Genomic DNA, 72,089 nt, shown 5'->3' with positions numbered 1-72,089 from the left:
TTTCCATTCTCGTTTTCATACACCACTCTCGTTTTTACTGTAAATATCTCTCTTTTCTTTTTCCTCACCTCTCTGTTCAAAACCCCGATCACAAGTTCTGCACCATACCGTTTATTACATTACGGCTACTCTGTTACAACCGTAATTCCCCTGTTTTTTCCCGTGAACATTCTCCTCAAGCGTCCATATATCACTGTCAGAGCTTCAAGTAAAACTGAGAGCCGAAAATGGGGAAATTGTTAAGAGCAGAACCGGAGGGTTCGAAATTTTTAGAGGGTTACCCACAGACAAAAGAAGCACTGCAGAAAGCCAAATGGTTGAAGTTCATCCAGAATTTAAAGGGTACAATAAAGAGGTGACAAAGGCATTTGCCCGGTCATTTAATGGAAATACCGTGGAAGTAGGAGACCTGCAGTTCACCATAACAGAGAGCACCTTGGCCACAGCAACCGGTTTGCCTCAAAAAGGAGAACGCTGGTTCAAAAACAGAACAGTTGAAGATCAAGAGTGGAAAAATATGCTCAAGAATCCAGGTATGGATACCTCCATTTTCACTAAGGGAATCCCTGTACATGTCATTAAGGAAGAGTGGACTTCATTACTGTTGCTTGTTCAAAAATTTTTAACATGTGAAGGCCGCTTCGGTGTCATGTATGTATACCATGCAAGAATTATGATGCACTTTATGGATGACCATGCTATCACCTACCTTATTTCTTGTTAGCTAGTCTAAATAAGATGAGTGCCACTGTTCAGAAACACGTGGGAAACATTGAACCCCACTTGTATCATCATGGACCCACTTGTATCATCATGGACTCATTAGAATTTTAATTGAGGAACAGTTGAAAATTAAAAATGATACGTGGAAGAAGTTTCTAGTTAGAAACCATTTTCAAGAGGTCGCTGAAGCCTCTAGCAGCTCTCCTAGGATACCAAAGAGAAGTAGGAGAAGAGGGAAAGAAGTCACTGCCCAAGAAACTGCTGTAGAAATTGAAGAAACTGCCCAAGAGACTGCTGAAGAAACTGTTCAAGAAACTGCCCAAGAAATTGCTCAAGAAGAAAGGAAAAAGGGAGGCAGAACTAAAAGACAAAAGAGGGATAAAGGGAAAGCCATTGTGCAAGAGTCATTCCCTTCACCTGAGCCCTCAATTGAAGAAGAATCCCAAACACTAGCTGATAGACTTTCTCAACTCCATGCTACTGCCCTCTCCAAAAAGAAACAAAAAGAAAAACAAAACAGTCAGCCAAAGAGTACTAGTATACAAGTGAGAAGAAGCAGTAGACTTATAGAGAAGAAGAGTGTGACTAAAGAGAAACAGTCCCATTTCATTGATTTGGGCACACCTGAAAAGACTCCAATTCAGCTAGATATTGAGCTAAGTCCTCCACGAGAGGAAAGTCCCTTCCAGCAAGAAAGAGAAAGCAGTTTTCAAGGATTTGAATTTAGGCCAAGACAAACACCTGACATTGATCCTGACCAGCAGGAGGCATATGATTATTTGGAGACCTTAGAGCAATCTGTTGCCGGTCCAAGCACTATATTACCTCTTGAGGAACAAGTCCACTCTCTAAAACAAGAGGTATTTGAGCTGGAAGTCTTGAACCGGCATATTAAACAGGAGAATGAAGCATTGAAAGAACAAAGCAAGGTGGACAAAATTGTCCACGACAACACAATGCTTCACTTGGGTCTTTGGCAGAAAAAGAATAAGAAATTGAAGAGGAAATGCAAGAAATTGAGCAGGGCCTTGATTAACTTGAAATTTAGGTGTTTGGTTAGAAAACCAAGAACAAATTTGGCAGCAAGAAGAAAAAGGAGAAGGTTGGATGTCTTGGCAGAGGCATCTAAGCATATGGACAGAAAAATCATGACAAAGTTTTGGTTGCATGAGGACATGCAACACCTTCACAGTGGGGGTATGTTGAGCCTCAAACCTGCACTCATTTACCCATCCTCCCAATAGCCTTTTCCTACTCATTTCCTTCTTTTGTCATCATTTCCTTCATCAACTTGTTCAATTCATTGCATTATAGGACTTTTTTAACATGATTTGCTAATTGTGCTAATGATTGACTGTTGGTTTAGATTTTTGGTTCAAGTGCTGCAATTCCGCAGCTTATACAGGGTTTCCGCAGCCAATCTCTGATTCCGCAGCCGATCCCAGATTCCGCAGCCATTTTCTTATTTGCTATGCTCCAGGTGTCCTCCAGGGGAAAGAGCCACATGGGAAAGTTTGTATGACTGTGTACATGGTGCGTGTGCTGTCAGCTCAGCCAAACTGGCCGTCTATACCCCTGGTCAACGCGGAGGCAACTCTGGTCAAACGGCAAGGTTGCAAACGGTGGCACGGCTCTATGTGTTCAGGTGGAGCACGGAACGCATAGCTGGCCTCTTCTTTAGCCACGAAGACTGCAGGGGACAAGAATCCAACAACGGATTTATCAACCATGATGACCGTTTCCTAAATCCGTGCACGGTGCTGCTGAACGTGTCTTTTGCACAAGCTTTTAGTTAGCTTAGTTTACGCACAGAACAGTTTGTGTTCCTGCTATAAATAAAGCGTTTCTACACGCTGATTAGTTAGCTTTTGGAAGTTAGTCTTTTGCTGTTGTTAAACTCTGTTTCAAGACTATTTTACATAGCGTTTACGCTCCCCACTGTATTTTATTATGTGCTGATTTAATACCAAGAAGACAGTTCTGTTCTTACCTGCGTAGCTGATCTTTTTAATTGGTTGAAGTGGATGGAGGGCCCCTGTCTGCTACAACCATTGTACAGTAGCTTTTAAATTTATTTTCCCGCATTTCCTTTTATCAGTTTGTGTATAATAGCTGTACAAAATGCTTTTGATCTTCATGTTTTCCTCATGTACAATAGCTGTAAATACATTTGAGTTATGCTGATTACATTTCTGCGTTTTTACTTATAACTGATCAGAGTGTTCTTGCAGATTTCTTAGGTACCCGGGACAGTTTTCTTATTTCTCTTTTTGCAGCTAATGGCAGTTGTGATCATCTTACCTAGACTGCTGACCTTTGTTTCTGATTTCCATTAGTATTCTTACTTCAGTTTGCACATTATTTTCTCTTCATAGTTGATCAAGTTGCTTATCCTTTGATGGCTCTTTTATCATAATCAACTAACTCTCAGTAGAGCCAGAATATCAATTAAGAACAGCTTGGTTTATTTCGTTTTGAGACTCACATTGCTAACCTGCTCATGACTCTTTCTTATATGATCAATCTAACTGAAGGCCGAAAGGTTGAGGAGAATTAAGTAGTGTGATTTGTCACTTAGAATGTACATTGCTTAAGATTTCATTGAAGAGTTAATGTAGATGTCATTTTCAATTTCATTTTTATCAGTAGTAGAGGTACTGGGCCAATGCCATTGGTCTTTTAATTGATGCTTTCATTTTCTTTGAAGAGTTAATTTCCTTTCAGTTGATTGTTTAAAGCTTTCTTGTAGATTACCTTTAAATTTTAAGAATCATTTAGACCCATCACAATCTCACACACTTCACTTACTTTATTTCACTTTCATCACACACTTCACTCACTTTATTTCACTTCCATCACATCACTGTAGGAGAATTAGATTTCAAAAACAAACCTAAAAAGATAAAAACGACAAAAACTTAAGAAATAGTTGCCTAAGTACATACAGTACACATCACTTCATCAGCTTACGAGCCCCGGGTTGACATTTAAAAGTTGCAATTTAGACATCACTAAATTGACCAAACAGAATGTCTTGCCAACTTATTATGTGTCTAGGGTCATAAACATATTTCTTTAAAACGGATACATGGAAAACATTATGGACCCAGATATGGCTGGGTAGGGCTAGCTGATAAGCTACCGGCCCCACTCGTGCTAAAATCTGGAAGGGCCCACAAAAACGAGGTGCCAATTTGGCACAAGCATTCCATTGGAGAGTACTTCTCCTTGCTCGGATTCTGACATATACATGCTCACCTACCTGATATTCTTTAAAGGTTCTTTTTCGATCTGTAAAATTTTTTTGTCTGTCCTGAGCTATTTTTAAATTAGCCCGGACCCTCTTGGCCATGACTTCCATCTCCTCCAACATTTCAGGACCCAGCATGAGTTTGTCTTCTGGTCCACCCCAACTGGATGGTGTACGGCATTTACGACCGTAAAGTACCTCGAATGGACTCATCCGCAAGGATGCATGATATCCATTGTTATAAGCAAACTCCACAAGGTGTAAGTACTCCTCCCATCGGGTAGGTTGTTGCATCACATATGACCTCAGCATGTCTTCCACCACCTGATTCACCCGCTCAGTCTGCCCATCAGTTTGCGGATGATAAGCGGTGCTGAAATTCAATTGAGTCCCCAGACCTTCAAACAAGGTCTTCCAAAAAGCTGATGTGAATTTAACATCGCGATCGGATATTATAGTTTTTGGCAGCCCATGGAGTTTAAATATGTTCTGCATGAAAACATTTGCGATTTGAGCCGCACGATATGTAGATTGAACCGGTATGAAGTGAGCTGACTTATTGAGCTTGTCTACCACAACCATTATAGAATCATTGTTCTTTTTGGACTTTGGCAACCCCGTAATAAAGTCCATGGTAATATGTTGAGATTGCAACAAGATGATGGAGCTTAGTGAAAAGAGTCGCCTTCACTAAGTGGGCCCGCAGGCTATTTTTGGCGCAAGTCTATTTTTAGACTATGTCTATTTTTAGACATATGGATCGTGTCTATGGATTGCAGGTTGCTGTTTATGGATGATTGATCAAGTTGGGAAAAATAGATGGACTTCTATTTTTGATGAAAGTGTGAGTGATCACAGTGTGAGTGATCAAGTCTATTTTTAGACTGGCTGTCAAAAATAGAAAAGTCAAATATTATTATCTCACAATAATATTTGGACTATAAACTTAATCTTATTCTCTTGGAGCACTTCAGTTTGAGCTACAGAGGTGGCACATGCAGCTGTCAGAAGGAAATAAGCTTTTCTTATGAGTCAGTTGAGTTGTTGCATGCATGACTTCAGTTAGAACTCAATCAGTTGAGTTTGGTGGAGTTGATGGAGTTGTGTTCAGTTTAGATTTGTTAAACTGGTTGTATTTAGTCTAACTGGCAAATAGACTAGAGATGAGTTGGGTGAATTAGTTATTAATTAATTCAAAAGTTATTAACTCATAATACAACTAATGAATACATCAGTTAACTCAGTTGCATGTCAGTGCATGTTCAGTTCAACAGGGACAGGTGGTAGAGAATCAGATTGCTATCAGTTGTGACTATAGTTGTGCACCAGATCTTGCACAATCAAGGGATTGAGTATGCCAATGAGTTTGCTCACGTATTTTCCCACATTTTAGCCTCAGCTCACGTCCACAAAGAGTGAGTGACTATTTTGCAGGTGAAAAACGAGTTTGGTGAGCCATTCTCATCAGTTCTTGAGCAGGTATTGAGCAGTGGAGGCAGGCAAGCAGTGGAAGAGATTTGGAGATCAAATCTGAGCTGTATTGTGTGTAACAGAGGTTGAGATACTTGTGAGAAGTATTATGCTGTGTAATGTTACATGACTCAATCATTAATATACAGATAGTGTGGGGTTTTTAGCGAGATGCTTTCCCCGGGATACATACTGTGTTAATGTGTGAATGCTCTTGATGTTTTATTGTTATTGATGCTGCTATATTGTTGATCAACGTAGAGGAGCTTATGTATTGTGTATGTTTTCCGCAATAGTACATGATTAGGATAATCTCCATTGAATATGTGTTAAATTATTCAAAATTTCTACATGGTATCAGAGCGAGCTAGATAATTGTAGAAAAAGTTTCTACATGGTATCGGAGCTGTTGATCATCAGATCTACTATTCAGGAAGTGTTTACATTCTATTTCTCTAGGCAGAGCCTGTAATCGGGCCAGGTAGCCTCTGGATTCATCCTTCCTTTGGAAGGTGAAATATCCGGTAAAAGCCCATACAGTCTGTTATCACTGAAAATGCTGTTGTCAAAAAATTTTTAGCCTAGCTTAAAGACAGGGTGTTTTCGCAGCGCCAGAATTCTTTTTAGCAGTTTCGCAGCGCTACCTGTTTGAGTGGTTTCGTAGCGTGCTACGAAACTGGGGATTTGTTCGAGTTTTCAGTGGAGGCCCGAATCCTAGCATGCTTATTGTACAGAGTTCTACTTCCCTCCAGGAATGTTGATGAGAGCAGTGACAGTGTATTCAAGGAGACACCCTATGATGATGCAGCTATTGTGGGATTGGCATCAAGTACATTAAGGGAGTTATCTCTGAATTCTGGCTCATGGGTGATTGTGAAGGATGTACATACTAATGTGGGAGACTTGCAAGAGATTTTGTGTTGAATCCTCCAGACAAAGAATCTATTAAATTCCATAAATCATAGAGTGTTTGACATTTGGAATTGTCTTTTCACAATCTGTAACCTCTTTCACAAAACAGGGCGCCACAATGGATTGAAAGATTGGAAAAATATTTATGATAAAGTTCATGTTCACACCATGTTCAAGGATAAAGATAAGAATACTTCGGCGTTTCAATCTGAGGATGATTGATTTTTCTGTCATAGGTGACCTCTAAGGTAGGTAAGCGCCATGCAGGTGTTGGTATTAATGCATGAGAAGGATGGAAGCGTATGATTCAAGTGAATTATCAACTGGAACTACATCAGCAATACAAATCAAGGTGGTAATGGAGAAGTGGCTCAAGGCTTTGCTGCTTTTCCTAATACACCGGTTGCTTATTCTGTTTAGTGGCTCAAGGCTTTGCTGCCTTTCCTAATACACCGGTTGCTTATTCTGTTTCCTCTTAGTCCATCACTTCAGTGTTCACATAAGGTTGAAGAACGATTTGTCACCTTAAATACTGGTATTTGTGAGATCGCTTTGGAGATTACAAATTGGGTTGCCATTAATTGTCTTCCTACTGAAAGAGTTCTTCAATTCATGGAGAATTCATTAGAGGGCCAGATGCTGCCAGCAGACTCAAAACGGTTTTTTGAAAAGCATGTTGTTTCCTTAGTTCCTTTTATTCCAAATCTCATACTGAATGTATCTGTAGACTGGAAAGAAAGGCTATTGAAGGCTTTTACACGAGCATTTGCAGAGTGTAACTCAAGTTCGACAATGAAGCTCTCATACCTCTCTTCAATTGAAAACATGTTTTTTCATGATGTACGAGATAGTCTTCTTCTAGTGTTTCAAAGGGAATTGGTCAATTTGTTTCCGAAGCTGTTATGGGAGTTGAGGCATGACAACCCCAATGCATCCAAGGCTGTATTGAGGGTTCTTCTTCATATTGGTCGTTCTGCTCCTGTAGATTCTATGCTGCATGCAGAATATACGAAATTACAGCCAGTGTTACAAATAGGCAGCGTTGTGTTTATTTCTGCAGGGGATCACGTTTTTCTTAGACTGGGATACACAGCACCTCCTTCTTGGTATTATTCTCTGAAATAAAAATGTTTTGGAGCTATTGTAACTACCTGGCTTATGCGAAATGCATTGCAGTCGTTTCTTCAAGGCACACGGGCTTTTAAAATGACTGATATAAATGAAAATGTCGTGAATGTTATTAAGCACGATTGTTTCATTATTAATGTATATATTGAAGACATGAAAGTGCTCTTATGAAATGCAGCGATTAATGCCAAGTTTCAAGTAGTTTTATAAAGAATTTGATTGCCACAAGGCCACCATGGTTAGTGACACTGGGATAGAGATGTGGCACAAAGGCTGGAATGATATTGATTGATGTCGTTAAAAGACGAGTGCGCATTGAATAAACACAGAAGGAAGGTTGGATTTGGAGGAGAGATAGAATGGCGCTTTTATAGTATGCATGGATTAGTTCAGGGCTTTCCAGAATCCGTCTTTCGGGCAAATTGTTGATATTGATGAATATTTTACAGATAAGAGAATATCATAAAATCGCTGCTGTCGTCGTGTTGCTCAGAATGGTTACCACATGGTGGGTTTGCAGTGGAATTGTATTGGTTGTATCACAAGTCTGCAGTTTTGTTGCATGACAAGTTGTTATATGCTGTGGTTCGTGTAATCAATACTGAGCGCAAAGCAATGCTATGGAAATGGCGACCATGTGAAAAATCTCCAGTTCACCCTTGTTTAAGCCCGGATCGGCTATGCTATAAAAAGCTCTGCAATCTACTGTTGCTTTTTCCAATGAGGCCGACTACTCTCGTCCCAAAAAACAAAAGCCCCATGATCGCATCATGACACTTGATCTTCCACATGGTGGTCATCTGTAGTTACGCCTTTTAATTTTTCAATGGTGGACAAGGGCGTGTATAGGTCTGGATTCCCCAATATTATCAACTTCCCATTTCTGGAGACCCTTCGTCTGCGCTCAATCATTTATCTTTGCCAGGAGCCGTATTCAGCAAACAATATAGAGTTTATAAAGAATCATGGAATTAAGCTATTTCATTTTGGGATCGAAGGAAACAAGGAGCCTTTTGTGAATATACCAGAGGATGTTATATGAGAAACATTGAAGGTTTTATTGGATGTTGGGAATCATCCTGTGCTGAAATCATAAGTTGGAGCCAAAATTCTTCACCTACATAATATTGAGCCATGTCTGGTAATCTGAAGCATATAAATTTTCTCATGGTTACCAGACCGATACTTAAAAGATTTCAGCAGTTTCAATCCTTTTTAAAACAATGCCTTATAGATTGGATGAATCTACAGGTTATATGGATTATGACCAGCTGGAGAAGCGCAGTCCTATTCAGGCCTAAACTCATTGTGGCTAGTGCTTATGCACACCATTATGACTATGCTCGGATGCGCAAGGTTTGTGACAAGCAAAAAAGCTGTGTTGTTGGCAGACATGACACACATAAACGGACTTGTTGCACCTGGTGTAGTTCCATTTCCTTTTGAGTTTGCAGATGTAGTGACTACTACTACACACAAGTCACTCCGTGGTCCTCGTGGTGCAATGATATTTTATGGAAAGGGCATCAAAGAAATCAACAAGCAGGGGCAAGAGGTTAAGTATGACTATGAGGAAAGGATTAACGCAGCTGTGTTCCCTGGTCTTCAAGGTGGTCCTCACAATCATACCATAACTGGCTTAGCTGTTGCTCTTAAATAGGCAACTACCTCAGAGTATAAAGCATATCAAGGGCAGATTCAGTCCAGAGGTAACGGCCTATTTCACAGGTTTGGCAATATCACAAGTTCAGCATGCAATTCAAGTTGTTGATAAAGTAACAGGGATGGAGTGACCTCTTGATGTGTTACAAGTTTCATTGGATGCCACTGTTGGAAAAAATGCAGCCATAAGCACAGTATTAGCAGAAACCAGTGAAGAAGACTGTGTTTTCTAAATCACACAGCAGTTTCGTAGCGTGCTACGAAACTGCTGTAGGTGATGATTTTAAAGCGCAGAGCAGTTAGTGTGATACTGTGAGCGGGAGTTGTGGAAGAGAGATATCTGTTTATCAATACCATCTACAGCACATTCAAAAACATGGTAGTATTTCATATCTGGGGTTGTTAAAAGATTTGAGAACATGTTGCTACACTTTAGGAGAATGTTGGGAGACAGAAGCCGTGAAAACAGAGCACCTTCCTTGGTTAATTAATGAAGCCATCTACGTGACTGGAATCCAAGGCCAACTCATTTAGTGTACTTTCCTTCAGTCATCTCAACTCAAGCATCAAAAGGACATGTGTCAAGAGCCAGAATAGCATCATGCTACGAGGAGCAAAGATTGTGGATTTTGATTAAATGAAAACCATTTGTAATTTCAGTTTAGTCATTATGTAATTAATAAGTTAGTTATGCACTAGATAGGGATAGTCAATAGCCACCTTCGAGGCTCCCCTCATGCTGGAGGAGGAAGCTCGAGGTGGATAAGTTTGTTTGCCTATAAAGGGATCAGATTAAAATGTAGAAAGGGTTGGACATTTTATACAAAAACAGAGTTGTTTTGGGCCATTGTAAGACTTTTGACAGTAATAGTAAAACAGTGTTGATCTCTTCTCAAGATTCTCGATGGATCATTGTGTTCAAATGTAATGGTGGTGTTTTATATCATATGTTCTTTTACAGCCTTGTTATAGTACAATCACTCAGAATTCATATCCTATGCTCTGACTTCCTGTGTATTTAGCAAGCTGTGGTTTTTATGGAATATGTTTGGACATGTAATGCAAAGAGCCTTGACTTCCATGAGATGACTATGTTTTTCTTGTTTACTTAGTATATGAGACTCCATAGCCCAATGAGAACCAGTTTGATATGTTTCCAACCAGCTTATGCTTTCATGAATGAATAAAGAGTTAGCCATCTGTTATAGTGAAGGATTTTTATCAAGAGTTTGTGAGAGAGCCCTCTCTGATCAAAGAGGCTAAGCTTTGATCTAAAGTTAGGTTGAAAGAGTTACATGAAATCTTGCTTGGTTGCAGCCCTCAATAGTGATTTTGTGATAACACAGTCAATCTCTGTACGAGAAATATTTTGTTCTCACGAATTCTAGATCGGAAGCAGTTGAGTTGGTTGCTGGTGGAATTCGAATTTGCAGCAGTGTTTTCTTGGTGACAACGCAGCAATGTCTTTCAACGGATTGCGATTGGAGTATGCTCTTGAGGGCAACTCAAACTATATTGCATGGAAGGACAAGATGGAGGCAGTATTGGATGATAACGGGCTGAAGGAGTTCATAGATACGGATATCCCAAAGCCTACTGATGCTACTCAAGCTGATGCTTGGCAAAAGAAGATTGCAAAATGTCGAAGGATTCTGTTGGAGGGCGTGAAGGATCACATTGTGTCCAGCCTCCATGGAAAGGCTACTCCATATTTGATGTGGAAATCATTAACAGAATTATTCCAAAGCAAGAGCGATCAGAGGAAGCTGGCGCTCAAAGATAAACTCAGAAACATCAAATGCGAGAAGGGTGACAGTATTCCCAAGTATCTCACGAAGTTCACTCAGTGTCGAGATGAGCTGGGAAGTGTGGGGGTTACTGTCGATGATGAGGACTTGGTGAGCTTGGCTCTCCTTGGTCTTCCGAAGAGTTGGCATTCCTATCAGGACTCTGTCAATGGTTGGGAGAAGTTGCCAGGATGGGAAATACTATGGTCAGATCTTGTGCAGGAGGAGATCAGGCGGAGTACCAGGGACGGATCTTCATCAAAGGGAGCTGATGAAGAGAATTGTGCTTTGGCTGCCAAAGCAAAGAAAGGGAAGAGCAAGAAAGCTTCTCAGTCTGGTGCGAAAGGCAAGAAGCAGGATATGTCCAAGGTGAAGTGTTTTCACTGTCACCAGCACGGACACTATGCCACAAATTGGCCGCAGAAGAAGAAGAACAAGCAAGCTGCTGGATCTGCAGGGGAGAGGCCTTAGCTTCTCAGTTTGAGCTTGATTTTTCATTGATCGCATGCTTGGTTTCAAGTGTGATGGGATCAGTGTGGTTCTTGGACAGTGGTGCGTCTTTTCACATGACGGGAGATAGAGATTTGTTCTCTGATCTGGAGGACAAAGATCTTGGAGTGCACATCGAGATGGGCGATGATGGTAGATACAGTGCGACCGGTATCGGTAACATTTCCTTTGAGAGGGAGTCTGGTAAACCCTTTGTATTGAAGGAAGTCATGCATGTTCCAGGATTGAAGAAGAATCTCATCTCAGTGGCAATGTTAGAAGACAAGGGGTATGATGTTGTTTTCAGCGAGGGAAAGGCCTTCCTGCGCAGCAAGACAACTGGTGAGACCCGGAAGATAGGGGTTCGAGTGAGGAACCTTTATCAGTTGCATGTAGATGGATGCGCAGCAATGGCAGGCAAGGCAGAAGGATTGGTGAGCCGGGATGATGGCAAGTTGTGGCACAGGAGATTGGGTCACCTTCACCATGGAGCCTTGAAGATACTGCAGCAGATCACTACAGGGCTTCCTAAAGGCACACTTGCGCAGTCAGATCAGTGCAAGGGGTGTACTTTGGGGAAGTTTGTGAAAGCCACCTTTCACGAGAAGGATAGTCGCGCCACGACGATCCTTGAGAGAATTCACACAGACGTGTGTGGACCTTTCTCAGTTGCTTCGACAGCAAAACACAGGTATTATGTGATTTTTGTTGATGATTTCTCTCGTAAGTGCTGGATCTTCTTCATGCAGAAGAAGAGCGAGACATATTCAAAGTTCTGTAAATTCAAAGCACTGGTCGAGAAGGAGTCGGGGAAGAAGGTGAAGGCTCTTAGGAGCGATAATGGTGGTGAATACATCTCGGACGAGTTCAAGGATTTCTGCAAGGCAGAAGGGATTCGTAGAGAGCTCATAGCTCCCCATAACCCACAGCAGAACGAGGTAGCTGAGCGGAAGAACAGAACGATTGTGGGTGCTGCACGGGCAGTGTTGCATGATTAGGGCCTACCCCTTCACTTGTGGGCGGAAGCATGCAATACAACAATTTATGTGCAGAACCGTTGTCCTCATAGGATACTTGGCATGAGTACACCTGAGGAGACTTATTCTGGTAAGAAGCCTGATCTTTCTCATTTGAGGATTTTTGGTGCTAACGTTTACATGCATGTGACGAAGGATGCCAGGAAGAAGTTGGAGCCGACCGCAGAGGTTGGGATATTTGTGGGGTACACTGATACGCCCCACAACTATCGTGTGTATTTGCGAGACAGTGGTAAAACTGTTGTGCGACGGGATATAAAATTTCAGGAGGAGAAAGCCATGAAGTGTTCGCTTGAGAGGGAGCTACACTTGCATGCAGATGAGGAGCTATTAGTTCCTAAGGATGAGCTTCAGGACATGGATCAGCCATAGGACGAGGTTCATGGAGTGGAAGAGACCACTCATGCAGCGCCAACCATCAGAGGGCAAAAGCGCTTGACAGAAGCTGAGCGATTGGCTCAAGATGCAGAGAAAGTTGTAGGACCACCTACAGCCCAACGCAGGCAGAGACAGTCACCTGATCGGTACACTGGATACATGGCTCTTATGAGCAAGTGTGTTGTGATTGAGCCATCCTCTTTCGAGGAAGTTGTCGAGGATCCCGCATGGGTAGACGCCATGGTGGAAGAGTATGATTCTATTGTCAGAAACAGTGCATGGGAGATTGTTCCTAGACTGGAAGGGAAATCAGTGGTGGGTTCGAGATGGATCTACAAAGTTAAGCAAGCAGCTGACGGGAGTGTGGAGAAGTACAAGGCAAGATTTGTTGCCCGAGGCTTTTCACAGATTGAGGGGATCGATTATGAGGAGACCTTTGCACCTGTCGCAAGGTATTCTTCCATACGGACGATTCTTGCTCTCTCAGCGCAGATGGGATGGCACATTCATCAGATGGATGTGAAGACTGCGTTCCTCAACGGAGTCATTGAGGAGGAGGTGTACATTGAGCAACCCGAAGGCTTTGAAGTCTTCAGCAGCGAGTCGCATGTGTGCAGGCTCAAGAGAGCGCTGTATGGGTTGAAGCAAGCACCACGTGCTTGGTACACACGGATAGACAGCTATTTCACAGGACTTGGATTCTCCAAGAGCGAGGCGGATCCTAACCTATACCAGATTGTGGTGGAGGGTACGTTGCTTATCATTGTACTGTATGTTGATGATTTGATTCTAACGGGTGATGAGCTGTTGATACTGTCATGCAAGAAGGATCTTGCTACAGAGTTTGAGATGAAGGATTTGGGCCTCCTTCACTATTTCCTGGGATTGGAAATATGGCAGCGCAGTGGTGGACTGTTTGTTTCTCAGGGCAAGTATGCTCGGGAGATACTGGAGAAGTTCAACATGCATGGCTGCAAGCCTGTTGATACTCCTCTTCCTGGAGGTTGGAGGAAGGAGGATGCCACTTCGGGAGAAGAAGTGGATGCCACTGTTTATCGACAGTTGGTGGGGTCGCGGATGTATTTGGTCAATACACGACCTGATATATGCTATGCAGTTAACCAGCTTTCACAAGCTATGGTTAAGCCTACCAAGCTCTTCTGGAAGGCGGGCAAGAATGTATTGCGCTACTTGAGAGGCACATCGGGATATGGTTTGTGGTACAGACAGGAGGATGAGGTGAAGCTATGTGGCTTCACGGATGCAGATTGGGCAGGGAGCCCAACAGACAGAAAGAGCACATCAGGAGGGGTCTTCAGTATTGGATCGACAACAGTTTCTTGGTACAGCAGGAAACAGAGATCCATGGCACTCAGTTCAGCGGAGGCTGAGTATATGGCAGCAAGTTTGGCTGCATGCGAGGCTATATGGATGAGGAAGATCCTAGTTGGTTTGTTCGGTTCTCATTTGGATCCTACTGTGATTTACTGTGATAACCAGAGTTGCATTAAACTCTCGGCTAATCCTGTATTTCATGATAGATCTAAACATATTGACATCAGGTACCATCATATCAGAGATTGTGTGCAGCGGAGGATCATGTTACTTTCGTACATTCCAACGGAGGATCAGGATGCTGATATTCTGACGAAGGCTCTCACCAGGAGCAAATTCGAGTACCACCGAGGCAGGATAGGGATTGCTGATAATCCATATCTTGTCGAGAGGGAGTGTTGAGATTGCAACAAGATGATGGAGCTTAGTGAAAAGAGTCGCCTTCACTAAGTGGGCCCGCAGGCTATTTTTGGCGCAAGTCTATTTTTAGACATATGGATCATGTCTATGGATTGCAGGTTGCTGTTTATGGATGATTGATCAAGTTGGGAAAAATAGATGGACTTCTATTTTTGATGAAAGTGTGAGTGATCACAGTGTGAGTGATCAAGTCTATTTTTAGACTGGCTGTCAAAAATAGAAAAGTCAAATATTATTATCTCACAATAATATTTGGACTATAAACTTAATCTTATTCTCTTGGAGCACTTCAGTTTGAGCTACAGAGGTGCCACATGCAGCTGTCAGAAGGAAATACACTTTTCTTATGAGTCAGTTGAGTTGTTGCATGCATGACTTCAGTTAGAACTCAATCAGTTGAGTTTGGTGGAGTTGATTGTGAAGTTGATGGAGTTGTGTTCAGTTTAGCTTTGTTAAACTGGTTGTATTTAGTCTAACTGGCAAATAGACTAGAGATGAGTTGGGTGAATTAGTTATTAATTAATTCACAAGTTATTAACTCATAATACAACTAATGAATACATCAGTTAACTCAGTTGCATGTCAGTGCATGTTCAGTTCAACAGGGACAGGTGGTAGAGAATCAGATTGCTATCAGTTGTGACTATAGTTGTGCACCAGATCTTGCACAATCAAGGGATTGAGTATGCCAATGAGTTTGCTCACGTATTTGCCCACATTTTAGCCTCAGCTCACGTCCACAAAGAGTGAGTGACTATTTTGCAGGTGAAAAACGAGTTTGGTGAGCCATTCTCATCAGTTCTTGAGCAGGTATTGAGCAGTGGAGGCAGGCAAGCAGTGGAAGAGATTTGGAGATCAGATCTGAGCTGTATTGTGTGTAACAGAGGTGGAGATACTTGTGAGAAGTATTATGCTGTGTAATGTTACATGACTCAATCATTAATATACAGATAGTGTGGGGTTTTTAGTGAGATGCTTTCCCCGGGATACATACTGTGTTAATGTGTGAATGCTCTTGATGTTTTATTGTTATTGATACTGCTATATTGTTGATCAACGTAGAGGAGCTTATGTATTGTGTATGTTTTCCACAATAGTACATGATTAGGATAATCTCCATTGAATATGTGTTAAATTATTCAAAATTTCTACATAATAGTCTCCCACTTCCATTCTGGTATGGGTAATGGCTGTAGTAAACCCGCAGGGTGTTGATGTTCAGCCTTAACCTGTTGACATTCAAAGCATCGCGCCAGATATTCTACCACATCCCTTTTCATGCCTGGCCAGTGATACTCCTTCAGAAGCGAGGTGATTAATTTTTGATAGCCCGGATGTCCCACATATGGGCTTTTATGATATTCATCCAGAATCTTTTCTTTAATACCGCTCTGATTGGGTACACAAATTCTGTTCTGGTAACACAGAATTCCGGCTGCATTCAAACTGTACCCTTGTTGCATTATGTGGGTATTTAAATTCTGCACCAGCTGCTTCTTTTGTATGTAAATTCGATCTTGTGCAGCGGCCTCTTCAATTTCTTTGTCAAGGGTGGACTGTCCTTCACTAATACCAATTTCATAAATGCAATGCACTTTTCGACTCAGTGCATCAGCTACCCTGTTCTCTTTTCCTTTCAGGTGCTTAATTTCAAAATCGAAATTTCCCAAAAAGTCCACCCACCTAGCTTGCCTAGCGTTTAAGGTTGGTTGACTAAAGTAGCTAGTCAAACTATGGTGATCGGTCATCAGCAAGAATTTTCTTCCCACCAAATAATGGCGCCACATTTTCAGCGCATGAACTACCGCGGTTAATTCCAGATCATAGGCAGAATACTTCTGCTCATGTTCCTTCAATTTTCTGGATTCGTACGCGATCACTTTCCCTTCCTGCATCAGCACCCCTCCTACGCCCTCTTTGCTTGCATCTGTGCAAACTACATACTCCTTTTCTGGGTCTGCAACACTCAGCACAGGTGCAGTGGTGAGCAAGTTTTTGAGCTGTTCAAAGCTCCGTTGACAATCTGTTGTCCACTTGAATATCTTTCCCTTCTTTTGCAGAGAGGTGATAGGATATGCAACCCTAGAGAAGCCTTCCACAAACTGCCGGTAATATCCAGCCAGCCCCATGAAAGATCTGATATCTGCCACGTCCTTGGGTACTGGCCATTCTATTATAGTTTTGATCTTTTTGGGGTCCACAACTATACCTTCTTTTGTAATGATATGTCCCAAATATTGGATCTGTTCTTTATAAAAATCACATTTGCTAAATTTACCATATAGCTGATGCTCCCGTAGTGTCTGTAACACTATTCTGAGATGCTCCTCATGCTCTTTAATATTCCGGGAGTATATAAGTATATCATCAATAAAGATCAACACGAATTTGTCTAGGTACTGATGAAATACACTGTTCATCAAGCACATAAATGTCGCAGGTGCATTGGTCAACCCGAAAGGCAGTACCACAAACTCGTAGTGCCCATAACGAGTTCGAAAAGCTGTTTTGGCTATGTCCTCATCCTTAATTCTGATTTGATGATAGCCCGACCTCAAGTCGATCTTTGAAAAGATTGTCGCCCCCTTCACCTTATCAAACAGTTCATCAATGTGGGGTAGTGGATATTTGTTTTTAACTGTCAACTTGTTCAGTTGTCTATAATCTATACACATACGGAGAGTTCCATCCTTTTTCCTAACAAACAACACAGGGGCTCCCCAAGGGGATACGCTGGGACGAATATACTTCTTGTCCAACAACTCTTGCAGCTGCATCTTTAACTCAGTTAATTCCGACACACTCATCCGGTAAGGTGCTCGGGATACTGGGGTTGCACCGGGTACCAACTCAATGGTGAAATCCAAATCTCTTTTGGGCGGCAGCCCTGGTATTTCTTCCGGAAATACATCTGTAAAATCTTGCACCACTGGTATACTTTCCACAGTCGCAATTTTATCTTCAGATCTAGCATACCCTACTTGTATCGCATATATTTGACATTTCTTCCGGACACTTTTAGCTAGCTGTGAGGCCGTAATTTGCCGGATCTGCACCGGTTTTTGGATACCTTGAATTTCCTTTTCTTCTCCCAGTTCATCTCGATAAGAGATTGTTTTTGTCTTGCAGTTTATTACAGACCACCACTTTTCCAGCCAGTCCATTCCTATCAGCACATCATATGAACCAAGAGGGAGTACATTCAATTCTGTTATTACTGTCTGACCGGCTACCCTTAGTGGACAGTTGCTGACCTTAGCCAGCACTCGTCTTTTGGCCCCGGTGGCAAGCTGTACTAACCAGGGATTTTTAAACTTAATAGTTTGCAAACTACAGCTTTCCACGACTTTGGGACTTACATAGCTTAAAGTAGCTCCTGGGTCTACTAAAATGGAAACAGTTCGATCAAGGATCTTACCTTCAAATTCTATCATTGTTGGCTGGTAATCAGCTTGTCGATCCTCAAGTGCGGCATTTATTCTGGGTATGGACCGAGCCACGTCTCCCACCGTAGAGGCTTCATAAATCTGGGACACCTGATCGCTTTCCTTCCGGTGAGGGCAATTTTTAATATAATGGGGTCCGCCACAACCCCAGCACTGAACCGGTGGCCTAACTGAGCCCTCATTATCAACTCTAACTGGTTGTTCACTATATTTAGATTCAGCAGGTGGCTTAAATCTGATCTGATTTCTTGATGGGTTTCTAGTGCTGGCCCCTTTCGAGAATCCCTTGTGAAAATTGCTGCGAGTTCCCTTAACTCCTACAGTCATTCTGCTGCCCTTTTTATCTGCCCAGCGCTTCCCAGAATTTTCTCCTTTTTGTTTGCTCTGCTGATAACATATTCTAGCCTTCCGAATTGCTTCGTCCATCGTTTTCGGATTATCAAATTCGATTCTTTCCCGCATTGCCTGGGGTAGGCTGCTAACAAACCGCTGCACCTTAGCCTTTTCCTCCCGAATGTACGGTACATAGCGAAGCAGGGATGTAAATTTAGTTATGAACTCATCTATGGTCTGTTGTCCAAGCCGCAGATCATGAAATTCTCGTGCTTTTTCATCATAGAAGCGTTCTGTCAGGTACTTTTCCTTGAAGTATCTTTGAAAAGTCTCCCAAGTCACATCCTGCTCACTCACCCCCCACACCATCTTGACTTCTTCCCACCATAATGTAGCCTTGGCCTGCAACTGGAAGATGGCCAGCCGAGCCTTAAGATGGTGATCATACTCGTACACTTGGAAATACTTGTTCATATTGATTAGCCAAGCCTCTGCAGCTTCTTCTGATTCCCCATCGAAATGGGGTGGTTTAATCTTCCGAAACTCCCCTTGTAATTCTATCCACGGTCTCTTGGGGGTTTGATATTCAGAAGCGTTAACAGACTTCTCTCCTCGCGTCTCCGCTCTTTCCTCTGCTTCCTCCTGTTCAGTGTGATAGCTTTTTTCATCTGATACTTGTGTCTGCTCAGACCTAGGATGAGACCGCTGTTGATGTTGTTTATCAGATAAACTTTTCAGAATCCTCTCTTGTTCCATGTTTAGTCTTGCGTTGTCTTCACGCAAACGGGCCATTTCGTCCTTCAGCTCCTAGACTGTCCTCAATATAGCCAAATCAGTGTTGCGGCCTTCCTCTCCCAATTGTACCCATATCTCAGGATTCCCCTGAGGGCGAGCAACGTTATCTGGTTGATCCAAATTTCCATGAGGAGCGCTACTTGTTCTCCTCATTCTGCTGTCACCTGAACAAAATTAGCTCATTCAACAGATGTAATTTTATATTCCAATATACTCCTTACTTGCTTGTTAGGATACTACTTATGCATTGCTGTCTTTATTAAAATTAACCCGAGGTCACAGAGTTGTAACCTGGGCTCTGATACCAATTTGTCACGCACCATTACAGATCTAATTTTTTTTTTTACCGCCGTAAAAATATGCATATATGTTTCATTGGATCTTCGCATCGCAAACAAATTATAAACATCATTATTGTCGAACAATATAACAAGGAATACTTAATATTAAAACATTCTTATGTTTAATGTATACTCCTACCCACTCATTCAAAAGTCGATAATGATTCACTATTCAACATCTATCCATGCCCATGATTCGTTAACGATTATGCTATGGTTGACTCATGATATGTCTCGAGTTTAACAAGCGGATTACAATCAAAGGTATGTACATAGGTGATATGAGCGGTACTTCAATCATAAATGTTTTTATGGCATTTTCCATATACGCGTGCTGGTTTATATCTCCGAGGTAAGCTGAAGCCGCGAGTCCTGTCCGGCTCAGACGCTCACCCAGCTGGCCTGCTTTGCATCGTCCATTTGGCACGATGAACGGCCGGCCACCAGATTGCCATGTGCCTCCGCGTGCTCGGTGCTCCAAACGTCATACAGTCTGACATCTCTCGAACTTACCATTTCACAGTTGTTTTTTTCCCGGTTCAACTTCTGGTGATCGAACGATGGAAACGAGCCCGCCCAAATCGAGGGCTGACGTTGAGCCACGAGGCGGTGGGTGCTGTTAAGGTTTTTATTGTGTGGTTAACTCTTTTAGCTTGTTTCTCTTTTCATTGTTGAGCGACCTCCTGTCACTCACAGCATCGTGGCGCTCCGCCTTACTCTGAACCTCTTACCTCCACGCGGTCTGGTGCACAGCAGAATGCCTCTGCCTTTCTTTACCGGGTCAGGTATTAACTTTTCTTTAATTCAAGTTTCCGCTTCTCTCATTTTCATGCTCATGTTCTACACAGGTGCTTGAGCTTCACAGCTCCGGTTATGGTTTCGATTCCTGCTAATTTGTAAACATTTAACTTCGTCGTTTTTCTTTTTAAAGATTTCTCAGTTTATGGTTATGTTGATATTTTCAAGAAGAAGATTCGATGGCTGAACCAGCGGTGCTGGAAAGCCTTCTCCGCTTCGCTGCCACCTCAACTCCGGGTAAGAGTTTTATGCATATAATCAGAGACTCGTTTGGCTTTTTCTGTGGTCATGGCTGAGCCACTGTTCGTTTGAACAGGATGTCGGGGCCCGCTCTTATATTCGGAGTCCCTCTGCCATACACAGGGGTTTCCTCCCTTGGGAAAAATTCTACGTTTCGTTCTCATATTTTGCTATTGTAATTTGTCTGGTTTTCCGCCTGCATACATGCAGAAACCTCCATTAAGAGGTGCTGTATGCCAGCTTGTAGTATGGACAAAGAAGCATGGCATCATTTCATTCCCGGCATGCATCAGAATTGGAGTCCTACCTTTTGAAAGGTATAAGATGACTTTATTCATCTGTTGAGTTAAATTTTAATATTAGTTAATTTTTTTTTATTTATAAACCTATTATTAACCTTATAAATATTATATTTTGTGCTGGATGTGCAATGTTACCTCCCAAACCTGCACTCAAAGTGATAAAGCCCTGAGACACAATTGCAGCCTGAGGGGAACTCGGGGGTTTGTCTAATGTCACCACAAGACCACCTTCTTTCTCTCCAGGCTGGCCCTCCTCCAGCAAAAAGGGGGAATCCCTAAGTAAAGTGTAAAATAAACTTTTGATTAAATGGGACGGTGGACCAAGACAAGTGCCATTCTATTTGGCCAAAATGAAGTCAAAGTCTAGATTGAAGAGGGTCCAAAATGTAAATGAAATGAGGCGTGACCATGTTGTTACAAATATGCTATAATCAACCATGTGGACTGCTTTAAAGTGCAGAAATCTCAAACATAGAAATGGCAGCAGAAAAAACTTATGAATTGATCAATAACAAAACATCAAGAAGAAGGAAGATTTCACCTCAACCTTTTCCCTTTTTCTGGAGCATAACTACCCTTAAATATAGTCCCTTACAACAGATTTTACAGACACAGTTCCAGCGACCAAATTCAGCCCTATGAGATGGGAAACGGTGAACGACATAGAAACGGTGAACCTTACTTCTTCCTCCTGACAGATTTTTGACTAGGCTTGAAGGGGATGTCCTTCCAAATCCAACCATGCTCAACAAATGAGAGGGCTTCTCTTTATATAGAATTTTAGCTCAACCTCTCTTACAATAAAATAAGAAAAGTGAATCCTAGATCCACATTCTCTCCTAGAACAATGTTAAATTATACATCATAAATGCTCTTCAAGGCAGGTCACTCTTTAAAAACAATGCATTATGCATGAACACGGGTTTGAATGAGTTTATTACAAATATGCTATAATCAACCATGTGGACTGCTTTAAAGTGCAGAAATTAAGATGAGGGGCCTGCCAAAGGTGCGTCTCTTCAACCAGCAAAAAAAGGGTAGTAAACTTGTATTTAATCATGAACAACAAAACATAGCAGCAGTCCCTCAAACATAGAAATGGCAGCAGAAAAAACTTATGAATTGATCAATAACAAAACATCAAGAAGAAGGAAGATCTCACCTCAACCTTTTCCCTTTTTCTGGAGCATAACTACCCTTAAATATAGTCCCTTACAACAGATTTTACAGACACAGTTCCAGCGATCAAATTCAGCCCTATGAGATGAGAAATGGTGAACGACATAGAAATGGTGAACCTTACATTGAATAAGCCCCTTAACTTCTTCCTCCTGACAGATTTTTGACTAGGCTTGAAGGGGATGCCCTTCCAAATCCAACCATCCTCAACAAATGAGAGGGCTTCTCTTTATATAGAATTTTAGCTCAACCTCTCTTACAATAAAATAAGAATAAGTGAATCCTAGATCCACATTCTCTCCTAGAACAATGTTAAATTATACATCATAAATGCTCTTCAAGGCAGGTCACTCTTTAAAAACAATGCATTATGCATGAACACGGGTTTGAATGAGTCCTTATGCCACTTGTTAGTCTCCTAGGCAAAGCACTTCCTGGCCTGCGTGAAAAGTTTAAATATTTAGTCACAGATAAAGAGCATTTAACTCCAGCCTGTGGTTATTAGCACATAGTGATTACAAAGCAGTTTGCTTCTGTAAGATGATTGAAAAATTGGACCAAACCAAAATAATATAAAAAACGGGAAAGGTCAAATATATAAAAGGGAAACTAATCAAGCACATGAGATAAGGAAAATGTTGCGAAAAAAGGAAGAAGTTAGAAGTATACATTTTGTGTGGATGACTATAAGAATACCTCTTTCAATATGTCGATGTTAATATCAAAAATGTGAAAACCATCTTTTGCACATGGTTTGACACATTCCATTCCTAATTTTCCTTCCCGACGGGTTACCTTCATGTAGGAAACTGTTGTGGATGCATAAGGTTATTATTTTTTAATTCAAGGGGAATTCTACCTAGATAGAATTCTTCTTCTATTTGGTTGAAATAGTTCTATTAAATGTTCTCATTAATTTCTCTATATCGTTAGACTTATTTTATTATATCAAAGTACAATTTCAATTTCAAATATCATTGTGATGTTGATATAGAATTTGGTATTATTATTTTTTAATTCAAAGAGAATTCTACCTAGATAGATTTTTTCTTCATTTTGGAAGTAGTTCTATCAAATGCAAGGAGAGGATAATGAGAAGACTAAGATAATTTTCATTATTTTATTAATGGTTTTTTGAAGAATCTTCGGCTAAAATCACATAGAAAAACTTTTGTCGACGCGTTTCGAACCATGAATGTGGTTCATCGTTAGGAATGAATGTGGTTCATCGTTAGGACAAGTTGAATGAGCAGATCTCACTTAGCACATTAAATAGATAGGGCAGAGAATCCCATGACTTAACGGCTAAAAAACAACAGCTAGAATTGACTGAAGGGTAAAATAATATTAATATATATATATACCTTTGACACATCATAAATTTAAGATTAAAATAATTATATATAGATTTTAATGTCCAGTAATGTCCAATAAAACTAAAATGAGTATAAATTAGCCTAACTTTTTACTACATAATAAAACTAAATATTTTAAGATTTACATCTCTCCAATTTACTTTCATTAAAATAAAATTAATCCTATTTATTCTAAAATTGTGATTTACATAAATTAACCCCTTTTTTTTCCTGAAATTGTGATTTACATGATTAAAAACATTTTTAAGGGTAAAAATTAAATAACACTCTTAAATACCTCTATTACAATTAAGTTGTGCAATATATTAATTTCTAATATTTACAATTTGATAAATCCAAAATAATTATTTATTTCATAACCAAATATCTTAATATTCACACTCCTAAAAAGAATTATTTAAACTAAAATATTATAAATTCATTTTTATTATATAAAAATTCATTTTTTACAATTACAAAACCATAAAAACCCATTTTTTCACTTTACTTTTAACATTATACATCAGATCTAATATTAAATTAAACTCTCTACCCATGATCGCAATACAAGCGGTGACATGAAGGACACTGCCAACTATCTATTAAGACTTTGACACTGAAAGAAGCTTGCCACGTGTCAAGCACTTCAAAAGGCCAACACGTGGTTGGCGATATTCTAGAGGAATCCTTTCTATCAAGGGCTCAGCTCACCCACAAATTTTAAACCGTTGGATCCATTGGGTAGTGACTATTTCGTATAAGTATGGAACGTATGACAGGCCTTTTTCATTTCGCCAAGACTTAGTGCTTAAGAAAGAGCAGATATTAAAAGAATTCGAGCTACAGAGATGGCAGATCACCAGCATTCCGACGAGTCCCTTGTGGACAAGGTTTCTGCCAGCGTTCTTGCATTGTCCATTGTGGCCACTGTATTGAGGATCCTATTTGAATACAAGGAATGCCACTTTTTGACATTTGTATGCAATGTTCTTATTCCCTCCTTAGCGATTTTATTCACATGGATCAATTTCGCCGCCTTCATAAAGAGGTATGTTTTTGTTTCAGAAGATTACATTTCGGAGTTTATTTTATTGTTTGGTCTAGGTCCCTGCTTCCATCACAAGCTCCTACGAAGAACAAGGTGAGATAGTATTATTCTATTTAGCACAGAACTGATGTATCCTTTGCTACAGGTCCCTACAACATATTCAACAAGGTGAGATAGTATTATTCTATTTAGCACAGAACTGATGTATCCTTTGCTACAGGTCCCTACAACATATTCCACTGAGTTCGATTGGAGAGGATGGAGTTGACATTGAATTCTATGAACCTTTTGCTCATTTACGTGAGGCTGTAACTGGTACAGAAAAGGAGAAACTTGTTTTGGTATTTTACTTAAACCCGTTGTTCTGTTCAATTTTGAACTTTTGAAACTCGTGGATTGCCGTTTTAATCTTTGAGTTCGACAGTTACTTGCAGTTATCTGGGTTAACGCTGTTATTGGAAGCTGTTATTGTTTCCTTCTTACAATCTTCTCGTTCATGAGGATCAGTAATATCACGTCTTTTGGAAGCTATGTGTTTTTTTCCATAAGATTTCATTTGGGAGTTTATTTTATTGTTTGGTAAGGATTGATGTAATCTCATGTTTCTTTGCCCTAGTTACTGGCTTCGAAGGTATAGGTCCCAAATTCGAAGGATGGGAGTTACCGTGGATCATGATATCATCAGAGTTAGAGTCACGAAAGTTTTTCGTGATTTATGTGAGGCTGTAGTTGGTGCATACCCGAAAAAAGTTGTAATGGTATTTTGCTTAAACCCTTTGTTCTGTTCAATTTTGAACATTTGACCCTGGTGGATTAATCCTTGAGATTCACAGGTAGTTGCAACGCTCTGGTTTTTCTCTTTTACTGGAATCTTGTGTCCTTTCCTGGCTCTCACCTACACAGGTGAGTCTACATGCTCTTTTTATGTTACTGTTATTATTTAAACGCCTGCAAATATATATATGTATATGAATGTTTTTGACTGAAGCTGATTCTGTTTTCATATATTTTACTTAGTGCATGTTGTCGCCAATCAGTTTCCGTACAAGGAATATTCTTTTGCTCCCGTGATCGATATCGTGATCTACTTTTTTGCTCCCGTGATGTATTCTTTTGGTCCCATGATCGATTCTTTTGGTCACGTGTTCGATTCTGGGGCACTAGCACCCAGATAACAAACCATAATTGTACTCATTCCAACCGAGCATTACCATGGCAATAAGGCTCCAAAAAACGTGATATCTAACAATTCAAAAACCACTCTAAAGTTTTATATCTTTGGCCGGACCCCTTGGGATCTTCTTTAATATTTTGGCATCAATTACTTTGCACTGTTTCTTGAGCTTATCATGAGAAAGAGGATCAAATACAACTATCTCATCAAGTCTATTCAATAACTCTGGCCTGAAATGTCTTCTAACCTGCAACAATATTCAAAGGCATGTCAAAGCACTGCAGCCAACTTCGTGATAAAATTATACGAAAAAGATGCATACACAGAGTCCAGGAATGCGTGTGCATACTTCTTGCATGACATTCTCTCTTGGGTTTTTACTGTTGTGTGGCCAGACAATGCAGCAAGCAAGTGCTCTGCTCCAAGGTTGGATGTCATGATAATGACTCTGTTTGAGAAACTAACAGTGCGACCTTGTCCATCCGTAAGTCTACCATCATCAAGCATTTGAAGCAAAGTGTTGAAGCCTGAAGTGTGTGCTTTCTCAACTTCATAAAAAAGAACAACACTATAGGGTCTTCTCCTTACTGCTTCTGTCAGTTTCCCCCCTTCTTCATAACCCACATAATTGCCATTACAACATCAAATCATTTTAGTACATTACAACAACAAATCGAGCAAAAATATAAATACAACTATACAAAAAAAGGCGTCTTGCTGTCAACCAATTGAGTGTCTGGCTATCAACTAATGTCAATTAGAAACATCTAGCTGTTCACATACCCAGGAGGAGCACCTATGAGCCTTGCAACTGAATGTTGCTCCATATATTCAAACATATCAATACGGACCAGCTGATTTTCATGATCAAACAATTGAGCTGCAAGAGCCTTTGCAAGTTCCGTTTTGCCAACTCCAGTGGACCCCAAGAATAGGAAAGATCCAGTCGGCTGTTGAGGTCTTCCAAGTCCAGCCCGCGATCTTAACACAGCTTTGGCAACCGCTTGAACCGCCTCATCTTGTCCAACAACTCTTTCATGCAACCTGTCTGCCAGACCTATCAGTCGCTCGTTTTCATTCTGACAAAGTCTTGTAACAGGGCTACCACTCCAGCGACTCACAACCTGCATTCATCACATAGTTATGTATCATGAACATCAGACACTATAGCTCTCATTGGGTTGCCAACATAAATTCTGTCAATCATATTCGATGGAAGATATGTATAGATACTTCGTTCAACGTACCTCTGCAATCTGATCAGGTCCCACACTCTCTGTTAACATGAGATTTTTTCCCATAGCTTCTTTTTTAGAAGTTTCAGTCTTTGTTTCTTTAAGGGCCCTGTATAGTTTTGCAGCTTGCGCCACAGCCTTCCTACGCTTTGATTTTTCCCAAGCAATTTGCAATTTCTCACATTCTTGCTTCAGTCCCCGGATTTCATCTACTCTCTCTTTTTCTTTTTGGTATTTCATTTTCAACGGTTGCAACTTATCTCTCAAATCATCAAGCTCCTTGTGAACCTATAAGAATCAGAAAAGAAAATGAGTTATTTAAAGGTTATGATACTAACGGTTCTTACCGACCAACAATTTTCGCTATGTCAAACAACAGTGAACACCCCCCAACATACAAAGAATTTTCAATAGACATCTTTACATCAGAGAATCCCCATCATAATAAAAATGCCTACAGATTGATCACTGATCAGAAAGACAGCGAAGAAAATGCAATAAGGTTATCTCAAGTACAAACCTCAGCCAAACGAGCTTTACTGGCTTTATCTTTCTCCTTTTCAAGGGCATGCAACTCAACTTCTAGTTGAATCCTTTTCCTTTCAAGGGTGTCGATTTCTTCAGGTTGACTATCCAGTTGAACTCTTACATTTGCACATGCTTCATCCACAAGATCAATTGCTTTGTCTGGAAGATGTCGCCCTGTTCAGACAAACAGATTATAATGATTTTCAAAACGCCTCAGAGGAGTTCTTGATCTCTCAAGAATTAAGAGTAGAACATAATACCCCAAATGATCAAGTAATAAACACTACTTTTGGGATAATTCACACATATTGCAACTTATTCCACCCATAATAGCTAGGTATCAACTTACCGGTGATATATATACTTACCGGTGATATATCTACTTGATAACTGGGCAGCAACTACAAGTGCTCTGTCCAATATTCTCACACCATGATGACCTTCGCACTTTTCTTTTAAACCACGAAGGATACTAATAGTGTCTGTCACACGAGGTTCAGCGACATAAACCTGCCCCATAATATCAATAGCAACAAATTTATTAAAACCACTAGAAGCATGTGAACAGCCATATTAATACGTCTAATAACCCGACTAAGCACTCACTTCGCTGGAATCGTCGCTCAAACGCAGCATCTTTCTCCACATACTTCCGGTACTCTTCCAGAGTAGTTGCTCTAATGCACCTTAAGTTGGGCCCGAGCAAGCATCGGTTTAAACAAATTGGCAGCAGCCATTGATCCCTCAGTACGCCCTGGAAACAAAACAAAATTCAATTCGACACGATTACTTCACAACCGAAGCTTAAAACCAATCACTTAAAAGGACCTTTAATCAATCAAGGCTAATAACATATATAATATTTGCTAGATCTAAAAATTGAATCGTAGGTAACCAAGATAGGTTTCTCTTGCTGGCACCCAGAACCAAATGTATTTCGTCAATAAAGAGAATAAGTTTTCCTTGAGCTTCTTCTACCTCTTTCAATACAGATTTAAGTCGCTCTTCCAATTCGCCTCTGTAATTGGCACCAGCCACTAGAGCTCCCATATCCAAGGCTATCAATCTCACTTCTAGCAAATTGCTGTTTAAAATCATTTGAAAAACAAAATGAATTAGCGGCTCTACCAAGCTTGCATTCTGAAGATAATCCCGGCCAACAAACTGTACCAGTGCGGACCCACAAAAGTCCCCAAATTTGGGGAAGGCAACCTACAAACCAAAATTTGCAAACAATATATATTTGTGTGCTTGCAAAAGAGCTTACCTTGGCACATCCCCTCGAACAATTCTTTGTGCCAGCCCTTCCATCATAGCAGTCTTTCCAACACCAGGCTCTCCAATGAGCACATGATTGTTCTTGGTCCTCCGAGACAAAATTATAACTACTCTAAGAATTTCTTCATCTCTACCAATGACAGGATCAAGCTTCCCAGCATCTTCAACCAAATCGCGGCCATATGTTTTCAAGGCCTGAAAATTAGTATCACCAGACGTAGTATCTATCTTTTGGCCCTCTCCTCTGAGCTTCTCCACTTCGGATTTCACTCTCTCTATCCTCACACCTGCCTCTGTAAAGCAATCTGAAACCTAGGAGTTTTTTTAGCATTCCAAGAATAAGATGATTTACTGCCAAATGAGTGTCCCCCTTGCTCTTTTGTAAATACCGAGCACGGATGATGCAATATCCTATTTCAATGTTAGGAGGAATACTGTCGGGGGCAGGATCTTGGGATGGGAGTTTCTTCAGGGCCTGGGATGGGAGTTTCTTCAGGGCCTGACGAAGGACTCTCTGTACTGCTTCCACAGTTTCCTCTCCACCTGTAGAGATGAAATCGCTTGACGGAGAATACCCCTATGTCATAAGCTATACCCCGATAGAAAAACCACCCTATGTCATAAGCTATACCCCGATAGAAAAACCAAACGAGACCGCTTACGGGAGAATCAACATCAGAGCAGGTTTCCTGGAGAGACTGCTCGGCGAAAGAGGTCTTCTCCAAGCTAACTGGAGTAGGGTAAAGTGCCCAGCAGCTAATCCACCGTCAGATCGCAGCAGAGGCTTCTTACCATCGATCTGGGCCGGCGAACCAAGGGGAAAAACTGTGACCGGACGTCTTGCCAGGAAGAGAATTAATGACAGAACCCGCGTGGTGTGAGATGTGATGGCGCTAAGCGCGAATGCATCCCGTAAACGCCGAGCATTGTGCTATAAACTAGGCGCACAGATGTCAGACGACTGTATGCCCACTGAATGTGACGCCAGGTGTCAACGTTACGAACAAAAGGACGATGAAAGTCTTTTTCAAAGGAAGGCCTATAGGCCTAGCTATATTACTCCAGAAATCTGTATCTCCAGATGCGGTCATTTCGGTTTCTCGACTCATTTCCAGGAAATTACTTTTGAAATCCGCATCTCCGGATGCGGTCATTTCTGTTTTATTATTCTGAACATGAGTCCATGGTCGGCGAGGAAATTCAGCTTGCGAATACGGCATTTCAGTTTCTGTACTTCAGACGCAGCTATGAGTGCTGGAGGTGGCCATGGTTGCGGTCATTTCGGTTGCTTGAGTCGCATCGGTGCTGCTGCAGCTCGCGAGTGGCGATAACTCTGCGTGGAATTATTGTCTTGCAAATAACATAACATATGTAGTTGCGATGATGTGAAGTTTCCAATTCGAACTCAATTTTATTATTCTATCCTTCTCAGGAGTCAATTGTCGGCCAGGAAATTCATTTCAGCGATGAGTGCTGGAGGTGGCCATGGTTGTTAGAGTGCGTGGAATTATGGTCCATCAAACCCTTTATTATTCAATTCTCATGGAATACTTAACAACTTTATTATTCAATTTTCATGGAGACTCCATGGTGGGCCAAAAAGCTTTCTCCTAACTTTTGGCAGAGAAAGAGTTAATGTAAATGATTGATGGGTTAGCCGTTAATTTGTGCCATGTTTATTTATATTTCTGTAAAATTTAAAAGAAAGTCTAAAGTCAATTTATGTCAATTTTTTTTCCCAACTTGTTCGTTATTTTTTACTGTCCAAGCAATTCCTTCGCTTCAACTTTCTTTAAAATCTAAAAAATAAAAATAAAAATAAAAATCTCCCTGTCAATTTCCTCTCCTTTACACAAATAATTTCCGTGATGATTATTATATTTTTATTATAAATTTTCCATATATAAGTATTGAATCTTATTCCTCCCTCCTATTCAACAATCAACAAACTCCTCCATCACGAGTGTCTCACGAATGGGACCAATATTGATGACTAATGATATCTTATTGTGAAGTTACTGATGACTAATGATATTTTATTGCGAGGTTATAATTATGTTGTAAGTTACAATTGGGAATATTTAAATTTAATTTTTATTAGTTTTTATTAATTTTTAAATATTTTGAAATTAGTTATATATATATATATATTTTTTTTTTGAAGTATTTGGAAATAATTAATAATATAAATTAAAATATATAAACATTGTATTAAAAAAAAATCAAAATACATCTAAATTTTGTTTTATTGGAAAATGAGTGGTGATAATAAAGTAAAATATACAAAATATTTATTAAAGAACATTAAATTATGAAAATAAAATGAAGTTTTGTTTCAATTAAATATGATTGATAATATTCAACTCAAATACACTTATGCTTTCTCAATAAACAATTGACTTACTTGTGTTATAACATGCTTCTTATATGGTACTTGTCATCTCCTTTATCACCCATTAACAGCCCTTTATGGGACTCCATTAAATATGACTCCCATGGTCTAATCTACATTGAAAATTATGTGTACTTTCCTAACTCCAAGTAAGTTAGATTTGATATGTTACAAATGGAACTATTGCACTTAAATCTTGCTATTACTTATGTTATTAATTATTACCCATTTTACTTCCAATCTTATTTTATCTTTTAAATTTTCTTAATTCAATTTGATCTTCTAGAATGAGATCTTCATTCATTAATATCCTAACCTTTTTAGATTCAAAATTTTACTAATTATGTCATAGATATGGTTAGTATAGCTTATCTTAACATATACTAACCCACTACTATCCTATCTTTATGTTTAATCATGTTACCCAATTGTTTGAATAAAATCACATACCAATAAGATCAAAATGAATGTGGAAATAAAATATAGAATCAAACAATACAAAGTAGACACCAATATGTGTGTTTCACCTAATTTGGGATATGTCCACGGAGAAATAGTCAATCATTCCTTTTATTATGTCCAACAAAATGAAGAGATTACAACTTGCAACATGTTGTCGCTCTGAGAGATAGACTTGGATTGCTTACAAGACCAGTGCCTGAGCACATCTAGATTGATGTGTCTCAAATGATTCTTGGGCAAGAGGAGACATCACATATGTTCTCTCTCTCTCTCTCTCTATATATATATATATATATATCTATATATATATATATATAGATAAGAGGAATGGGTTGGTTCATTCATCCAAAGATATAAGTCATGTATTTTTGGTACTTCTTCACATACATAGTTCCCAGAAATATAGCAGAAAATAGTGGTGGCCGAGGAATTCAAGGGCTTACACTTTAATAAGCTTTATGGAGTAAATGATAGAGGATAAGGAGAAAGGATAACTCATCATGTAGAGCCCAAAGCATCAATAATTCTATAATTAACACATAGAGCTTGAAGCAAATAAGAAATTCCACACTTATTTGAGTTACAGTAGATATAATGAAACTGAAGAGGGGCTGGGTGCTATGATTCATGTAGTGAAGTTTTAAAGATCCAATTTCAGCCCTTGATACAGGCAAATGCATCAACAATTCAATACAAATGAATATGTAAGGAGGTATGAAATATTCTAGCAGTTATTATAGCATGAATTCAGAGAAGAACATGAACATAATGGAATTTAACAGTAGGAAAAAATATTGTAATACTCGAAGGGGGAATCACCACCATTTCTGTCATATTCTGAAAGATCTATATTATCAAGTTATACAGTTTTAAGAATACTTGTAGCTTTTTCTTCTAGATTTATGAACATTTGTTAAGTGTTGCTTCCCCCTATTTATAAGAAGGGGAGCATTGAACATTCATGACACAAAATATCTCTGGGCCAAGTCTCAGCTGTCAGACAAACTAGCTATCTCAGCCTAGGGATGGCTCTGTGGCCCAAAATCATTACAAAATAGTAATTTCCTCATTAAAAGGTCGGCGCATTATAGGATAACAAAGCATATGAAAACGTTAATACAATATCTCTGCACCCATCCCTGTGGTCGCTCAGCTGACTCCAGTCATTTCTTCCTTTACTTGATGGCTTGATGGGGCCTGACCCATGTTCAGATTTATTTAGCCAAACAAATCCCTACACTACTGGCCCTTTCGGCATTAGCCCGTGGAGCGTGGATTGAAGTCTCACCCGAAGCATTATGGGGGGATGTTGAAACCAAGTTTCTGCACCCTTGAGATGTCTGAGGTGTCGATTTAGTCCAACTGTGCCTACCTTCACGCAGGTCACTTCGCGCACTGCTCCAAACTTCAATACCTTCGCGATATGCTATAATCGCCTTTCGCACAACCTTAATTAGGGGTTGAGATGCTTTCGTGCTGCTATGGTAGCGATCTGCGCTATTTCCCCAAATTATACCACGTATCTTACTTATCTTCTTAAAGACCTTAGTTAACTTGCGTAAACAGATATTCTTTCTTGCATTCACTTAATGAACACATTCATACATATTCGCGCATCATATAAGCATTAAAAGTGCAATGTATATTCAATGTAACAGAAGCGTAAAACAGGAAATAAATACACAGAATGGATATGAAACTTCTCTTTATTAATGCTCCAACTGTTACAAACTTGACTCACCCTACGCACTCAGCTGCAGGGGTCCGTGCACTCAGCTGCGGACTACTAGGCCTTCGTGCACTCAGCTGTAGAGCTTTCTCCTACTCTACGACCCAAAATTAAACTTCACACTTCGGTTATTCTGCTATGCTTCTATTCCATCATAAGATTCCTTTGATTTTAACTACTTAGAGCCTCGCTCTATTTATACAATCCCATGGTCCGAAATTACATTACAAAATTGAGGGCGGACAACCCTATGACTCTTTTACAAGCTACTCGCTCCGCGCCCACAAAATACAGAGTCTTTACATTGGAGTTATCATTTTTGACCAAAATTTGGGCTCTAAGCCCCAAAACTTTCCTTGGGGGATCCCACGCCCAACAGGCCCCCAACACAAACATCGTGACTCACCCTCGAGTCACTATGTCGGTGCGGAGATCTTTGCGTGAAGACCTCCCAACTCTGCCTGAATTGCTGCAAGATCGACAACGCACTGAGCAGTTGCCTACTGCACTTCTTGGACGTGTTGTTCAGAAACCGCTGTAGCTGAACTGCTTTCCTGAACCTGTTCCTGTGTTCCTTGCATCTGCGTGAGCTTTGCTTCAATAGAGGCTGTAATGACGTATGCCTCATCAATCCATGGTTGAAAGCGTGCCTCAAAACTGTTTCCTTATGTCGAGTAGCATCTACCTGCTCCTTGAGTGCTTTCACCTGCTGCATCCATGCAAGCCTTTGTGTAAGGGAAACCGTCTGTGTGGTCCCTTTTACTTCATCGTACTTCTGTTGTAGCTCGCGCACCTCTGTTTCTAGGCACTGTATGTTCGGGTCCTCCTGCAGAGTGGTGAGAACCTCGAACGACTCCTCGAACAACTTTGTGCAGTCTTTCACTACACCGTTGACCTCCACTATTACCGCTATAATCACACTGGCACGCTATTCCTTAACCTTCGGCGGCATTGAAGGTTGCGACTTCAATTGTAGTTCGACTATTTGAAGGTTCAGCTCCAGCTGAACCTTGGTGATCTCTTCCTTTTCCTCGCACACCCCTGCTGCTAGTTTCTGGATGTGCGTCTCCGCTGGTTCCTCTGTTTGGATGGCCAACTCTGGGACCATCTGGCAGGCTTCCTCGACCACCTGCACTAGCTGTCGTTTCTGTGCCACTACCTCGTCACACTGTAGGCTTAACTGTTCAATGTTGATGTGATGCTCGCTCATGTCCTGGAGCGTGCATCCCTCCCTGGCTCGCAGCTCTGCAGTAACTCCGTCTTGTAAAACATAGAGCATCTCCCGAGGGAGCGCAACCATATTTAGCCCGATTCCCTTCAACTCGTTAACCATAGGCATGTTGGCCTCATTCTTTATAACGAGTGCTCCCTCTGGCAGCACTATAGTGTTGGCCATCCAGGTGCGCAACATTTCCTCGTCCGCGGCTGTGCCTAGTGCGAGGCTGGTTGACACAGTACCAGCCTATGGAGTGCGCACCTGAAACTCCTGTATCTACACTCAGAGAGCCCCCAACACTGTATGGTGTTCCTCTGCAAACTGTTGGAGGGCCTCCGCGGTGACGTCCCTCACCGTCTCCCCAATGTCATGTAGATCCCCCTCAGTGAGGGTGATCAAGTCGAAAGAAGTCTTTGAAGCCTTCGACTTCTTCCACGACCCTACCTGCTCTCTTGAGCACTGTCGTTTCAGCTATGTGGACGCCGTCTGCGGGTCTGTTCCACCTTTCTTTGTATCTGTTTCCTGTTCAGGTGAAGGCGACTTCTCGCCTTCGCGCTCCTTCTCTACTGCCTTCTGCTGCTCTTCCGCCGCCTTCGCAGCATCGCACACCTCCTGCGCCTTGGCTACTACTGCTTCATTTCTTCGCTTCTATGCCAACTGTGCCATCCACTATTTTTCCTCATCCTTTCTCCTCTACGCGACGAACTTCTTTGCTTCCACCACGGAGCTAGCTGGAGCACGCCACTCCGGTGGCCATGACTCAAGGACCATGAAGATGACATCGTCCGTTGCCAAATAAGGTAGCTCGTTCCATGTCTTCGTGGGGTCCTTTCGCACCCTGATGTACACGTGGTGGAAGTCCACCTTGAACTCTACGAAGCTCTGCAAACTGTTGTAGACAGTGGGAGATAACCATGGCTTGCGATTAATCCCCATTCTGATCTTCATCTCCATGAACAACCAGAATATCTTACCGTCCCTGATTCTCTGCGCATCTCTAGATGCCCACATTGAAGCGTACTTCATTGCCTCCGAAAGGTAATGTGCAATCGTTGGGAACTTTCTGTCCTTGGGAAATTCCCATGTGACTAGCACGATTGACAATGGCAGCCACGCATAATGAAAAGTCTTCCCCTGCTCCTGTGCCTCACGATAGTTCTCAAGGAACTCTTTGCACAAGTAGTCTACCCAGTTAAACTGGACCCCTTCTACGCATTGCGCGGCAAGTGCAACCACCGGCGCGGGCACCTCATCCGCACAACACTTTCGCATAACCTTTCTGGCCAATATCTGCGTCGCGACTTTGACCGCAGTATTGTTGATGCTGGAAATCGCGTACCCTCTCTTCTTCTTCTCCAGCTTGAACTTCTTCTTCATGGCCTCTGCGATGGCCAAATCATCACTTTTACCCTCCGAGATGTTCGCTGGGTCCTCCCCTTTGTAAGGGAGCTGGGTAATTCTATGAATTAAGTGGTCCGTGATGGGATGGGCCCCTCCAGCCATAAGAACCCATCATGCACCAGGCAGAGCAGCTGCCTGATGACAAAAATAGTCATTGTGCATGATGGTAATGCAACACCAAGAGTAGGTTTAACAGTCCTGCCTTTTCTACACCTCTCAGCCACTGGCACGGCTCCAACTCGATGACTCCGAGCGGTGTGTTTTTCTTCTGGCACATTAGCTGTGCGGTTTCCAAATGTGGGAACTTCTCATGGTTCGCGAGATCCCAGTCTTCAAATTTCAGCACAGGCACTCGCCCCAAGTGCGCTCCTTCAAAAATGATGTCGTCGGGGAGCAGCGGGGTCTGCAGAGATCTCTTTCTCTCATCTAGGTCCTTGGGTACCCTTTCTTTCCCCTTCCGCGGAGAAACATACTTTGGCAGCCTAGTCAGAGGGTCCGTACCCTGGGTTTGCACCTCCATCTCTACATCCTCTTCCTCCTCTACCAGGATTTCTTCAAATTCTTCCTCCTCATCGGCCTCCAAGTTGATAGCCTTCCCCTTTTCTTCCATGGTGAGCCTAGTCCTTAACGGATTCCTAGGGGACACGCGCACCGGTACCATAGGCTGCTTGTCTTTCTTGGGTCTCGGCATGCGTGGCGATTTAGGGATTTCTGCAACTATCCCAACACTTTCTGGGGCTTCTCCTTCCATCATGGCCTATGCGGCCTTCTCAGCGATCATTACTATCGTATATATGGCTTCCTCAGGAGCTGCCATATTGCTATTCCACAATTCTCTCAATGACTCGGGTACGTGCTTAAACAATGACTTCGACTTCAAAAGATCGAACAAGTATGGGTTCATGAGTGTCTGGGCGCGCAATAGCTCAATTCTCAAATGGCAAAGTGTTGTTTGCTGGACAGCCCTTTGCAATTTATAGCACCTTTTGAATTTGAATTCGACCACTTCCCCCACATTTAGTCCATTAATTCTCACTTGGCGGCAGATTTTCACAAGTCTAGCCCATAAAGTTCACCTTAAATGTTTGTCACTCGCTCCATTTGGTCTCAAACCAAGCATCACATCATGAATAGTGATTATAACGGTCACTTTCCATCCAACCTCGCGGCAACGCAACTACCCTCATGCTGTCGCGGACCTTGTGTCACTTCACTACTGCGCGCAGTCCTGACATCGTGCAGCTCCCGGGCAGAGTAGTTTATGGTCTTGTGCCTCCTTTCTGCTGCCTGGAGCGCTAAGACTGTGCTTCCTGCAGCTATTCAGATGGCCAGGCCACCTGTGTATGGCTTCAAACAACTACCATTTAATTTTCCTCAGAAGAGTTCGCCATTTAGTTTCACAAACTGCATTGCGCCACCATCTATGATTTCCTTAATAACATACGGTCCCAGCCAATGCATTCTGAGCTTCCCTGGGAATTTATCAAACTTACTATCATATAACAACACCAAATCATTTGCCTTAAAGGTGCGCAACTTAATATGTCGATCGTGCCAAGCCTTTTCACGCTGCTTTTGTACCTGTTGGTGGAATCCAGCCAAAAACCGTTCTTCTTCGAGCTCCTCCAACTGTGCGAGCCTCTCCTCCAGGGCTCCGCGGTCCGTCATACCTATGAGCACTGCTATGCGTAGACTAGGCACGATGTACTCCATAGGCATTATGGCTTCTACTCCATAGACAAGCCTAAAAGGTGTCTGTCCCGTCAGTTTCTTGCATGTCATCCTATAAGCCCATAATACTGCGGGTACGCGCAGGTCCCAATCACTTCGCTGCGCATTGCATACCTTATTTAGTGCATTGCACACCTTATTGAACGCTTATGCGTGAATAACCTTCTGCACGATTGTTCTTCCTACATAATTTATTTCCAACATGAAGATCCATTTGCACATTTTCCCCCCCAACACATGCTTATTGACCATACCTTTCAATGCGGAGTTCATGTGCATCTGCGTAGGTTGTTTTCCATATGCCTGCACTCACCTGGCCAGATGCATGCGCGGACCATCCTATCCATTGTGCTTGTCTGTCAATCGTACCCTAGGCTTCCCAAATCATGTGCGCATCATTCTCCTACATTCGTGCTAGTCGTCAAAGCTTCCTTTGTGTGTACCCCACCATCTCGCGGGCATAGTGCGTAGTACCCAATCCAAGGCTTGGAAGCATTGTTTTTCCGGCACCTCCCTTTCAAATTTATCCAAGAAGGTATCTACCTCACTTAAACCATCATAAGTAGACAAATTTCTTACTTCTGTCGATACGCAACGCAGTGACCTTGTCATCATATTACAATTCGACGTGGTTACTTCGTGTAATTGATTCTGCGATCACTCTATCTCCTCATTAGAATCCGAAACACAGGAGCTCTCGCGTTCCCATGAAATCTGCCCATCCGAAGTAGGATTTACCCAGTCTTTCTCTTGCGCTGTAATTTTGTAGATGTAGTCCAAATCATCATCACTTTAATAGTCGTGCACCGGCTCTGTATAGCACGATCCTTCAGCAGGGTCCAGGAGTATAACTACACGTAGTGACTTCTTCTCAAAAATCATCTTGCGCTTCTTCAGATTAATCACCCCATTCATGTCAGTGGCCCAATCAATTCCTAAGAGCGCGGGGTAGGGATTGCTGTCGTCAACAATCTCTATCACTTCAAAGTCTGCTAGCGCTCTTACTCCCTCAATGTCCACAGTTATTCCCTGTAATTTCTGCATGGGTATTATCTTCTGTTGGTTCACCATTTGCAACTGAATAGGAGACCACTGCAACGTAGGTCGCCCCATTTGTTCCCATGTATGCTTCGGCAGAACATTCACATCTAATCCTAAATCCAGAATTACTTGGTCCATTTCATATTCTCCAATTTGCGCAGTTAACCTCATTTCTCTTCCCATCCTTGTCTTATGCTTTCCAATCTTTCAGACTATGTGCGGTTCTCCTGGCGTGGTCCCAGCGCATCTGTTAATGAGTTCTTGTAATCCTTTTACAACTTTCCTATCACGCAGTAACTTCATACATATTTCCAGGAATGTCATGAGCATCGATGTGTCCATCTCTGGCTTCGGTCTATATTTTCTTCTTGAAGTGGAGGCATCAACGAAGCTCTTCTTAGCTTCCATGAAGGTTTCCCGAGTGTGCTCCAAATCAAGCTCCGCTTCTTTCGCCGGAGCTTTGCGAACCCAACTTCTGGTTGTTTTCCTTTGTCATCTCCCATCGCGATTCCACTTCGAAGCACAATGTTCACATTTGGATCTTCCTCGCACGGCTCAGACCTCATCATCTGCAGGTTCTGAGTCGGGGGAGGCGGTAGCACTCCTTTGTCACATATCCTAGCTATCAGCGTAGGACAATCTTCTGTCTCATGATCAAACAAGGTATAATACAAACATGACGGGCGCTTTGGGTTTGTGAAATTATGGGCATAATGTCCTGGCTCTCCACAATTGTAGCATATCAACTGTCCACGACCTCTTCCAGGTCCTCCTCCGCCTCGGCCTCGTCCGCGCCCCTGAAATCCGGTTTGCGCCATTCCTGCATTCTGGTCTAGGGGCCGCATTTTGGCCTGAACTTTGTAGGTGGGAGTTCTATCAATCATCAAATCATAGCTTCTACAAGTGCGCTCATTGTGTCCCACCGACCTACAAAAGTTACAGAACAAATGCTGTGAATTATGCGTATACTTCTGTAACAAGTGGCAGTTGTCCATGGCATGTTTTACAACTATTTGACAAATCGCGCACCACAAAGCAGGTGCCACGCTAGGTCTTGCTTTTGCTTCCAGCCTTAAAGGCATCGATCCTCCTCCTGCGAGGTAATTTGTGAAAACTAGGCAGTGGTCCTTGTCATGACCCTGGCCCTTGCATTTTACACACCACACCTCTTCGCACACTTCTGGTCGAGCTGTCTTGTCCTATTTCAGACTTTGCATCTCAAGGCATAAATTCTTTAGCTGCGCGTGGATCTGCTGAACTCCTAAGTTAGGATCCTGCATCGGGGTCTCATGCTGCCTCATTGCGATCTCTAAGGCCTTTTCCTGAGTCGTTAACTTCTGTTGTGATAGCGCACTCCTTAAATGTGGCGTTAGCGACGCGATAAACCATTCACGATGCTGTCCATCCATCAATTTCATATTAGCTTCATGAATTGTACATTTTAGCCTCTGATCTAGCTCCCAAGGGGTCTCGCATGGCAGCATCATGATCTCTTTGAATCCAATGATTGACTGTGCTTTAGACTTTGGCCTGCTGAATTCCTTATTTAGTGAAATTTGGATATCTGCGATTCCCGCATTTGGATTATCATTGGAGTGCTTGATATACCAGGTCAGCACGCGATCCTATAGGGCACTAACCAGTGTCGCTTTCTTTATATTGTCATTCGTAACTTCTTGCGCTTCTCATACGGCTCTTACAACGAACCAAAATTGGTTCGGATCCTCATTTCCCAATCCCTTGAACACAAGCAACTTCATTGTGCTTTCCATATTGAATTGCGGTGGTGGTGGAGGTGGTACGGGTGAAGATGGAGGTGATGGCGGTGAAGTTGGTGGCGGTGTGGGTGGGGGTGGTATTCGCGGAATTCTTTGCCTTATCAAATGGATTTCACTTTGTGGAGAGATCTTCGCAAGCTCTTCCTCGTCCCCTCGTGGAGGTGAAATCAAGGGGATATTTTCTGGTCCCTTACTTCCTTCGTTCCTGTAGGTTTTTCCACTTCGCGTAGCCCCGAACATCAAGGTAATTGCATAACCCTCTTTTCGCACAATAAAATTTTAATCCAAGTATTTAGAGACTTTACATACTTACCTCGCAATCCTTTGAGAAAGCGTCGCTCTACCTCATTGTAGCTGACTGAGGTGTCGACCGTGAACTCAGTAATGAATCCTCCTATAATCCGATCAAGCCAATGATCAACGGTGCGCACGATCTTATCCTTCGATGCTTCTAACCTTCGCACTAACTCTGGGGTCCACACAATAGGATCATTGAGTTTCCACCTTCCTTGGCTATCTGCTAGCTTTGTGATCCACTCGTACAGCTTAGTAGGGAAAGACGCGAAGAACATTTCGTGGATTTCGTGTTCTCCTACGTCACAAACTCATGAATTCTTCTGTCCAACCAGCCTTCAATTTCCTTCTTAGTTGGATTCCAATGATACGACATCAGACATCTCTATGCAGATTCTGGTCCCGACAACGGAACCATTTGTTGGCTTGATGGGGCCTGACCCAGGTTCAGAGTTATTTAGCCAAACAAATCCCTACACTACTAGCCCTTTTGGCATCAGCCCATAGAGCTCAGACTAAAGTTTCACCCGAAACAGTATGGGGGGATGATGGAACTAAGTTTCCGCACCCTTGAGATGTCTGAGGTGTCGATTTAGTCCAACTGTGCCTACCTTCGCGCAGATCACTTCGCCCACTGCTCCAACCTTCAATACCTTCGCGATATGCTATAATCACTTTTCGCACAGCCCTAACTAGGGGCTGAGATGCTTTCGCACTGCTATAGCAGCGATCTGCACTATTTCCCCAAATTATACCGCGTATCTTACTTATCTTCTTAAAGACCTTAGTTAACTTGCGTAAACAGATATTCTTTCTTGCATTCATTTAATCAACACATTCATACATATTCGTGCATCATATAAGCATTAAAATTGAAATGTATATTCAATGAAATAGAAGCATAAAACATGAAATACATACACATAATGGATATGAAACTTCTCTTTATTAATGCTCCAATTGTTACAGACTCGACTTACACTGCGCACTCAGGTGCAGGGGTCCGCGCACTCGGCTGCAGACTACTAGGCCTCTGCGCACTCAGTTGCAGAGCCTTCTCCTGCTCTACGACCCAAAACTAGACTTCACACTTTGGTTATTCCGATATGCTTCTATTCCATCATAAGATTCCTTTGATTTTTTAACTACTTAGAGCCTCACTCTATTTATACAATCCGATGGTCTGCAGACCATGGGTAGATCTCTACAGCCGACATTACATTACAAAATTGAGGGAGGACAACCCTATGACTCTTTTACAAGCTACGCACTCTGTACCCATAAAATGTGGAGTCTTTACATCGGAGTTATCATTTTTGACCAAAATCTGGGCTCTAAGCCCCAAAACTTTCCTTGGGGGATCCCGCGCCCAACAGTAAATGAGAGAGGATAAGGAGAAAGGATAACTCATCATGTAGAGCCCAAAGCATCAATAATTCTATAATTAACACATAGAGCTTGAAGCAAATAAGAAATTCCACACTTATTTGAGTTATAGTAGATATAATGAAATTGAAGAGGGGCTGGGTGCTATGATTCATGTAATGCAATTTTAAAGATCCAATTTCAGCCCTTCATACATGCAGATGCATCAACAATTCAATACAAATGAATCTGTAAGGAGGTATGAAATATTCTAACAGCTATTATAGCATGAATTTAGAGAATAACATGAAAATAATGGAATTTAACAGGAGGACAACATACTGTAATACTCGAAGGGGGAATCACCACCGTTTTTGCCATATTCTCAAAGATCTATGTTATCAAGTTATACAGTTTTGAGAATACTTGTAGCTTTTTCTTCTAGATTTATGAACCTTTTTAAGTGTTGCTTCCCCCTATTTATAAGAAGGGGAGCATTGAACATTCATGACACAAAATATCTCTGGGCTGAGTCTCAGATGTCAGACCAACTAGCTGTCTCAGCCCAGGGATGGCTCTGTGGCCCAAAATCATTACAAAATAGTAATTTCCTCATTAAAAGGTCGGTGCATTACAGGATAACAAAGCAGATGAAAATGTTAATACAATATCTCCACGCCCATTCCTGTGGTCGCTCAGCCGACTCCAGTCATTTCTGCCTTTACTGATTTCGGCATCGACCTTGGATTTGTGTCACAAAAGGGCCTTTTTGGGTCCGCCCATACGTAGTTTTGAATGCTCCATCTCCCTTATTGAATGCCATAGCTTCTTTTGGGACTGACCCATCGCGCTTTAAAGTTCTGCAAAACACTATCAGTGCCCTGATACACCTGGTGATGCGCTTATGCAGTAATATGGAGGACTTTCCTATGCTAGCCCTTATCACTAAAACATTATGAAATAGGTGAGTTTTGATCCCCTTTAGGCCCCTTTGCTTCAGCCCCTTTCTATGATTTTGCTCATGTGAAAGGGGGCTATGACCAGGTGCTTAGTCCTCAAGCGATAGGGCCTTTTCTCTCCCTCCCCGGGGGTATTTTTCCTTTGTTACACAGAATACCGCATCTCGATGCTTAATACACTTTACCTTTGGTGTCTCCCCTTGAAACTTGCGATCGTCGATCAGCGGGATCAGGCCCACCCAGGACATAACGTTAGTATTATGGTAGATAATGGTGAGGATGAGTGGTTTTAAGAGGGGGGTGTGATTGGTAAGTGGTAAGTGAGGGGGAAGTGTGAAATGGTGTGAGAAGGACACATTGTAGTGGGGCTTGGTGGGGAAACCACTTTTCAAATCCCCCCTCACTGATAAAGAGAAACATGGCAGGAGGGGCCGAAAAGGCCTGGGAGCCATCAATCTAGGTGGGTTTAATCTGAGTCATCCTGAGATGGGGGTGTTATAATCAATATGTGGTATTTAAAAGAGACAGACCTGACACACCTTTAAATATGTTGTATAAAATATTTCATTCGAAGAGTTCCTGAATATTGCAATCGCAAGCTGGAAGGGACATCGGTGGAGGAAGACCTTAACTTGTGTGATCACTGATCGTCGGTTGCGATGGGTGACGTCATCATTGCCACGTGTCACTCTATGAGTGGTGACATGTGTCACCTGAAAATTCCCCCTTTGAACCTTGAAAATGCCATATCTGCATGACACGTGTCCTCCATACTACCACGTCAGCTCTGTACTGCCACGTCATGTCCGTACTGCCACTTCATCTCTGTACTGCCATGTCAGCTCCATACTGCCACATCTTTTATAAGGACCAATTGTAGTCTGCCACGTGGCCCATTCGAGAAGAGAGAAAAAGGCTCGCCCAACCTTAGTTTTTCTATGAATTCCTTTGTTAAATGAAATCGACCTTCCTTGGAAATTTAACATTGAGGGCCCAAATTATTGGTGATTTTTGTGTTTATCGATGATTCTTAACTATCAGCGTTCAACAATGTTTAGGAGCCTATGTTCGCGTCCACTCCTTTGCGCCTACGATCGCTAATATGCGATATCGGTGCTCTGCCTTGTGAACCGCCGATTCGCCGTAACCCTGTGGCAGGGACCCCGCCGATAGCCGATTTGCGATAAGACAGGACCCACTGATATACTATGTGCCATGAGCGATCCAACCACCTATTGTGATTTGTGATAGGCCTTTTCCTTTGGTCTATTTCTCTTTGTTTTATAGCTTTCCAAGGGCAACTTCAATATGCTATAACTTATGATCCGAAAGTCCATTCTTGGACTTCCATATACTGTTGGAAATCTCTTTCCGAGCATTGTGCAATGGAGAGGGTCCAAGTAAGCTATGATATCTTTTGTGGCTTGGGAAATGGCTTCAAACTTCACTGCTCTTATGCATTCTGGGAAATTGATAACTTGTAAAGTAGTGAGTGACAACACAACACATTTGTTGCAAGTTCCTCTTCTCTCTCATAGTCCCATTTCCCTCAATTACAATGTTATCTCAATAATATACAGTCGCAATACAATTAATTGCCTAGGACAAAAAGAGGGTTTCCTTCTAGGGAAAAAACCCTAACATAACATCTACTATTATATCTATGAATTAAAGATGAATAGCTCATATTGACTATGAAAGTACAATATTTTACAATGTGTTTTTTCTATAAATTCCTCCTCGGGGGTGTTGTGCTCTAATCCCCACCAGGGTGGATCCAAAGAGGATTTATTGCCCCACATAGACCCCTTGGTGACAATAGTAGGATGGCAAGCCCCCCTACACCCCCCCATCAAGAACTAGGGTCCAAACGTGGCTAAAACCAAGACCTCTAAATTAGGAACATAATCAAGCTCCACAACCAACAATCTCCCGCTTGAAGATTTATCACAATAACACCACTATTATTGCACTTGTTGGATTATGCTTCAATTTTGGACCTAGCTAGTTTCTCATCTCCATTTTCATTCTTGAACACCAATTGAAACTAAACAAAAACTCATATTCTCCTTGTTTACTACCCTCATTAACATGTTTGAAAAATTCGAGCTAGTGTGTATCTTTCTCAGCTTCAACTCTCCCTCTTTTAAAATTGATCGTATGAAATGGCACCAGGGAAAATTTTAACGATGAAATTTTATATTAAATTTTAGAAACCTTGGTGAATATTCCTAGTCCATAATATACAAATTATAAAATGTTTGGTAATATTTTTGTAAAAATATTTAGATCCCTAATGATTTTATATTATTATGTGTAAAATTTTAGCGATTTTGGAGGAAAAATAATTTTGTACTATCAAATTTGGGTGAATCATTTTTAGAAAAAAATGGAAAATTGGCAATTTTTTTTTTGGAAAAAGCAAGCAAAATTAGCCCACTTGCGAATATTAGCCCCTAAATTTTTCCTTGAATGGCACCTAAGTTGTATACACTTCATCTTAGAATGAAAGGTTGATCTATTTGCAAGATGAATGACACTCATTATCACTATACAACCTACTATTCTCCTACTTCTTTCTAAATTCCTCCATGAACCTCTATAACCAAATCATCTCTTTACTAGCTTTTGTAGCAGCAATATACTATGCTTTTGTTGTTGAAAGTTCAACAACCCTTTGTAATTTCAAAATCCAACTTATTGATGTTCTACATAAATAGAAACATACCTTATGGTGCTCCTTTTTCTATCTGTATCACTTTCTATATTTGATTCAACATATCCCTATAGAATAATGTTTGAACCTCCAAATGATAATTCCTAAGTAGTGTGCCTCTCAAATGCCTAAGAATCCACTTTATCGCCTTCTAATGCTCTTTATTTTGATTGTTCATTGTTCATATACCTTCTCACAACTCTCATTACACATGCAATATTCGGCCTTGTGCACAACATCACACATATTAAGCTCTCAAGTAATAATGAATATGGAACCTTGGACATGTACAATATCTCCTCTTGTGTCTTGGGATACATCTCTTTAGTAAATTTAAAATGTTTAGCCAAAAGTGTACTAATTGGTTTTGCATCTTTCATTTTAAATATTTCCAACACCTTTTATATGTATTCATTGTGAGACAATGTTAATCTATAATTTTTCTTTGTCTCTTCTTAAATTTCTCATACCAAGGATTCTTTGCATCACCTAAATCCTTCATAGAAAATGAATTAGCTAATTTCTTTGAGAAAATTTATATACTGCATGTTAGATGCTACAATAAGCATGTTAGACTTTCTAACAAGCATTTCATGTACACACAACAACATGATAATATAGTTGTCAATATCTATTGTCTTGAAAACATAGTGGTCATACTAACATCTATAGTAACCTTGTTCTATGACAAACTTATCAAACTTCAAATATCGTTTCCTTGGTTCTTGCTTTAAACCATACAATTTCTTCTTCAATCTGCATACTAAGTTTTCCTTTCCTTTGATCTCATATCCTTGTGATTTTTGCACATATATCTCTCCATCCATTGAGTCCCCATGGAAAAAATTTGCCTTTACATCTATCTTCTCAAGACGCAAATATTCTACTACCACTAAACTTAAAATAGTTCCAATTTAAGTTATTTTGAGAATAGGAGAAAATATTCTATCAAAATCTATACTTTTCTTCTATGTAAACCCATTTACAACAAGTCTAGCCATGTACTTCATTTTTCCTCCATCTTCTTCCTTCAACCTATAAATCCATGTATTATGTAATTTCCTTTACCTATAAGCAATAGGACCAAGTCGCAAGTCTAGTTAGATATCAAACTATCCATCTCTTCTTTCATGCCTTGCTCTCATTTCATTCTAGTTTCTACTTGCATGGCTTCTGTATATCTTTATGGTTCATGAAAATCATTGAAAAATACATAATACAATGAAGATGAGTATCATTGATGGGGTCTACTTAACCTGGTTAATCTTCTAATAACACTTGCAGTATTTTGAGGTACTTGTTATTGTTGTGGTTGTTGGACATTTTGATTTTTTGGCACCATTGGAATTTTTTTTCTATGATTTCATCAAACACTATGTATTTTATATTTTCCTTTTCTTGTTTTTTTTGTTTGTAACTGGTCTTTGTATATAACCTTCTCATTGAAAATCACGACTCCATTCCTAATAATTTTTTGATTTTCATTATCTCATAAGTGATACTAGCCAAATGATTAACTCTGCATCTAATAAAAGTACACTTATTGGATTTTGGCTTAAGATTTGTTCTATTTTCTCTATCGATATGGACAAATGCTTCACAACCAAAAGTCTTCAAGAATGAGAAGTTTACCTTTTTTACCCGTCCATTCCTCCTCTGAAATGCCACCAACTTAGGAACTTGAAGGTCCTCTATTTATTAAGTAAAGAGTAATATTGACAACATATGCCCAAAATTGTAAGTGTAATCCTACATGGAATCTCATACTCCTTGCACACTCCATGATTGTCTCGTTCATCCTTTATGACATATGATTTTCTTGTGTTGTTATAAGGATTGTCTTCTCTCTACAACTCCCATGGTATGAACATTAATTATCAAACTCCTTCCTACAATGTTCACCTCCATTATTTGATTCGAAACACTTCAACTTATTTCATGTCTCATTGTCAGCCAAAGATTTTAATTTCTTAAAAGTATTTAAAGACATTATATTTGTTTCTAATGTAGGAAACCTAAGTTTTCTTAGTTGCATCATCAATAAAAGTAAGATAATAATAATATCCACCAATAAATGACACATGAATGAGTCTCCATACATCTGTATGAACAAGCTCTAGCTTTTCACTGTTCCTTATATTTCCAACTTTGAGAAATATAACTCTTTTATTTTTTCCATAAACATAACACTCGGAGACATCCAAATTAACCTTCTTTAAACCTGGAAATAATTTTCTTCGGTGGAGAATTTGTATTCCCTTCTCAATTATGGGCCTCAACCTATGATGCCACAACGTTTTATTTTCTCATGCACAAGCTTAAGCAATAGAAGGTTCACCATTACTAGTACATAAATACAATGTACCTATATTCTCTCCTTTTTCTATTATCACAGATCCTCTAGTGACCTTCCATGAATTTCTTGCAAATGCAACTATACAACCCTCACTTCCCAACCACTCTATTGAAATTAGATTTATTATTAAATGAACAAACATGAATTACCTCTTCAACAACCTTTGGTTTCCATTCTGTAATTTTATCCCTGCGTTATCGTTTCCCATAATTTTACGTACTTCATCATCACCCAAATAAACCTATCCAAAATCACCTTCAACATAATCTTGAAAATACTTCCTAAGCGGTGTGGCATGAAATGAAGCACTTAAGTCTATTACCTAAGAGTAAGAAATTTTATCTATTGAAAGGATTAAGCATGTTGTAACACCAAGAGACCAATGATCTTTTTTCTTATGTCGTTTCTTCCCACAATGTTAGCATTTCATCCTCCAACTAGATTTGGATATGCCCTCCTTATACTTTCCACAATTCCCTGGGCTCTTTCCTTTCTCATGTGTTATTCCCCTGTTCTCTATAGTCAAGTCATTACTTGACATCTCATCTATGCTTTTCCATTACATTTCTTCATTAAGGATACGTCAACAACATCATCAACATATTTCATAGTCATTAGCTTTTTTCTTATTCTTCCCAATGGCAGAAAATAAAAATTTCTAACAAAAATAATCTTCCATTTGCATCTTCCATAACTAGTACTTTTTCCCATTAAACTTCTTGACCCTAAAAATTTCTTCTTCCATTTCTCCCACTAAAACTAGGAACCCTCTGTTCCTCTAAGTTTTATCAGCAAAATAGACCTTCGACTCTAATACCAATTGTTAGGAATACAATAATAAAGAACTAAAATCAAAATGAATGTGAAAATCAAACATATAATGATAAATATAAAGGAGAAATAAATTTAAGTGGTTCATTTAATTTGGTATATGTCTGTGAAGAAAGAGTAAATCCTTCCTTCTAGAAAAATGAAGAGATTACAACATACAACGCTCCTCTTTTATCTCTGAATTACAATGGTTTTGAATAATATACTAACACAATATAATTCCATCATAAAAAGAGGGTTTCCTTTTAGTTAAAAAAAAAAAAACCTAACATAACGTTTTCCATTAAATATATGACCTAATGATGAACAATCCAGATTGAATATAAAATTAAAATATTTTACATTCAAAGTTTCTAAAAAATTCTCTTTGTGGGATTATACCCAAACCCTCACCAAGGGGGGCTCCAAAGATTTGTTGTTTCCTCCCTTGGACCCCCTAGTGACAATAGTAGGGGAGCAAGCCCCCTTATACCCTAGTTAGGAACTAGGGCCCAAACACAGATAAAAATGAGCTCTAAATTAGGAAGCTAATCAAGCTCCACAACCAACACCCAACCTTATTGCTTTCATGAGACATATTTATTAAATTTCTAATTCTAGTTCCTTGACTAGTTACAGAGTGCCCTCGTGCCTCTCTTCTAAACCAAAATATGAGGCTGAAGGCTCTTACTACATTTATGGTCTAATTCTATTAGCTTATGATGTAGCTACCAACTTGATGAGAACCCTTCAAAGTTCTTATTTTTGTTAGAGGTTGCATTTATTGTCTAATTTTACCCTCGCTTCAAAAAGCGGTGCTACTAGTAGAACCATTTTTCTTATTATTAAAATTACTATCTTTTACATCCATTGTCTTAACAATAACGTAATGTTGTTGACAAAAATCTTTAAATCAATAATCTAATAAAAAAATGAAGCTAATAGCTACACAATTTTTTTTTTAAATTAAGGTTAAAATCACAACTTCTTTGAAAACTCCGAATGTAATAACCAATATTGTTACAACTAAACCTTTAAATCAACCCTTAAAGAAAAAATATGCTACTAATAATACTTTTTTTCGGAAATAAAATTACAAGTCTTTTGAAATTATATCTTTAACAAGTATCCCTATAACTAAAATTTTATAAACAAACATCCAATAAAAAAATAAATATCATAAGTAACACACATAAAATTACAACATTTTAAAAATTATATATCAAAAATTCAATATTATAAAAAAATACATTAAATAACAACATTTTAAATTTAAAAATAATCAAACTTTATATATATATGTGTGTGTGTGTGTGTGTGTGTGTTAGTTATATATATATATATATATATATATATATATATATATATATATATATATATATATATATATATATATATATATATATAATTTATAAAAATAAATAAATATATAAATAAAATTAATTATTTAAAATATGAAAACCAAACTTATATTAAAACAAAACAAATTTATGAGTTTTGAGGAAGTTTGCAATGCCCACATCCACATGCTCATGCTCATGATGATAATGTTCTTTTTTAAGCAGTTACAAATTCATGAATTTAGAGGGGGTTGTGAATGCTCTCACGATGATATTTTTTTAATGTTTATTAGTTTAAATCATGTGAATTGGGATAACTTTTTAATGGTTTTAGAAACATAGTAATAAGTTAAATTAAAGTAATAGTAGTAAAGGGTTATAAGTTAAATTAATAAAGAGGGAATGCTATTAATTGCACATTTTTTATTTGAGTTAGTAGTATAAATTTGGTTCCAAGAATAATGGATTTTAGAGTTATAATTTCAAAAAGTATGTAAAAGGGTGAATGTTAATGGGAATATTATTAAGGGTAAATTTGAAGGTTTTGGTGACAAAGATACTAATTGCTATGTTTGAAGGTGTTAGTGTTTGTCAGTCTTGCTAGTCACTAGTGATCAAATGTACTCTTTCAAAGTTTTTGTTAACATCCTAAGTCAATGTTTTATAGTTTTAGTAGGTTTTCAAATAAAAATTTGGTCACTGGTTAGTATGTCTAAGTATGTTACTACTCCCTTCATATCATGGTCAAAATGCCATCTTGGTCATGCCATCACTCCTTATGATGAGTCATCAATAAAGCGTCTTGATTACCATCTTAGTCATCATCTCATGATCAATCATATTGCAAGGTTTAAAAGTCCAAATCATCAGTTTCATAATCCATTAGGTGTCATTATCAAGGTCAAGTGATCAAAATGGTAAAAAAGAGTCATGACATCACCTAGGTCATCATCATGGGAGTAGTAATTAGGGGAAAAAAATGTTCTAAAGAGATTTCGGATTGTTTCAACATCATCATTCATATTTCATATACCTCCCTCAACTTCCCTCATAACTCCCCTCATTCCCTCTAAAACCCCTTTTTCCTTGGGAAAATCCTTAAATCCTAGCCAAAACCCATTTTTTCTTCTTTGGAAAAACTCATTTTTAACTCTAGCCTCATTCCATATCGAAATTATCAAACTCTAGCCTTATCCCAAAAATCCCTTTGTATATCCCTCTAGCCGCATTTCCATTTTGTTTATATATTGAAACTCTACCTGAAATCCATTTGATATTTCAACTCTAGCCGAAATCCATTTAACACTAAGAAACCATGTTGAAGTCCCTTTTTAACGGTTGGGACCCGCAAACATATCACTATCGGCACAATTGCACAAAACAATACAACAACTGCCCATCTCCCCTCCCTTTTTGAGATTTCGATATCACATATCGCAAAGTCCCTCCTCCGCCAATATCGCAAGTTCCTCCATACCAACTGCGATATCGTAAGTCTGAGCTTGCTGATTGTGATAAGTTCTACTTGCCGATATCGCATATTGCAAAGTTCTTCCCTGTCGATATCGCAAAGTTCCCCGCTGATTGCGATAAAGTCCTCCTTGTCGATCGAGATAATTCCTCTCCCCGCTGATTGTGATAATTCCTATCCCTGCCAATTGCGATATCGCAATCAAGGATTGCGCAAATCAAAATTTTCTCCTCCACCGATATCGCAAGTTCCACCTGTCGATTGCAATATCGTAAATCCCTTTCGACTTGCAATTGTGATGTGGTAAGACCCCTCCTGAGATGCGATATTTTATGTGATACATTATATAAACTATCACATCCGGAAGATCAGAAAATCACCACAAATCAATGTTAAAGCCCCTTTTCCCTTTCCGATGGCAATATGCGAAGTCCTGGTTCCCGGTGTGATATTTTATGTGACATGTTTTGTTAAATTTTCACTTCCGGATAGTTGGAAAAACACTATGAAACATGGTGAAAGGTCCCTCTCCCTGTTGCGATTGTGATAATACAATGGCCCGGATCAACAACCCAGATTTAATCGGCCCGAATCTGCAGGCCCATATCAACGGTTCATAATCCTCCCAGATGGTGAAAATTAGTTCATTCTTTACACTCCCGGTCACTAATTCTCACTATTTTTTTATATAATTTCCCATATTTTCACAATTGAATAACCACGACCTCCATTCACAGAGCACCAAATCATCCATTTCGTCTCCGCTCAGAGGACAGCGAGCAAATTTTCGACTCGTATCCATTTCGCCTTCACTCAAATAGACTGCAAAAAAATAGGATCGTCGACGCAATTCATCAGCCAATAGGACTAATAACAATGTCTATTTGAGGCCTTAGTTACCACCAGAACACCCAGAACAACACCAGAGCTCAGCGAACTGATATTATTAGCAGTTTGAAACTATTTTTATAAATTTTTGTAACAAATATTGAATTCCGTTTCAAGATATTTATTTCTGTAAATGATTGTATAAATACTTCAGATTTCGATGTATCACAGGTTGGATGCTATTTAGCCAAGAGGTTGTGGAGTTAGTGTATTTGTGATCATTGTTAGGAGTAATATACAGGAGTTGCAACTATTATAGAGGGATTCATGTGGTATGTTCATTAGCAGTGTTTTTCTTCTGTTTGTTCTCTCTACTTCCATCTCATGCTTTCTTGTGATTGTTTCATAAGTATTAAACATGATTCTTAAGTATTTACTCTGTTTTGATGAAACTCTCATATTTTTGTTACATTTTCCTCTGATAAAAATGAATTCGTGAAACTCATGCTCATTTTGAAATGTTACTTTTCTACCCTTCTCCCGTGATAAATCAATAATGCTAACTGAGAATGCCTGCCTTGCCCCATTATATCTTTGCAAACTCATCTTTTGGAAACCCTGACCTAGTCCCCTAGACTCAGACCTTCATCCAACAAACCCTAAAATCAAACACCATTGAGCTTAATATCTATCCTAACATCTTATTTCCTCTGCAGTAACTTCGTTGATTGTGAGATCCTTGAGAGAGCCCTCTTTGATTTGGTAGGGCTAGCTACCAAGTCTAAATATTGGTTTGGTTACCTCCTAGTCTTCCTTTCTTAGCCTTGGGACACCGAGGGGTGCTAACATTTTTGGCGACCATACTGGGGAGAACGAAAGTCAATCTTCTACGGGAAATATTGTTCATGTTGTAGATCTGATGGTTGATGGTGGAGAATGATCAGACACATGAAGGTTGAAATCATTCACCTGGCGACTCCAACCTGATTCAAAGACTCCACTGGCATCAGGATCCATAAATCAGGGTTTTATTGGTGATTCCACTGGCAGAAGTATCAGTAGCCTAAAGGATTCTTTAGTTCATCTATTGTTCTCAAGATGGATTCAATTTCTAGAAGGTATGCTCCTATGAATCGTGCTCACATTCTTGGTTTTCCAAATCGAATTCCTTGCATAGATTGGAAAACTAATCTGCCCAAATTCATAGATGGAAATGAGGATGAGGCTATTCTGCATCTAATAAAATTTCATTGGCATATACATAAGCTTGGGATTAGTTTTCATGAGGATTTTTTGATGAAAATGTTTATGGCTACCCTGGAAGGGAAAGCAAGATCATGGTATGAAGGGTTAAATCTAGGTAGCTTATTCTCTCTTAAAGATTTCCACACAACATTCTTTGAGTTTTATGGAAAATCTCATCATTCATTTTTGTTGTTCGAAGATTGTTGTGAATCTTGTGAAGATTTCATTCAATAACTTGAAGAGGCTTTTGGTGATGAAGAGTGTATGGATTATGAGATCATAGAGGCCCTTTATGAATTTTCTTCTCAACAAAAAATAACAGAGATCAGTTGCTTTGATACAAAGGATTATTCACACCACACATCAACTCCTTCGTTGCTTGAAGATGAAACAGATTTACATCCTAACAGCCAGGAAGAAAATGGTCCATGTCATAATTCTGAAATTGCATGTATAGGAAACTTAAACAGTGGACTACCTTATGGTGATGATCATCTACTTTTGCAAGGAAATAATGAACACAATGTTGTTTTCCTTGATTCTTGTGACAATCGAATTGATATTCTTCCTGTTGAAGCACATGAGGAATCAAATATACTCAAAGAGGTTGCTGCATTTAAAGTTTTCCATGAGCATCCAAAACCTTGTCTTTTGGATGAAAGGTATGAAGATAGTCATTCAATTGTTTTTTCAGATTGTTCTTTCTTTGGGTTTTTATTTCAAGATTATGTTTGTGAAGAACAAGATGAGGTTTCTGATGAAATCCATGAACAAGAATCTCTATACATTCACCACTCATATGTCTCTCCAACTCATCCATTTTTTGAAGGATTATTTCAAGGGTAGATTCGTGCAAATCATAATTTTGAATTGGCATGTGTGGAACTTTCAGACAATGAAATTATGGCAAAAAATAATCATCAAACATTGCAAGCAGAGTATGAAGAACAGAGCAGCAATAAAGAAGAGGTTGTTGTAGAGTCTCTCACACATGATGATCTTCCTCTAGGTTTAGAAAATGAAGATTCTGCTAAAGAGGAGAAGCTTATTGAAGACCCTTTTACCAATTTGTTGTAGCCATATGGTAAGATGACTTTTCTTGTATTTATGGATCACGAGCACATGTTCAGTGGACACTTTGAGTTGCCTATCTTTTGTTTTTTCTGTCTGCTCATGGAAAGTACGAGCATGATTCAAGTAAGTAGCCATTTGTTGGATTGGTTACACTGGAGGGATCATATCGCATGATTGTATATATATCTTCAGCATGTGGTGGTTATCATCAATATTTGAAGCCCGAGGTGAAGGCCCTAAGATCTCGATGGTTTGCTGCCATAAGTAAGTAAGTGTTTTGTAATCAAGTCAGTTTCATTTTGTTAGTCGGTCGTTTTAGTGTCGATTTTTGTTTTTTATTTTTGACTCCATTGCCCAACGGATGAGGCTTCCTAGTGTACAGTGTTCTTGAAACCTTGTAAAGGAGATGTCATCCCCAGCTGGAGCCAATGTAAGTGCCTTTCAGTTCTGCCAGTCACCAGTCATCAAATGTACTCTTTCAATGTTTTTGTTAGCATCCTAAGTCAAATTTTTATAGTTTCAGTAGGTTTTCAAATAAAAATTTGGTCACTGGTTAGTATGTCTAGGTATGTTACTACTCCCTTCATTTCATGGTCAAAATGCCATCTTGGTCATGCCATCACTCCTTGTGATGAGTCATCAGTAAAGTGTCTTGATTACCATCTTAGTCATCATCTCATGGTCAGTCATATTGCAAGGTTTAGAAGTCCAAATCATTAGTTTCATAATCCATTAGGTGTCATTATCAAGGTCAAGTCATCAAAATGGTAAAAATGAGTCATGACATCATCTAGTTCATCATCATGGGAGTAGTAATTAGGGGAAAAAATGTTCAAAGAGATTTCGACTTGTTTCAACATCCTCTTTCATATTTCATATACCTCCCTCAACTTCCCTCATAAATCCCCTCATTCCCTCTAAAACCCCTTTTTCCTTGGGAAAATCCTTAAATCCTAACCAAAACCCATTTTTTCTCCTTTGGAAAAACTCATTTTTAAATCTAGCCTTATTCCATATTGAAATTATGAAACTCTAGCCTTATCCCAAAAATACCTTTGTATATCCCTCTAGCTGCATTTCCATTTTGTTTATATATTGAAACTCTAGCCGGAATCCATTTGATATTTCAACTCTAGACGAAATCCATTTAACACTAAGAAACCATGTTGAAGTCCCTTTTTAAGGGTTGGGACCGGCAAACATATCGCTATCGGAACAATCGCACAAAACAATACAACAACCGCCCATCTCCCCTTCCCTTTTGTGATTGCGATATCACATATCGCAAATTGCCTCCTCTTACATATCGAAAAGTCCCTCCACCATATCGCAACGTACCTCCTTCATCGATATCACAAGTTCCTCCCTACTAACTGCGATATCATAAGTCTCTGCCTTCCGATTGCGATAAGTTCTGCCTGCTGATATCGAAAATTTCCTCGCCGATTGCGATAAAGTCCTCCCTGTCGATTATGATAAAGTCCTCCCCGATGATCGCGATAATTCCTCTCCCCGTCGATTACGATAATTCATCTCCCCGGTGATTGCGATATTGCAATCGGGGATCACACAAATCAAAATTTTCTCCTCCACCGATATCGCAAGTTCCGCTTGCCGATTGCGATATCGTAAATCCCTTCCAACTTGTGATTGCGATGTGGTAAGACCCCTCCTTGGATGTGATATTTTATGTGATACATTCTATAAATTGTCACATCCAGAATATCAGAAAATCACCATAAATCACTGTTAAAGCCCCTTTTCCCTTTCCAATGGCGATATGCGAAGTCCTAGTTCCGGATGCGATATTTTATGTGACATGTTTTATTAAAGTTTCGTGTCCGGATAGTCAGCAAAACACTATGAAACATGGTGAAAGGTCCCTCTCCCTGTTGCGATTGTGATAATACAAGGACCTGAATCAATGGCCCAAATTTAATCGGCCCATATCAACAGGACTAGATCAATGGTTCATAATCCTCCCGGATGGTCAAAATTAGTTCATTCTTTATGCTCCCGATCACGATTTCTCACTGTTTTTTCATATAATTTCCCATATTTTTCAATTGAATGACCACGGCCTCCATTCACAGAGCACCAAATCATCCATTTTGCCTCCACTCAGAGGACAGTGAGGACATTTTCGATGCGTATCCATTTCGCCTCCGCTCAAAGAGAATGCAGAAAAACAGGGACATCAGTGTAGTTCATCAGCCAGCAGGACTAACAAAAATTTCTATTCAAGGCCTCAGTTACCACCAGAATGCCCAGAACAGGGACTGCCCCAATTTATTGAGAGAGGACTCCCCCAATAGCATAGTCAGAGGCATCTATCTTGATCTCAAATGGTTGTTGCAAGTCTAGTAGTGTGAGAACTGGTGCAGAGAAGAGGCGATGTTTTAGCTCTACAAATGCCTTCTGTTTAGATTCAGAACAAAATAATTTTGCTTTCACTCCTCCCTTGGTGACTTGACTCAAGGGCCAAGTGATATGAGAGAAACCCAACACAAACCTGTGGTAGAAATTGGAAAGACCTAGAAAGTTATGGAGCTCCGTCAGAGTGGTTGGGGTTGGCCAATCCCGAATGACTTAGATCTTGGTTGGATCCACATGCACCCCCTCTTCATCAATAATGTATCCCTGATATTGAACCTGGGTCATGCCAAAAGTGCATTTCTCCAAATTGGCACATAGCTTGTGTTGTCATAGTGTTTGGAGAACCTTTCGGATGTGGTGGAGGTGCTCTTCCTAACTCTAGCTGAAGATCAGGATGTCATCCAAGTATACCACTACAAATGAGTTGGTGAATGGCTGCAATATGTCATCCATCAGCCTCGTGAAGGTTGCATGAGCATTCATCAACCTAAAAGGCATAACCAACCATTTCAAAAGGCCCTCCTTAGCTTTGAAGGCAGTATTCCACACATCGGAGGGTTCGATTGGTACCTGGTGATATTTGGACTTCAAGTTGATTTTGCTGAAATATTTTGCCCCCTTGAGTTGGTCCAGAAGGTAATCAATCCATGGGATCGGGTACCTATTCTGGACAATGATCTTGTTTAGCGCCTGATAATCAATACAGAGTCTCCAAGTCCCATCCTTCTTCTGTACCAACATGATCGGTCTCCCACAGGGAGATGAACTCAGCTGGATGTGACCGTTCTGTAGTAGCTCCTGAATCTGCCTCTTGATTTCATCATTCTCTAGAACGGAGTGCCGATAGATTGGTCCATTGGGAAATGGTGCACCTAGGGTCAGATCGATGAAGTGCTTGACCTAATAGTGCAGAGGCATCCTTCAGGGGGAGGTGAAGATGTCCTCGTACTCCTCCATGACCTTTTCCAACTTTTGTTATCGTGCAGAGGGGCCTTGTCTGGAGGTCTTGGCCATCGTCTTCTTCTTTCCCTGAGGGCATATCATCAGGAAAACAAATTTCCCAGTTTTGGAAATGAGCTTACTGCATTTTTTTGCAGTAACTAGAGAAATTGTGGTAGGTGGTGCCACCTATGGTATCATGTACAACTTATTTCCCAAGGTAACAATAACAACATGCGGCCTTGACTCATACACAACATGTCACTTCCACAAGTATGGTTTTACTAATAAAACATCACAAACATCAAGTGGAGAAATGTCACATAATACCTCATCCGTGAAGGGCTTGATGTTGTTGATGAGCCCCAATTTTTGGTACAATTTGGGCTCATTTGGCCTACTTGCTCTGCTCAAACCATTCATTTTTTATTGCTTATTCATTCATTTCTTGGTTTATTCGTGTTGTTTGTAGGAAGAAGGGTAGACATTTTATCTACGAGACTAATGCATGATGATTTCAGGTTTTGGCATTAAAAGGGAGCAAAGACCACGAAAAAGGAGACAAGGAGACAATGAGGTGGCACTGCTGGTCTTTAGGAGAGGATGTCCACGGTCTTGGGGACCTTCCTCGTAATTCCCACCATAGCTCCGAGCTCCAATCCATCTCCCCACCAAGCTTAGAGGCAACCAACTGTTCTACAGGAACAGCAGTTATAACTGTTCTACAGGATCAGCAGTTAAACCTCAGTTGGACAGCCGAGCTCCACAAATCAAGGACACCTGTTGGATCATCGTTTTTGCATAAATATAGAAGTCGTAGCCTTTGATAGGTTGTTGAAACTTTCGTGTTACTATTGTAGTTTTTGAGCACAGCTCGGTGTTGGTTCTTTTTGTAAGCCAGTTTTGGCATGACATCAGATTTTTGGTTATGAATAAAGAAGGCAGATTTTGATCTCATTCTGAATTTCTAAGGGAGCTATAGCTCTCAGGTTAGGGCCCAACCTGAGAGTAATAGATCTCCTCTGTGTTGTAATGTTATTTTCCTTTCGTTCCAGCACTTCGTTCTTTCACTTTGATATGCAATTCGAATTTACAGTTTGCTGATTTAGTTTTATGAGATTGCATAGGATTAGTTTATGGTGAATTTGCTTTTAGTTGCTTAGATTAGAAGAGGATAGTTATAAGTCATTGGAGCTCCGGAAAAAGGTTGTTAAAGCTCACTGCCATCTCTGTTAGGGATTGGGGTGCAGTCCATAACCAACCACCAAAAAGAAATGCAATTCTTCTCACTTCCATGCACGCTGCAACATAGACATTCTCGTTGAAGATCCATCCATGCACTTTTGATATTGAACCATACTTCTACATTCCACTTTCATGCACGAGTTTCCTTTCTTGGTTTTCCATTGCTGTTCATAGGTTTCATGGCACAGTTATCATAGGTTAATGCATTCTCGTTTTTGGTGCCTAAGTCATTTGTTTCATTTACACTGCTCCATATCATTCCACTTCCTTCTTCTTCTTCTTAACCTCTCCTCAAGTCACCTACTCGGTCTCTGTCCAGCTCATTTATCCTCCAACTCATCCATTGCCACGTAGCTTCACTTACTTGACCTTTCGTTGATCCCATCCTTCCAGCCATCAAACCACTGCATGCACTCTTCCTCCATCTGATTTCTCCGCTCCTGAGCCATCACCAGGTCCATCTCCATTTCACCTATCCTCCCACACCACTCCAACACTTCACCATCTCCCAAAACTCCCACGGTCAGCCATCCTGTAGAATTTCACAGCCTCCCTGTAGAAACCCCTGAGTTTCCTGTAGGATCCCCTGCAGACTTCCTGTAGAAGCCTGCAAACTCGGTTGCTGAGCATCCGAACATGGTAGACTTCTGGGGACTGATGCTAGAGACCCTCTGGGACCTCCCCTAGCCAGCCTGACCTTGCCCACGCTTTCCTTCCATTCAAACCGCTCCTGCACAGTCAAACCCTAATCAAGAGCACCATCACAAGAAATCCAACCACTTAATGAAAAAATACAAAAACATGTCTTTTCAGATGCAAGTAGCTTAGATGCATGTATTTCAGCTCACTACAAGTAATGGCATTAGTGGTAGTAGTTTCATTCACAGTTTTGCATTGTAGGGGTCTAGCTAGTCAAATTAGGGTTTACTAGGGTTTTCATGCTTTATTGGCTTTCAGTTTCTTTCCGCAATTAGACTAGTCTCCTTTGAATTAGCTTTCGTCCATCTTTCATAAAGCTTCTTCTGTGAGCATATAGAAGTTGGCTTGAGCCCTAGCGGATTTGTGCCAGCTGACCAAGTGACAGCTGCAACAAGAGCTAGTACTTGTGCATACAGCACCGTCGCTTCCAAGTTTGTACGAACTACCGGGTTGATAAAATTAGAGATAGGAAGCTCCAGGAGTTGTAGCATTATTGCTACAATACTGGAGCCCACCATCTTTTTGGCGTCGTTGCCGGGGAAGCGTCAGCGTATTAGTAATTGTTTCTTTTCTTCTACTTTCTTACTCTTGCCTTCTACTAAGTAGTTTACTTCATTTCCATTCTGCAAAAGTAGCATAGATATTTCCTGCTTTCATAGATTAGCATTTCCTGCTTTCATAGATTAGTATTTCATGCTTTCATAGATTAGCATTTCCTTTCTGCAATTTCATTTGAGCAAAGTAGATTAGTTCTTTCCTGCTTTCAGTTTAATTCTGCATCTTTCATAGTTAGTTGTAGATCAATCTGTCTCAGTTTTGCAGGTACCAAAAGAAAAGCAAAGAAAAAGCAATCAAAAGAAAAAGAAAGTCTTTTCCATTTCATGCCTCGTAGGAACTGAGATAGATCAGGCAAATTCCTACCAAACACCCCCACCACATCACTGAGTCACCCTTCTCTCTTCTTTGGTGACAGTGACCCAGAAGAACCTATAGGTGAACATCCTGAGATATCCAAAGATCCTATAGTAGAAGAAGAGTTAGAGACCACTCCATCTGAAGCTATGGCTGACAATAGAGGAGAAGATGAGAGGATAGAAGGTGCCTTCCCCATCCGAGAGACCAATGGAGAGATGAAAATGAAGAACATTAGCCCCTCTGCTTTACCTCACTTCCATGGGCTGACTACCGAAGACCCTGATACCTTCTTGTTTGAGTTTGCTGTCCTTTGCAGAACCTATGACTATACTGAAGATGAGAAAAAGCTAAAACTTTTCCCTTCCACTCTTAAGGATGCAGCATTACGCTGGTTCATGGGCTTACCTGGGAATAGTATCACCACTTGGGCTCAGATGTAGCAAGCTTTCAATACCAAGTACCAGGATTACTGTAGGTCCAAGGAAACAAAGGGGGAGATCTTTCGGATGACCATGGGAAATGATGAGTCCTTAGAGGATTATGAGGAGAGGTTCCAACTAAGCTATAAGCGGGCCAGGTGCACACTTGACCCTGAATCCCTCAAGTTGGTCCTACTCCGAGGAGTCCCTGAAGACCTCTTAGATACCCTTCACATGTTAGCTGGGGGGGACATTTACCAACTGCCTTATGAGGACATCAAGACTGTGTTTAGAAACCACTCCAGGGCAGCTCGGAAACGAGGTAGAGGAAACCACCTCTCAACTAGTGTCCCTTTCTCCAAACATGAGCTTGCAAATCAATTAGAGGATCTTAAGAGTGAGGTGAGACAGACCATTGCCATGCAGCTGGACACGTTCAGGATTCAGCAAAAGAAAGAAGAAGCTGAGAGAGCCTTGGTTGTCTTCTACCCTAGGTGCACAAGGAGACACCCTAAGAACGAATGTCCATTGCATTCGGTTGAAGTGTGTTTCATTTGTGAGGAGGGCCATCCCACAAATCAGTGTCCAACCTTACCTGGGTTTAAAGCCATGTACCAAGAGACAGAAGCTCCCTTAGAGCCTCTCTATTACCTCAACCAAAGGAGGCCACAAGGATCTAGACCTTATCAGCAGGGGATGCAAGGGGCATCTCAAGCTTATTACAACCCCAACCAATCGACTCCTATGCCTTCCTGGGGTCCCCCTGCTCATCCTTCATGGTCCATGCCTCCTCCATGGTCTTATCCACCTTAGTACCCCACTCAACCTACTTCTCATTCATATCACTCACATGCCCAGCCACAGCCTCAATGGAATGCACCTCAGTCGGGGTGGAGGCCCCAATACAACACTCCTCCTGCCATCTTGCCTCCACCACCAGTTCAACCTCAGCCATTACCTCCTGCTCCTCCAAGGCAACCTCAAATGCCTGCTCAACCGAACCCGAACCCCAACAATAGACAGGCCCAGCAGGTATACACTGGGGAAACCTCATGCCCTACCTATGCTGTGGAGATCCAGGAGATCAATCTTCGATCTGGAAAGACTCTACCAGATCGCCAACCTCCTCCCCCAGAGGATGAGAAAGATAAACAGGAAAGTGAACCAAAGGCTATTCCACCCTTTCCTGAGAGACTAACAGCCACCACACAACCCAACCCAGAGGAAGATGAGCTTCTGGGTGAGCTCAAGCAGTTGTGTGTAAAAATACCACTTCTCCAAGCCATCAAGGATGTGCCAATATACAACAAACTGATTAGGGAGAAGTGTTTCAAACACCCAGGCAGACGGAAGAAAGATGCTTCAACTATCAATGTCATAGGACAACTGTCTGACCTTATGCTAGGACAAGTCATCTGCCCAAAGTACCTAGATCCTGGAAGTCCTGTAGTAGATGTTCACATCAATGGCACCATTATACCTCACACCTTGATTGATCTGGGGGCTGCCATTAATGTGATGACCAGGGATACTATGCTTAAACTCAATCTTTAGGGTTCCTTGAGGAAGACCTCGACAGTACTGCAATTAGCAGACCGCTCCACCGTGACTCCCAAAGGGATTGTGGAGGATGTCTTGGTCTCTATTGACTCTTGGGAATACCCTGCAGACTTCCTGGTTCTGCAACCAAAGGCAAAGCTTACTGGATATCCCCTCATCTTGGGAAGGCCTTGGTTAGCTACTGCAGATGCTTACATAAGTTGTCATGCAGGAAACATGACCATCAAAAATGGTCCCATGTCCAAGCAGTTAGTCCTATACCCTCCTGCCCAACCCTCCTTAGAGCATGACTTACCACTCTGGTTGGAAGAAGGAGAGGAAGATGAGGTGTACTCAGCACCTCTGCGCACCCTAGATACCACTAGAAGAGACCCTCCAACCGAGGATGACTTGATCGAGACCTTGATCCAGAATCCACCTTCCGGTGCACTACCCTTAGAGAAACTGGTGGAGGACGCCCAAGCTAGCACCTTAGTGGATCTTTGTACAACCAACCCTGTTACTCCCAGAGTCAAGAATGTGGAGTTCGGCCCTGAGAAAACATTAAAGATCATCTCCTCCCTATCTCCTTCCCAGGAAAAGGAGCTGTGTAGTCTGTTGGCCAACCACCTAGATGCTTTTGCTTGGAGCTATAAGGAAATGAAAGGAGTCCATCCTTTGGTCTGTACCCATCATATATACATCAAAGAGGATTGTAAACCGGTAAGGCAACCTCAGAGGAGAATGAATCCAGCCCTTAAGAACATTGTCAAGGAAGAATTGCAGAAACTGTTGGATGCCGGATTCATCTACCCCATCTCAGATAGTGAATGGGTGTCCCCTCTAGTGTTGGTTCCCAAGAAAAATGGGAAATGGAGAATCTGTGTGGACTACTGAGAATTGAACAAAGCTACCAAGAAAGACCATTTCCCTCTACCTTTCATAGATCAAGTGTTGGATGGACTGGCAGGAAAGAAGTTCTTCTCTTTCCTGGATGGGTTTAGCGGGTACAACCAAATCCAAATCAGCCCGGAAGACCAAGATAAGACCACCTTCACTTGTCCTTGGGGTACCTTTGCCTATCGAGTCCTTCCCTTTGGGCTATGCAATGCTCCTGCTATCTTTCAGAGAGCTGTCTTGAGCATCTTCTCGGAGCTGGTCCATGATGCAGTAGAAATCTATATGGATGACTTTACTCCTTATGGGGCCAACTTCCAGGAAGCATTGTCCAACCTGGGAAAAGTCCTAACCAAATGCACCGAGATGAACTTGTCCCTTAGTCCTGAAAAGTGTGAATTCCTAATGACTGAAGGGACCGTGCTAGGCCATACCATTTATTGCCAAGGGTTGCAGGTGGATCCTAACAAAATTGCTCTCATCAAGAGGGTTCCACCTCCTCAAAAGGTAAGGGATGTCCGGAGTTTCTTGGGATTAGCAGGATACTACCAGAGATTCATTAAAGATTTCAGCAAGCTAGCCTCGCCATTGTTTGGTCTGTTGGCAAAAGATGTGGAGTTTAAATGGACTGACGATTGTCAGAAGGCTTTAAATGAATTGAAGGACAAGTTGGTGTCAGCTCCAATCCTGAGAGGTCCAAACTGGGCCCTACCTTTCCACATCCACACGGATGCCTCGAACAAAGCCATAGGTGCAGCTTTAGGACAAGTTGAGCAAAAACTTCCATATTCCATTTACTTTGTTAGCAAAAAGTTGTCCAAAGCTGAGCTGAATTACACTGTAACCGAGAAAGAATTCTTAGCTGTGGTCCATGCATTAAACAAGTTCCGACATTATATTACTGGTTACCAGACTTTTGTACATACTGACCATGCTGCTATTAGATATTTAATGAATAAACCAGATGTGAACGCTCGTATTATTAGATGGTTACTTTTATTGCAGCAGTTTGATTTGACCATTGTTGACAAACCAGGTAGAGAAAATGTTGTTGCTGACTTTTTATCTAGATTGGATTTGTCTGCAGATGAGGATGGAACAATGGATGACCAGATGCCCGATGAACATCTGTTTGCTATTTCAGTACTCTCTCCATGGTTTTCTGATATAGCAAACTATCTTGTTTCAGCACAGTTCCCTCCACACCTATCTTCCAGAGAGAAGAGCAGGATCATCAGAAAAAGTGCCTCATTTACTTGGATCGGGGGCAATCTGTTCAAGCTTGGCCCCGACCAGATCTTAAGGTGTTGTGTAAGGGAGGAGGAAGTCTTTGATATCCTCCTCACTTGTCATGATGGGCCTTGTGGAGGACATTTTGCAGCAAAGAGAACTGCCTTCAAAATCCTGCAGGCAGGCTACTATTGGCCCACACTTCATCAAGATGTCAGAAGATATGTCAGTCAGTGTGACCAATGCCAAAGAATGGGGAAGCCGACCCAAAGGGATGAGATGCCTCTCCAACCTCAAGTGACTCATGAGCCATTTGAGAAGTGGGGCATGGACTTTGTGGGCCCAATCAACCCCTCTTCGAGGAAAAGGTCTTACATCATTGTGTGTACTGACTATTTGACAAAGTGGGCAGAGACCAAGGAAATCAAACTAGCAACAGAAGAAAAGGTGGCCGAGTTCCTAAGAGAAAACATCTTCTATAAGTTTGGCTATCCAAGAGAGCTGGTAACCGATCAAGGGAGCCAGTTCACCTCCAACCTGGTTGAAGATCTACTAGCCCATCACAAGATCAAGCATAGGACTTCCACCCCTTATCACCCTCAAGCAAATGGGCAGGTGGAAGTCACCAATAGAGCATTAGAAGGGATCTTGACTAAGGTGGTGAGCAGCAGCAGAAAGGACTGGGCAGATCGCCTGGTTGAAGCCACATGGGCTTACAACACCACTTGGAAGACCACCACCGGCTTCACACCATATGAGCTGGTCTATGGGAAGAAAGCTTTGCTGTCCATTGAATTTGAATATAACACTTTGAGGATGGCAGCTCAGCTGGACCTAGATCTCAGCCATGCACAGCAAGAAAGCCTATTGCAGCTAAATGGCCTGGATGAGCACAGAATGCAGGCCCTCCTTCACTCAGAAGTGGTTCAACTTCAGAGAAAGGTGTGGCATGACCAACATCTCCATGACAAGCAATTTCAGCCGGGAGATTGGGCTTTGTTGTATGACTCCAGATACAAAGACTTCAAGGGGAAGCTGAGAACTAGATGGCTAGGACCATATGCAGTGGAGAGATGCCATGACAATGGATCTATCCTTATTCGAACCATTGATGAGGAAGCCATTCCCATGCTTGTCAATGGGCATCGGTTGAAGATCTACAGGAGACCTCTCTCAAGACAAGAGTTCATCAAAACTATGGAGAAATCTGTATTGGTCATAGAGAAGGGTTCTGCCTCTGCTTTTGGCATACCCTGAAGGACATATAAAATAAAAAAAGAAAAAAAAAAAGAAAAAAGAAAAAAGAAAAAAAAAGAGAAAAATAATAAAGATCCTTGGGTGAAAACCTCTCTGAGGCGCCCAAGGCAGGTAGTAGGGGTGAAAACCTCATTGAGGCGCCCCTATTGTCTTTCCAAAAAAAAAAAGAAAAGGTTTGAAAAAGATCCTTGAGTGAAAACCTCTCTGAGGCGCTCAGGGCAGATGGCACGGGTGAAAACCTCTTTGAGACGCCCCTGTTATCTTTCAAAAAAAAAAAGAAGAAAAAAAAGAAAAAAGAAATAAGAAAAACATGGTAAAATTGCATGCAGACTTTCTACAGGAAGCTCTGTGTTCTACAGGAAACTTCCTGTAGAAGGGTTGAAGATGTTCTAGGGAGGAAAGGAAACCCTCCAACTCAAAGCCAAGGGTCCGTATCATGCTGTCAAGGGACCTCACCAACACCTCCTCCAAGAATATCCATGTTTTTTCAAGGTATGTGCAATTTTATCATGGTTTGAATCTTCTACAGGATGATGCAGTCTTTCTACAGGAAGACGCAGATTTTCTACAGGAAATCGCAGACTTTCTACAGGAAGCTCTGTGTTCTACAGGAAACTTCCTGTAGAAGTTTAGGACGGCCCAAAAGTCATTGTGAAAGGAGATCTAGCGACTACGGATTGGTTTGGACGCATGCAAGCCTCTTTTGGCACCCATGCACGACGCTGTTACCTTGCTCCACCATCCTCGTCGACATGCAACCAAGTCCCCTGCACCAACAAAGCAGATCAATGAGTTCTCGCGGGAAAAGCCATTTTCAAAGATCAACCAATGATGAGATCTCATACCACAGGCATCAGAAGCTTCGGGAGCGTGATCGAACGGCCAGGTTCTCTGTCGTGTAGCATGCACCCAAGGAGAAAGAACTGTTACGAGACACCTCGCGGGAATCCGGTAACAGTTCAACCTGCTCGAGTGGATACCATTCACAGCACCGCCACCTAAAATGAAACGCGGGCGCATGCAAGCAAAACATCCACTCCATCGTCGGCAGCCTGTAACCACGAGCCTCCGGGTCTGTGTAAGTCGCATGCAGCAGGTAGATCCACTCACCATCGTCCAAGAACTGGAAAAATCGTGTGCAGCCACGCAGGTAAGTGTCTCAACCCTTCCTTCCATCAAATCGCATGAATTTTACCTTGAAATTGTTTGCACAACGTAAAATTGAATGGTTGAGCTGCCGTATGGCCAGTCGACTGGCCACGTCAGCTAGTTAAAGTATAATTGGATGTTTGGGTGGCGGCCACGACAAAGAGAATGAACGGCATGCACGTGAGAACACTCTCGTCAGAAGCATGAGTTTAACAGGAAACGGCGGCGGCAAATCTGTGGGAATGGATGCGGCAGCAAGTGAATACGTAGGCGAATGATGGATTACGTCGCCCAACGGTCCGGCGGGGACAGCTCATCCCCCGCGCCACGGGTTGCGCCGATTCAAAATCTAATCGGCTAGATCATGCGCATGCATTTATCAACCACCATTTCAAACTCGGGTGGCTATTCTGATCTCCTCTGCACTTTGATATGCCAAGCTGTTGGCTACCAGAACGTCGGTGAAGCACACCTTGAACGCGGGCCAACTACAGTCCTCCCTGAGAATTGCGGACTGCTTCTACAGGAACGCAGTTCTACAGGAACGCAGTCTTCTACAGGGAAGTGGGTGCCTCACGGAAAAAGGTGGCCAATTAACAAGGTAACCCTGAACTTTTCACGCAACTGGTTAGTAAAAGTGGCAAGACCATCGACTACAGTTCGGTCATAAAGATATTGGTGGAATTGTTGTTTGCTGTGCCTATGCTGTCGTTCTACAGGATGTCAGTATAAGTAGACTGTGTTGAATTTTGTGGATTATGTGCATGCTCTGTCTTAATAGACCAAGTCTCTTTTGCATTTGCCACCTTTAAGTAAAACAACCGTGTTCATCATGCCGGGTGGGTTTATAAGACGGGAACCCACTGATTCAACCAAATTAAGGGAAAACCCGGCAGTGGTAGAGCTCTTCACCAGAGCACAATGGATGCCTTTTTGTGATAAGCTGCAGGGCTACGATGATGAAGTGGCCGAAGAATTCTTGCAGGCTCTGAAGCCTAAATCCCAGACACTGGCCACAGTGAACTTCAGAGGTCTAAGCCTCAAGATCACCCCGGAGCATATCAGTCAGATCACAGAACTTCCTATGGGTTTACCGTGGGATAAGGAAGAGAGAAAGCTGAGCCAGCAGGCAAAGAAAGAATTCTTTCCACCTGAGGAAGAATTCTTGGAGGACAAAAATGGGGTGCGAAGAACGAGCTTGTTGCCACCTTGGAATGAAGTCAGTTTTCAAATCATGAAATATATCACTTGTGAAGGCCGTTTTAGCATCGTGTATGCATATCACTTTCAGTTGCTCACTGAATTGAGGCACCGAATTGATCTTCCTGTAGAGAAAAAACTGAGCATCCCCTATTTCCTATTGCAGTCGCTAATGGAGTGTGCCACCAAGCTAAGAGAGGGCATACCAGATCAGATAGCCCACCATGGGTTAATCAAGCTTCTTGTGGAGGATGCGCTGCATTCTTATAAGGTTCCCCTCTCATGGGAATCCTTCCGTAATTTGACCAAAGATGGAGACATTAAGATGTTGATCGAAGAAACGGGTTCCTCCAGCAGTGAGGAACAAGAAGCAGTGGCCGAGGGACAGAGAGGAAAAGGCCAGAAGACCCCTACCACGGTGCAGAAGAAGGAACAAAAGAAGAAGCATGAGGAAAAGGAGGACGAAGAAAAAGGTGGCACACCTATCTTGTCAGCAAGAGAAAAGAGGCTGAAGAGCAGAATGGACAAAGCTGAGGTGGTCCACGTCAGCCCAAGTACCTCCACAGTACCTGCAACCAAAGAAAAAAGCAAAACTCAGGCAGGTAAGCAAGCAAAGACGGAGACACCTGTGCCTACAGGAAAACAGAAACAGGCTTCTACAGGAAGCCCGAGAACAAAAACACAGGCTTCTACAGGAAGCCCAAAAACAAAGACAAAGGCTTCTACAGGAAGCCCAAAAATCACTAAGGAACAGGCTTCTACAGGAAGCCCGAAATTGCAGAAACAGGCTTCTACAGGAAGCCCGAAATTTGAAAAAGGGCCTCCTACAGGAAGCCCGAAAGTCATTGAGAAACAGGCTCCTACAGGAAGCCTGAAGACAGAGAAAGGGCCTTCTACAGGAAGCCCGAAGACTACCAAAGCAGAATATTCTATAGGAAGCCCAGAATCTGAAAAGGAGGGGCTCTCTACAAGGAGCTCTGAGAGAGCAAAACGCAAGAAAGAGAAGGCTGGTATCCTTGAAAAGGAGGCAGCAGCGGCGCTGGCCGCCCTCAGTACACCTCCAACGCCAGCGGAGAAGAGGGAGAGGGAGACCCCTTTACCATCTGAAGCCAGGAGAAGCAAGAGGGTAGACACGGGCAAGCCACAGCCTTCACCCAGCAGCCAAACCATTTTAGGGGGTGTCCCTACTTCACCCAGTGCAAGAACCCCCTCTAAAACATCAGCCACCCCCGAGAAGGGGAGCCCAAAAATAACTTCCTGGACACGAAAAATAGGCCAATCGCCTTCCGAAGCCCGGCTCAAGGAAATAGGAAAGGGGGAAGAAGCATCACCGTCGTCACCACCAGGGGCAGCGAAGGCAGGGCCGCCAAAAACGGGAAAGGAAGAAGCGCCACCCTCAGTAGAAAAGGCAAGGCCACCACAAACAGGAAAGGAAAAGCATGCTCCGGGCTCTAGTTCTCGGCCAAAGACGCGGAGCCAGGGCAAAGTTGCTCAAGGATGAGAAAATAGTTTAGCTGGGGGGTCATGATGAGCCCCAATTTTTGGTACAATTTGGGCTCATTTGGCCTACTTGCTCTGCTCAAACCATTCATTTTTTATTGCTTATGCATTCATTTCTTGGTTTATTCGTGTTGTTTGTAGGAAGAAGGGTAGACATTTTATCTACGAGACTAATGCATGATGATTTCAGGTTTTGGCATTAAAAAGGAGCAAAGACCACGAAAAAGGAGACAAGGAGACAATGAGGTGGCACTGTTGGTCTTTAGGAGAGGATGTCCACGGTCTTGGGGACGTTCCTCGTAATTCCCACCATAGCTCCGAGCTCCAATCCATCTCCCCACCGAGCTTAGAGGCAGCCAACTGTTCTATAGGAACAACAGTTATAACTGTTCTACAGGATCAGCAGTTAAACCTCAGTTGGACAGCCGAGCTCCACAAATCAAGGACACCTGTTGGATCATCGTTTTTGCATAAATATAGAAGCCGTAGCCTTTGATAGGTTGTTGAAACTTTCGTGTTACTATTGTAGTTTTTGAGCACAGCTTGGTGTTGGTTCTTTTTGTAAGCCAGTTTTGGCATGACATCAGATTTTTGTTTATGAATAAAGAAGGCAGATTTTGATCTCATTCTGAATTTCTAAGGGAGCTATAGCTCTCAGGTTAGGGCCCAACCTGAGAGCAATAGATCTCCTCTGTGTTGTAATGTTATTTGCCTTTCGTTCCAGCACTTCGTTCTTTAACTTTGACATGCAATTCGAATTTACAGTTTGCTGATTTAGTTTTATGAGATTGCATAGGATTAGTTTATGGTGAATTTGCTTTCAGTTGCTTAGATTAGAAGAGGATAGTTATAAGTCATTGGAGCTCCGGAAAAAGGTTGTTAAAGCTCATTGCCATCTCTATTAGGGATTGGGGTGCAGTCCATAACCAACCACCAAAAATAAATGCAGTTCTTCTCACTTCCATGCACGCTGCAACATAGACATTCTCGTTGAAGATCCATCCATGCAATTTTGATATTGAACCATACTTCTACATTCCACTTTCATGCACGAGTTTCCTTTCTTGGTTTTCCATTGCTGTTCATAGGTTTCATGGCACAGTTATCATAGGTTAATGCATTCTCGTTTTTGGTGCCTAAGTCATTTGTTTCATTTACACTGCTCCATATCATTCCACTTCCTTCTTCTTCTTCTTAACCTCTCCTCAAGTCACCTACTCGGTCTCTGTCTAGCTCATTTATCCTCCAACTCATCCATTGCCACGTAGCTTCACTTACTTGACCTTTCGTTGATCCCATCCTTCCAGCCATCAAACCACTGCATGCACTCTTCCTCCATCTGATTTCTCCGCTCCTGAGCCATCACCAGGTCCATCTCCATTTCACCTATCCTCCCACACCACTCCAACACTTCACCATCTCCCAAAACTCCCACGGTCAGCCATCCTGTAGAATTTCACAGCCTTCCTGTAGAAACCCCTGAGTTTCCTGTAGGATCCCCTGCAGACTTCCTGTAGAAGCCTGCAAACTCGGTTGCTGAGCATCCGAACGTGGTAGACTTCTGGGGACTGATGCTAGAGACCCTCTGGGACCTCCCCTAGCCAGCCTGACCTTGCCCACGCTTTCTTTCCATTCAAACCGCTCCTGCACAGTCAAACCCTAATCAAGAGCACCATCACAAGAAATCCAACCACTTAATGAAAAAATACAAAAACATGTCTTTTCAGATGCAATTAGCTTAGATGCATGTATTTCAGCTCACTACAAGTAATGGCATTGGTGGTAGTAGTTTCATTCACAGTTTTGCATTGTAGTGGTCTAGCTAGTCAAATTAGGGTTTACTAGGGTTTTCATGCTTTATTGGCTTTCAGTT

The 72,089-nt window shown here is 41.2% G+C and overlaps 1 protein-coding gene and 1 pseudogene across 1 annotated transcript; one reads left to right on the top strand and one right to left on the bottom strand.

The window, feature by feature from the left end:
- Positions 1 to 24,186: 24,186 nt before the first annotated feature.
- Positions 24,187 to 25,421, top strand: LOC149172343 (reticulon-like protein B1). The gene is made up of 2 exons (XM_089427695.1): positions 24,187 to 24,428; positions 24,649 to 25,421. The coding sequence occupies exons 1-2, from the start codon at positions 24,229 to 24,231 to the stop codon at positions 24,812 to 24,814; spliced, it is 366 nt and encodes a 121-aa protein (XP_089283821.1). The 5' UTR covers positions 24,187 to 24,228; the 3' UTR covers positions 24,815 to 25,421.
- A 269-nt stretch (positions 25,422 to 25,690) lies between these two features.
- LOC149172342 (chaperone protein ClpB1-like) lies at positions 25,691 to 29,863 on the bottom strand (annotated as a pseudogene).
- Positions 29,864 to 72,089: the final 42,226 nt, after the last annotated feature.

The sequence above is a fragment of the Pinus tabuliformis genome, chromosome 4_2 (genome assembly GCF_031772625.1).
Source record: "Pinus tabuliformis cultivar Carrire ecotype Pingquan chromosome 4_2, CPIR1, whole genome shotgun sequence".
Classification (NCBI taxonomy): Eukaryota; Viridiplantae; Streptophyta; class Pinopsida; order Pinales; family Pinaceae; genus Pinus; species Pinus tabuliformis.
This window is presented reverse-complemented; position numbering and strand designations above follow the sequence as displayed.

Coding starts and splice junctions, on each gene's coding strand:
- LOC149172343 (XM_089427695.1), top strand. CDS start 24,229: ATGGCAGATCACCAGCATTCCGACGAGTCCCTTGTGGACAAGGTTTCT. Junction 24,429..24,648: donor TTCGCCGCCTTCATAAAGAG/GTATGTTTTTGT, acceptor CCTTTGCTACAG/GTCCCTACAACATATTCCAC.